Genomic DNA, 72,089 nt, shown 5'->3' on the forward strand with positions numbered 1-72,089 from the left:
TTCTTTTTTTATGAGCCTTTTTTTTCTTACAACTTTATTTTTAAAAAGAGAGATATATGTACAGATTTTTAAAGGCATTTTGGCATAAAACTATATCAATATATTTTTTCAGTACTTGATTCTTTTAGAAGTTTGATAGTATGCATTGAAATCTTGCTAGTTACTATAAGCATAAAGTACGTGTAAAACAAAGGTAACATGAAAATAGTCAGTGTTTTCTTCTTGTGTATAGATTAAACATAATGATTTTTAAATACCAAAAACTGCCCCAAGTATTTTCTTAGCTCTTATTAATGATTGAAGGTCTAGGTGTACCCCATTCAGAGTGGGTGCTATACACTTGTTCTTGTTTTTGTTTCTACAAAGGACTGAGGTATCTAAATTTTGGCCTTTCATTTTTTGAGCTTCATATGATCTGGAAGTTGTTTCTTGGGCATTCAGAGCTTTCTGGGGCTAGTATCCAATTATCAGTGACTGCATATTATGTCTGTTATTTTGTGAATTTCTAATAGCTTTCATAGAAGAATAATTTGCCTAGGTTTGCCTACCAATTGTTACCTAGGTGTAGCTGAAATAATTCTTTTCTTTACAGTTTGAGTATCTCCATAAGCTTTTAGTTTACCTGCTTGAAAAAATATCTTTTCAGTACTTGTTTTATGGTATTTATAATTTTAATATTAAACTGAATTGAAGAAATAGATTTTAGAGATGAATTTAGAGGTAATCTCTAGTTTCTTTAAAAGACAGATGAGAAAAATGGGGTAAAATATTATTTATCAACATTTTTATTATTTCTCTGTATTTTATGCTCTTTAGTACACATAAACATGCAACAAACATTGGTTCAGTTGGAAAATTTTGCTTACAAAATATTATAATTGGAATGAATGTAAGAACTTTTGTAATTCAAATTTTACAAAACCACATGCTCCTGATACAGCGAGGGTATTAAATATAAGCATTAATTAATTTTATTTCATTCAGATAGAAACCTTACTTTCATTTAAATAAATTTAAATCCCTATTTTACATAGGGATGCAAGTGCCATAGGATCTTTTGGACTGCTTGACTATTTTCCAAAAATTATATTTGCACCAACTTAAAAATAGCGATTTGTGGCACATATGTTCATGTACAGTATTATCAAATGTTTCCAAAGGAGCTTACTAGAATAGAAAATGATGTGTGTTTACAATAGATTAGTTTATAAACTATGACAGGATAAAAGCTCACAGCTATCTCTCTTTTCCTTGGGGTGGTACTTGGAATAGGTAAACTCACACAGTTTGACAAATTGTTTTTTTTTTTTTTTCTTTAAGGATATTAGTTCTGTTTTGTTAATAATACATTATCAAATTAAATTAATTATCAACAGAGAGATCACATAAATGCTATTTACTTTTGGGAAATTTCCGCAATGTTTTCAAGAAATTAATTGAGTCGCATACAAGCAACCTCTTTGGAGATTATTTCTCCAGGAATCTCTTTCCTGTTAAAGTATGTGAATACTTTGCGTTTGATGAGAAACTTTTAAAATTATGCTTCTTTTATGTGTTATTTATTTTCTCTGAAGGACTACATAATCAGGGTGTGCTTTTTGGAATAAGAAGAATCCAGGTATTTATACATTTGCTTGGTAAACAAATGTATATTATTTTCTTTCACTCTACTACTACTGTACAGAAAAGAAATACCCTCAAAACTTAATAAAGATTGTCAATAAAATAATTTCTCAATATTAAGTATGGTTGCAGTTTTGCATATATCTGAAACACTTTGCAGATTGGAACAATGATGAATCTTTAGTTTATATTAGTGTATTAATCCTAGTTACTAACTTGTTTTCCAAAACTCCATAGGTTAATCTTTTTTACCATAAAATAGGAATTAAAGAATTTTGTTTATAATAAAAAAATCTACAATATTGCTTGTAGTTAAAGAAATCCTTTTTATTCCCTAAAGAAGTATAATATATTTTCAATATAAATTAAATTGTTTTAAATCCCTTTAGGAATCACCAAAGTACTCTCTAATTAGTTAATTTTTCATATTGTTCACAATACTTTCTAGAGTAGAAGTAAGTTTTAGATTGTATAAATTCAAATATATGAATTTCCACCTGGACCAGCAGTTCCTAAAGATTTTTTTAACAACTTTATTTTACAAAACAAAGATAAATGTACTGATTTTAAGCATTGTTTGCATAAACATATACAATACATTTTTGTCAGTACTTTTTTCAGATTTTAAATAATTTTTACATAAAACTGTATGAATATATTTTTAGTCAGTACTTGATTTTTTAAAAGGTTTGATAGTATGCATTGAAAACTTAACAGTTACAATGAGCATAAAGTACATGTAAAACAAAATGTAACATGAAAATAGTCAAAGTTTTCTTGTTGTATAGAGATTTTTTTGCCTTGTTTTGTTTTGTTTTCTTTATTTCTTGGACTTCCTACAGTCTGTGAGTTGTTTCTGGGGCAGTGCGAGCCTCTGGGGTTAGCATCCAATTATCAGTGACTGCATATTATGTCTGTTCTTTTGTGATTGGGTTATCTCACTCAGAATGATATACTCTAGATGCAGCCATTTTCTTAAGAATTTGGTCAAGTCATTGTTTCTGGAGGCTGAGTAGTATTCCATTGTGTAAATGTACCACAATTTTTGTATCCATTCATCTTCTGAAGGACATCTGGGTTCTTTCCAGCTTCTGGCTATTATAAATAGAGCTGCTATGAACATTGTGGTGCATATATTTTGTTGTGTACTAAGGTGTCTCTGGGCTATATGCCCAGAAGTGGAATAGCTGGGTCTTCAGGTAGTATTATGTCCAATTTTCTGAGGTATCGCCAGACTGATTTCCAGAGGGGTTGTATTAGTTTGCAACCCCACCAACAGTAGAGAAGGGTTCCTCTTTCTCTGAAACCTCGCCAGCATCTGTTGTCATCTGAGTTTTGGTTCTTGGCCAATCTGACTGGTTTGAGGTGGAATCTCAGGGTTGTTTTGATTTGCATTTCCCTGATGGCTAAAGATGTTGAGCACTTCCTCAGATATTTCTCAGCCATTCAATATTCCTCAACTGAGAACATTTTGTTTAGCTCTGTACCCCATTTTTTAATAGGGTTATTTGATTCTCTGGTGTCTAGTTTTTTAGTTCTTTGTTCCTAAAGTTTTAAAGACTGGTGAGTAGGAAATCTGGGCAGCCAGGGAGCAGAGAGATCTCTGCGGAGTGCACATAGAAAGCACACCCCCTCCCTGCTTGATCCAGGGACCAGGAACACAGCATTGGAACCTCTGCTTCCACCTGTGATTTTGGGGTGCAGAACAGGGCTCGGCCTATTTGCCACCTGGACCAGAGGTTCCTAAAGTTTTAAAGACTGGTGAGTCGGAGATCTGGGCAGCAAGGGAGCAGAGAGATCTCTGCAGAGTGCACACGGAAAGCACAACCCCGCACTGCGGGATCCAGGGATCAGGAACACAGCATTGGAACCTTAGTTTCCACCCAGTGAATTTGGGGCACAGAACAGGGCTTGCCCCCTCTGCCACCTGGACCAGTGGAGATCCAGGGACACAGACCAGATACAAGGGAAAGGCAAGAACATATCACTGACAACAGAATGGCAAGAAGAAAGCACAAGAGTATATCCTAAGGAAACCAAGTCAACCTGGCAACAGCAGAACCCAGCTCTCCCATAACAGCAAACTTTGGAATGCCAAACACTCCAGAAAAAGAAGACGAAGACCTGAAATCATACCTCAAGTGTAGGGAGCCTTTTGTCCCACACACAAACATGGCGCCGGCTTCCCGCCGAGAACTCAGCAAACAGAGCTGATGCCCAGCCAAGAGACTTAATGCGCATGGGCCACATACGTCATAGCCCGCTCTCGGGGCATACTATTGAGTTACTGGAGAGCGCACCAATCAGGTAGAGACACGAGTCTCCTGGGCATATATAAGAAATGCTTTTCTCTCCCACGTGGAGAAGTCCCCTGCTCAAAGGAGAAGTCCCCTGCTCAGGGAGATCGCCTGCTCGGAGTATTGTACAATAAAGGTTGTTCCCAGAAGAATCCTGTTGTAGCACGCCTTTTCCTGCCTGCGGGAAGTGGAGCGCATGACACTCAAGACGCTGATAGAGATAATTAAACAAGAACAGGAGGAAAAGCAAAAAGAATCAGAAGCTTTTAAAGAGGAAACAAGAAAAACACTCAAATACCTCAAAGAACTAGAGGAAAACAGAACCAAAGAGATGAAGGAATGGAAGAGGGAATTTAAAACGGAAATTGACCCAATAAAGAAAACACTAAAAGAGATAACCCTAGAGGTAGAACACCTAAAAAAAGAATCAGGAGTCACAGAAGCAAGCATTTCCAATAGACTACAAGACATGGAAGAGAGAATCTTGGGGGCAGAAGGCAACATTGTAAACATAGACAAAACAGCCAGAGAAGATGCAAAAAAAAAAAAAAAACTCCTAACACAAAATATCCAGAAGATCCTAAGACTGAACTTAAGGATAATTGGAATAAAAGAGAGAGAAGAGTATCAACTAAGAGGCACAGTAAATATTTTCAACAAAATCGTAGAATAAAACTTCCCTACCCTTAAGAATGAGATGACCACGAGCATGAAAGAAGCTTTCAGAACCCCAAATAGGTTGGACCAGAAAAGAAATACCTCCCAACACATAATAGTCAAAACACCAAGTGCCCAAAGCAAAGAAAGAATACTAATAGCAGTAAGAAAAAAAGGTCAGGTAACATATAAAGGCAGGCCAATCAGACTCACACCCGATTTCTCAACAGAGACTATGAAAGCTAGAAGAGCCTGGACAGACATCATCCACTCCTTAAGAGAGCACAAGTTCCAGCCCAAGTTGCTATACCCAGCAAAATTATCAATCACCATAGATGGAGAGATGAAGATATTTCAAGACAAATCTAAATTTACACAATATCTGATCACAAACCTACCACTACACCGAATTATAGGTGGAAAACCCAATACAATGAGGGGAAATACATCCTAATAAAAACAAGAAAACTCCTAAGCATGAAAACAAAAAGAAGAAAAAGACACAGACACAACTTAACCTACAAAAGCAGGAAACGGAAACAACTATTCCTTGATATCTATTTACATAAATGGACTCACTCCCCAATAAAGAGACATAGGCTATCAGACTGGATAAATAAACAAAATAAGCATTTTGCTGCATACAGGAAACTCATCTCAGAGACAAAAACAGACACTATCCCAGAGTAAAAGTGTGGGGGAAAAAACTTCCAAGAAAACTGCCCCCAAAAGCAAGCTAGAGTGGCTATTCTAATATCGAATAAAGTAAATTTCCAACCAAAAGTTATCAAAAAAGATAAGGAAGGAAACGTTTTACTCATTACCGGGGAAATCTGTCAGGAGGAACTCTCAATCCTTAACATATATGCTCCAAATAAAAAAGCACCCACATTCATAAAAGAAACCCTACTAAAGGTCAAAATATACATTTCACCCCACACAATAATAGTGGGAGTCTTTAATACCCCACTCCCTCCAAATTACAGATCATGGATACAGAAACAGAACAAGGACACTGTAAAACTAGCAGAGACTTTGAACCAACTAGAATTAAGAGATTTGTACAGCACATGTCATCCTAAAGTAAAAGAATACACCTTCTTCTCAGCACCCCATGGCACCTTCTTAAAAATTGACCACATAATTGGACACAGAACGAGCCTCAATCTATGTAAGAAGATTGAAATACTCCCATGCATCCTCTCATATCACCATGGTCTAAGGCTGGTCTTTAACAACAACAAAGACAACAAAAATCCCATATACACATGGAAACTAAACAATGCTCTGTTAAACTATAGCAGGGTCAAAGAAGAAATAAGGAAAGAAATTAAGAATTTTCTAGAATTCAATGAAAACGAAAACAAAACATACCCAAAACCATGGGATTCAAATAAAGCAGTACTGAGAGGAAAACCCATAGTCATAAGTACTTCCAAAAAGAAACTGGAGAGAGCATACATCAGCAACTTTATACCACAGCTAAAAGCCCTAGAACAAAAGGAAGCAGATACACCAAAGAAGAGTAGAATTCAAGAAATAGTCAAAATTAGGGCAGAAATAGACCAAATAGAAACAAAAAACCGCTGGAAACATCAACAAAACCAAGAGCTGGTTCTTTGAGAAAATCAACAAGATTGATAAACCCCTAGTGATACTATTTAAAGGGCACAGAGAGTGTAAAAATTAACAAAATCAGAAAGGAAAATGGAGACATAACAACTGAAGCTGAGGAAATTCAAAAAATCATAAGATCCTACCACATAAACCTATACTCCACAAAGTTGGAAAATCTGGAGAAAATGGATAAATTCCTAGAAAGATACAAGATCCTAAAGTTAAACCAGGACCAAGTAAACCATCTAAATAACCCTATAACACCTAAAGAAATAGACGAAGTCATCAAAAGCCTCTCAACCAAAAAAAGTCCAGGTCCAGACAGGTTCACTGAAGAATTTTATCAGATATTTATTGTGGACAAAACACCAATACTCTCCAAACTATTCCACAAGACAGAATCAAATGGAATACTACCTAACTCATTTTTTGAGGCTACAATAACCCTCATACCTAAATCACACAAAGACCCTACAAGGAAATAGAACTTCAGACCAATCTCACTTATGAACATTTATGCAAAAATACTCAACAAAATTCTTGCAAACCGAATCCAAGAACACATCAAAATGATCATTCACCATGACCAAGTAGGCTTCATCCCGGGGATGCAGGGATGGTTTAATATAGGAAATCCATCAATGTAATCCACCACATAAACAAACTAAAAGAACAAAATCACATGGTCATCTCACTAGATGCTGAGAAAGCATTTGATAAAATTCAACACCCCTTCATGTTAAAAGTCCTGGAAAGAACAGGAATCCAAGTTTCATACCTAAACATGATAAAAGCAATATACAGCAAACCAACATCCAACATCAAACTTAACGGTGGGAAACTTGAAGCAATCCCACTAAAATCAAGGACTCAACAAGGCTGCCCACTCTTCCCCTACCTATTCAACATAGTACTGGAAGTCCTGGCTGGAGCAATTAGACATCAAAAGTAGATCAAGGGGATTCAAATTGGAAAGGAAGAGGTAAAAACATCACTCTTTGCAGATGACATGGTAGTGTACATAAGTGACCCCAGAAATTCCACCATAGAACACCTACAGCTGATAAACAAGTTCAGCAAAGTTGCTCGATACAAAATTAACTCAAACAAATCAGTAGCCTTCCTATACTTAAAGGACAAACATGTGGAGAAAGAAATTAAGGAAAAGATACCCTTCACAATAGTCAAAAAAAAAAAAAAAAAACTATACAATACCTTGGTGTGACTCTAACTAAGCAAGTGAAGGACCTGTATGACAAGAACTTCAAACCTCTAGAGAAGGAAATCAAGGAAGATCTCAGAAAATGGAAAGATCTCCCATGCTCATTGATTGGAAGGATCAACATGTTAAAAATGGCCATCTTTGAATCTACAGATTCAACACAATCCCCATCAAAATACCAACCCAATTCTTCATTTAGTTGAAAAGAGCAACTATATGTGTAATTTCATCTGGATTAACAAAAGACCTAGAATAATAAAATCAGTCCTCAACAACAAGAATACATCTGCGGGAATCACTATCCCTGTCATCAAGCTATATTACAAGGCAATTATGCGAAAACTGCATGGTACTGGTATAGAAATAGGCAGGTGGATCAATGGAATAGAATAGAAGATCCAGAAATGAGCCTTCACATATATGGTCACCTGATTTTTGACAAAGGAGCTGTAAGCCTTCAATGGTCAAAGGATTACCTATTCAACAAATTGTGTTGGTCCAACTCACACTCAGCATGCAGAAGAATGAAAATAGACCCTTTCTTATCTCCTTGTACAAAGCTCAAGTGCACGTGGATCAAAGATCTCCACATTAAACCAGGTACACTGAAACTATTATATGAGCAATTAGCGAAAACCTTAGAACACATAGGCACAGGAGAAAATTTCCTGAACAGAACATCAGTGGCTTAAGCTCTAAAGTCAAATAGTGACAAATGGGACTTAATGAGATTGCAAAGTTTCTGTAAGTCTAAAGATGCTGTCAAGAAAACAAAATGGCAGTCAACAGAGTTGGAGAAGATCTTTACCAACCCCACATCAAATAGAGGCCTAATATCCAAGGTATACAAAGAACTCAAGAAGCTAAACTCCAGAGAATCAAACAATCTTATTAAAAAATGGGGTACAGTGCTAAACAAAAAGTTATCAATTGAGGAAGATCGAATGGCTTAGAAACATCTAAGGAAATCCTCGACATCTATAGCCATCATGGAAATGCAAATCATAACAACCCTGAGATTCCACCTCATACCAGTATGATTGTTCAAGATCAAAAATTCAGATTACAGCAGATGCTGGACAGGATGTGGAGAATAGGAACACTTCTGTTGGTGGGGTTATAAATTGGTACAACTACTCTGAAAATCAGTCTGGTGATTCCTCAGAAGATTGGACATAGTACTACCTGAAGACCCATTTATTCCACTTCTGAGCATTTACCCCAGAAACACTCCAACATACAACAAAGACACATGCACCACAAAATTCATTGCAGCTCTATTTATAATAGCCATAACCAGGAAAGAACCCAAATTTACTTCAGTAGATGAATGGATACAAAATTGTGGTACATTTACACAATGAAATACTACTCAGCTATCAGAAAAGTGACCTTATGAAATTCTTTAAAAAGTGGATGCATCTAGAGAATATAATCCTGAGCAAGATAGCCCAGTCACAAAAGAACAGACATAGTATGCAATCACTGATATTTGGATACTAATCCGAGAAAGCTCTGAACATGCCAGAAACAACTCACAGACTGTGTAAGGTTCAAGAAAAAAAAAGAAAAAGAAAAAAGAAAAAGTAACTATTATGTTACTCCTTACACACCAAGAAAACTTTGACTAATTCTAGGTTGCATCCTGTTTTACATGTACTTTATGCTCATTGTAACTAGTAAGATCTTAATGCACACTATCAAACCTTTTAAAAAATGCCAAGCAATGACAAAAATGTATTCTTATATTTTATGCAAAAATGCTTAAAATTTGTACATTTATCTTTGTGTTTTTAAAATAATGTTCTTCAATAAAAAACAGAAAATATACCAAAGTATCCACATATACCACTATTAGCTTCTGATCAACATGATTTTCTCCTCCACAGACAACTTCTTGGGCATATTAATTGTTTCTCAATAAGCATTACCTAGGGAGGATGTCTCAACCTAAATATCTATGGTTGTCATTCTTAGTTGTCAACTTGACTACATGCAGAAATAACCACACCTTCAGCAGCTCATCACACCAGTAAGCAGTTTTCTGAATTGGTTCATTTGAAGTGAGAGCTCCCATCCAGAACAGTACATAGGTTACCTTTGCAGTTGCCAATATAAACTATTACTGTTTCCTTTCGTTTCTTTCAAGAATTAAGATTATATTGCTGAAGAATTAGCACAATTTTGACACAGAGAATGGAGGAAATGAATTGGAGTTGAACTGGAAACCTCTACTCCAAGGTCACACTTTCATGTCATCTGAATTAGATAATCTACCATGTGAGAAAGCAAATCAATGGTTCTACTGATCTGTAATAGCTAATAACCACATTTACAAAACAGTAAGATGTCCTGAAAGGGGCTAGTGTACCACTTATACCAGGAAGTAATAGAACATTCTCACTACTCTTATGGTCCTGTGAACTGGTGGGAATATGTGCCTTGTAATAAATCTGTAGGTCAGATTTATTACATTCTGAATTGCTTCAAAGTTACTAGACTTTATGGGAAATCCTCCTGATTTCACTTTACTTAACCTCAAATTTTCTTATCGAATTATAAGTACTTGTACTTATATTTAGAAATTTATTTAGCTCTCCACACTTCTCAAAGAATCTTACTTTTGCAGCACATAGATAGGATTAGGAAAGCTAAGTTTTTGAGATGCAGAGAAACTCTGGCCATTTGGGTACCCAACCACAGTTAATACACTGAAACCAACAAACAAACAACAACAAAAGGATGGGACACCCTAGGCCCAAGGGAAATTGTGAAAAGAGTGACAAAAAGATTATAACACAAAGAAGACTAGGATGTCTACTGTAAGATTATCTTCCCTTTATACAACAGGAAACTTACCTTATGAAACTTGTTACTAAACAAGACAAGAATAATCACATCACCATCAATACCAACTTGGATGTGAGATACTTCAGAAAAACCCATCCTTAGTTGAAGAGCGGTAGAAAAATATTGGCTCCTGAGAATGGGACCACCAGGATCCTCAAAATACAAGCCCCTAATAGAGAGTTATCAAATCCCAAGTAGTAACCCCTAGCATACATTCCTATGGACAATACTAAATTTGCTCAGCATATTGCGTTTAGAAACATATGTTTTCATATCTAACAATAAGTATAAAATAATAAGAGATCTTGAATTTGAGAATGACTGAGAAGAACATCACAAGGTTTGGAAGGAGAAAACAGAGTGGGAATAATATAAGTCTAATGTCTTATACATGAAATCTTAAATAAATAAAGATATCAAAAACAATAGAAAAACTAAATCATTATCTAAATGTTGCTTATCAACTTGGAGAAAATCCTCCATGTGAAATGACTACCCTATCTGGGTGGGTGACTATACTCTCTGGGAGGGTGAAAAAATTGCATTAACTAAACCTTTGGGAGCCTCTATATAACTTGAAACTTTCCCTGTGACTTCTTCCTGTTGGTCTCCTATTATTGATATAGTTAATTCAATATGCACAGTCAAGTCCATCCCCCACACTCACACATGTGTTGCCATTTCTGTATCCACCAGTCTATTATTGCTAAATGAAATAGACTAGATAAGCACATACTAGGAGTATATGTATAATTTAAATTCAGGTAACTTGTGTAGTTGTCTATATTTATGTTTGATTCTGTTTACTTTTATTTAGCGGTATGCAACTTGCCACATGTGTGGAGATTCCACTAGAGGCTACAGAAAAGTTGTCTGATTCCCTGGTTCTAGACTCCCTAACAATTGTAAAGTACTTGATGGGGTGCTGGAAATAGAAGTTGGGTTATCTGGAAGAGGAGTAAGGATCTTACCCACCCAGCCATCTCTCTAGCTTGCAGTTCATGTATTTAAACATTATTAAAATTTTTAATAATTAGTTGCACAATTTATTCAAATGGCCATACATATATTGTATCTGTGTGTGCATCGACATTCTTAGACCAGAGAGTGAAAAAAAATTATGTCTCTTTTATAATTTTTTAAAACACTAATATTTAACTAATAACACTTTGTAGAAAAATAGGAATGATCATTAACAGATCATACATTATGTCCTTAAAACCCGTTATGCAAGCAGGATACATCATGCTTCTATTTCTGTTTTCTTTATAAATACAGTTGTGTACAATCATGCTTACATCATGTTTCTGTGATCAGTAGTCCATAGTTCACCCAAATCTTTATTTTCATACAGTAAATTTCACTTAAATAGAATTAGTACTTGATCATTATCTTTCATTTAATTATTCTTTATGTTTTCTTTTAACTTTATCAACATCCAAGTTGATATTGATGGTGATGTGATTATTCTTGTCTTGTTTAGTAACAAGTTTCATAAGGTAAGTTTCCTGTTGTATAAAGAGAAAATAATCTTACAGTAGTCATCCTAGTCTTCTTTGTGTTATAATCTTTTATCTAAGCTATGTTTAGCAAATTTCTCTACTAGAATATGTTTTTTATAATGCAGTAATTCTGTAGATCTCACAATGATGTTGAAATCTATTGTAGATATTCATATAGATCTGTGTCTCATTTCACTTATACAATATCTTGCAGTTAGTACTATGGAATTTATTTTATAATTCCTTTTTCTTTCAGTATGTACAATTTGCTCTAAAGTGAATGAGATTTTTTTTACCAAACCTGTCTTATTTACTTGTGCTCTCATTTGTTAAGGTTTACAGATGTATTTTTGTGTAACAATTAATGAATTTGCATAAAGTTGCTGGCTTTATTTGTATCCAGATGCTACAATCAAAATGAAAATCTCTCTTAATCTTTCCTTTCTTGGTTAACTGAAAATAAGCAGCAATTATGAGCATAAAAAAAAGAAGTGTTTCCTTGGTTAACATAAGTAGTTTTGTATTTCTTTGTAATTTTCAAATTTTACTTCACAGAGACCAATTCCTTCTTTCCATAGGAGGCAGTTTCATACCTATTATCTCATAATTGTTGAATGAGACTATATTTAAAAAAACAAAACAAAACAAAACAAAACACAAGAGGCACACATAGAACATATTCCTCACTAGATCAATTAGACAACTTGAAGGTTTGATAAAATTATAAGACTTTTCATTTCCTTCAGAGTTCGGCCAAGATGGTGACATGTAATTGTGTCTACTACCATACTTGATATCTGAACTTTATCCCAGAGAATCTTACAGTGGGAGCAAAGGAGCACCTCCTTCAAGTTGCACAAGTTTTCTTGTGATTTACACACTTACTGTGCTGAGTTTGTTTCTATTCCCAGATTGGAAAAATGAAACAAAATAACCAAGTAAACAAACAGATAAATATATTTTATATATTTTCATTTTTAGTGGCTTCAACACTTAACTTTATATTGAATAAAATAATGGAAAATGGAGGGGGTGGCAGAAAGGAAACTCAGCAGTTTAAAACATCGTCTGTTCTTTCATACGTTCTAGATTCAGTTCTTAAAAGTTATATGTAACTCACAACCATATGCTCCTCAAGAAGGGGATTTTGGTATTCTCTTCTGGCCTCCATGGGCATTGCATATGTATAGGAAATGCATACATATATTTAAAACTGATTTTGAAATGTCTTAAACATTTTAATCTAAATTTGAATATAAGAAAAAATAAACTTTGCATAACAATAATCTGGAAAAATTAATACAATACCTAAATATTTAGCAAATTCTGCTTTATTCTGTTTCTTTGTAAAGTGTGCTCACATAACATTAATATTTTGTGTGGAAATGAACAAACTAGGGAGAGAAAAATAAATAAAAGATTGTGATTTGATACCAAAAGAGAATTTTTATTATTCATATTTTCTGTAGTGCTGTGGATTAAACTCAACAATCTGCACTTGGTAAATAAAAACTTTTCAACTGTGACACAGGTTTTCAGTCTCCAAAATAATTTTCATGGCTCTCTCAGTTTCTCTGATATTTTGCAACAAGGGACACCAACAGTTCTTCTTCTAGATAACTTTTGCAAGCATATTTTTCAGTTATCATTCAAATAATAGACTGGGCTTCTCTAGTGCAAGCTCATCTACTGCCAATTATAAAACATTTCAATGTCAAATTCAAAGTATGTTTAATTATGGAAGTCCATACTCTACATCCCCCTTTCTCTTTCCATTTCTCTCTCTCTCTCTGTATATATATATGCAAATATCTAGCTACAGTAACTTGCAATATAAAAAGGAGATTTTGAAAAATACGATAGTATCTATTACTATAAAGAGAATTATTCTAAGGCTTTCACCCAGGATATGTGTTTTTTAAGAATCTGTGCCACTGTAGATTACTAACAACCTAGTTGGCATGTAGGATTATATAACAGTCTATGAGTCCTTTCCATTGTTAGCAGTGCATATGGAATGCCAATATAGACATTGGATTCTGCAAAAACCAGAACATACCATTTTATTTTTTGTTGATTAATGTTCTTTGACAAAAGTACTTGAACATGGTGTTGCACATTTTGTTTAGAATGTATAATCTATTGAGTAATAGAGTTTATCTTAATTTCCGATTACTATGGCAGAATCCGAGTAAAGACTATAATTTGTTTAGCAGACACCTGCTTCAAGAAAAAAGTGAGCAATGGTGTAGTTGCAGCCGTGATTAATGATTCTGGGTGATTAGTTTTAACAAGAGTGGTTATCAGTTGCAGCTCCATTCTGCTGCCATGACTAATGTCAATATCCATCTACGATCATGGACTGGGAGCTAAGAATCCTGAAAAAAAATGCTTTACAAGGAAAAGGTAAAACCTATTGATCATATGCAATTACTTTTGAGGTAACTTAAAATAAAAATGAAATAAATATATTAGTTGTGAACTTCAAAACTTTGATTGCCATAAATAGCAGTTCTGACTAACATAAACATCAACAATGCCTTTCTTCCCAACAACATACTCATGTATTTCAGGACATTTCTTCAGTTCATAATTCTCCACTTTAGCAAAGAAACCAAACAACTTCTAATGGATTTAGTTTGAATAATGAATCTTGGTGCTATCATTTGAATAATGAATGGTGCTACATAGGCCATTCAACTTTCCTTGCCCTCATAACAAATCCCCAGTCTTACTATTAAACTTAAATGGCCAAAAGAGACAAACTCTTCTGAGACCATACATCTACCAGTGATAAAGCCAGGTGTTAGGGATTAATCCCAGGTGTTAGAGATAGTATTCATTTAGCCTTCTGAGCTTTCTGAACAGATTTGGTGACTTTGCCAACTCCAACAGCTTTCTTGTCCACAGCTTTAATGACACCCACAGCAACTGTCTGCCTTGTGTAATGAACAGCAAAACAAGCAAGTGGAAGATAGTCAGAGAAGCTCTCAACACACTTGGGTTTGCCAGGGACAATATCAACAATGGCAGCATTACCAGACTTCAAAACTTGGGGCCATCTTTCAGCTTCTTAACAGAACCACAATCAATCTTTTCTTTTTAAAATTATTTTATTGGATACTATTTTATTTACATTTCACATGTTATCCACATCACCCAAGTTCCCCTCCCCCTCTCCCTCAACTTGTCTCCAAAAAGGTGCACCCTCTTCCAGTCAACCTCTCCACCTCAATGCCTTGGCATTCCCCTACACTGAGAAAACATGCCCTAACTGGACCAAAAGTTTCTTCTCACATTGATGCTCAGAAACTGCTATCCTCTGTTACATATGCAACTGGCGCTATGGGTCTCTCCATGTGTGTACAATGGTTGATGATTTAGTCCATGGGAGTTGTGGAGGATTTGGTTGGTTCATAATATTGTTCTTCCCCTGAGGTTGCAAACCCTGTTTGTCCTTTGTATAAAACCTTCATTAGGGTCCCTGTGTTCAGTCTGATGGTTAGATGCAAGCATGCTGAGCTGTATCTATAAGATTTTGTTAGAGCCCCTGAGGAGGCATCCATATCTGGCTCCTGCCATTCAGCACTTCTTGGCATCAGCAATACTGCTTGGGTTTGGTGGCTGCAGATGGGGTGGATCTTCCCAGTGAGATAGATTCTGAATGGTATTTTCTTCAATCCTGGCTCTTTTATTTGACCTTGTAATTCCCCCGTGAGTGTTTTTTTTCTCCCTTCTAAGAAGAATTGAGGCAGCCAAATTCTGGCTTTCCTTCTGTTTGAGCTTCATAAGGTCTGTGAATTGTTTCCTGAGTATTCAAATCTTTCTGGGGCTAGTATCCAATTATCCGTGTGTGCATATTATGTCTGTTTTTTTTTTTTTTTTGTGTGTGTGACAAGGTTATGTCACTCAAGATGATAGCTTCTAGTTCCATCTGCTTGCCTACGAATTTCGTGGAATCATTGTTTCTAATATGTGAGTAGTACTACACAGTGAAAATATACCACAGTTTCTGTATCCATTCCATAGTTGAAGGACATCTGCGTTCTTTCCAGCTTCTGGTTATTATAAATAAGGCTGCTATGAACAATGTGGAGCAGGTGTCCTTGTTAGATGTTGGAGTTTCTTTTGGGTATATTCTCAGAAGTAATATATCTGAGTCCTCAGGTAGTACTATGTTCAATATTCTGAGGAACTGACAGACTGCTTTCCAGAGTGCTTGTAGCAGTTTACAGTCTCACCAGCATGGGAGGAGTGTTTCTCTTTCTCTACATCCTTGCCAGTGTCTGCTGTCACTTTAGTTTTTGATATTAGTCATTAACATTGGTTTGAGATGGATTCTCAGGGTTGTTTTGATTTGCATTTTCCTGATGACTAGGGATGTTGAGCATTTCTTTAGATACCTCTTGGCCATTAGGTATTCCTCAGCTGAGAATTTTTGTTTAGCTCTGCATCCCCTTTTTAAATAGGATTATTTGATTTTCTGGAGTCTAATTTCTTGAGTTCTTTGTATATATATAATATATTACCGCTCTATCAGTTGTAGGATTGTCAAAGATCCTTTTTCAATCTGTTTATCACTGTCCGTCTCTTCCTTAAACTCAGCAAACTTGCGTACTATTTGGGCTGTGTGAAAATCAGGAACAGGAGCATAACCAGTACTAATTTGGCCTGGATGGTTCAGGATAATCACTTGAGCAGTGAAACCAGCTGCTTTCATTGGTGGGTCATTTTGCAGTCACCAGCAATATTTCCATGTCTATCATCTTTAATGGACATTCTTTACATTGAAGCCCACATTGTCCCCAGGAAAATAACAATGTATCTTAAAGCCTCCAGAAGGAACAAAATTTTTGTGGACCATTTTGTGTTCGAGTGTGTGTGTGTGTGTGTGTGTGTGTGTGTGTGTGTGTGTGTGTGTGTGTGTGTGTGCGTGTGTGTGTGTGTGTGTGTGTGTGCCTGTATGAGTGTGAGTGTGCATGTGTGTGCGTGCCTGTGTATTTGTGAGAGAGTTTTAAGTTACTAGTTTTCAAATAATTACTTTTTAATAGAAATAACTTGACCATAAATCTGTCAGGGAATTTTGAGACCCATTGAAACAAGTTTAATGAGAAAAAACAAACATAAACCAAACATATATATGTGAATATATATATATTCACATATATATTCACAGTCTTCCTCCCAATTCAAGTCTTTCTGTTTTAAAAACCATTCAGTGCTAACAAGGTATACATGCATCTGTAGTGATTCATGATACTAACAGCCATCCAAATCCCTAAAGAATAGTATCTATCAGCTGACAGTAACACCTAGGATGCCAATAAGGCATCTAGACCTCTTCTAACCTCCATCCTGGGAGATCTTGTTCTGATTTTGTGGGCTTTGTGTGGTGTTAACCAGAGGTGCTGTGAGTGTACCTATAGATGGTTACCTCAGACCTTCACACTAGCAACACTTCCCTGAGTCTTTGAGGAGGGATTGGTCATCTCTGGCAGAATCTCTTCCTTACTTGAACTTAATTTTTTGTATTAACCAAAACTTCCTGAAATTAAATGTTTCTTTAATGAAAATTAAAATAACTATAAATGTTTGGGTGTAAACATAAATATTTAGATGGGAGTGTGTAGACATGATCTCTAAGTAAAAGGATATCAATACATTCTCCCCTAGAGCCGATGCCTTCTCTATGATGGATTTAACATGTTTATAGTGCCAAGTGTGAATTCCCTCCTGTGGATTATGCCTCAAGGTCAACAAATAGAGCAACACATTTTCTCCATAAACACTTTCACTGCTGTTGCACTGGTTGGCACAAATTTAATGGAAGGTCATTATTGTAGCATATAGTCTGCAAAACAATTTACATACAAATGAGTATAAAGAAAATTGTGTACTGAGTATGTGCTCATTAATTGATGCAATGAAATCCTAATGACAATGTAAAAATAATACAGCATATTGTATCTTAGGAAGTCATAAGACAGGACACTTATCTCAAAAATTAGTCACCTTACAAAAATGCATGATGTGTGCATTTTTTTCTTTGCTTTTCACCACTTGAATACTTTACAGTGCTTGATCGCTTATTCCAACCAGTCAGTGCTGAACTTCAATATTGGTGTCAGAGTCTCAAGCTCCAGAGCCTTCAGACATATATTTCTATTTTTTAAGAAACTCAGTTTATAGAAGTTTGTTATTATTAGTCTGAGATGAATCATATATTAAGGAAGGATAAAAACAAATTGGCAGAGTAAGAAAGAGTTCCATACACAGAGAAAATACAGATCCCAAGTTTAATGCACATGCATGAATTTAACTCAAAATGAAAAGAAATGCGTTTTATTAAGATAATAATTAATTTTTCACCAAATATATAACTTTGTCACTAAAATTCTGTTTTTAAAATGTGTATTGAGTTTGGTAAATATTTTATTTGATAGATTAAATATTATGCATTCATGCAATTTAAGTTGATTACCATAATATAATTTTTATATTTATCTTACCAATTGTGGGTTTTTTTTTTTTGTTGTTGGTTGTCATATTTTAGGTAACTAGATTTGTCTGGGTTTTCTCATTACTGCTTCTTTTCTTAAAATAAGCTGTGCATGATTTGAAGCTCAGAACAGTATTACATGTTATAGATTGTTATTGTAATATAAGATAGCATGACAGAAGAGTATACTGCTCAAATAAATGTAAATTTACTTATTTAGTATTTCTAGAAGTACCCATCATATTTACATACTGGAGCATTAAAATGCATTTACATAGAAAAATAGTAAAAATATTTTAAGCAATAAAATATGAAGTGGCATACATTAACACTGCACATTTAATTCTATAATTTATTTTGGTCTTACTGTAGAATAAATCATAGTAATGAGTAAATATTCATTGAATACTATAAGTCACTTAATCCATAATAATTCTTTTTGCCACTCACTACACAAGAGTGACTCATTATAGCTCATAAATAAAACATATTTGACACTTTTTAGATTTTTGTTTATATAATTTGCATAATATGTACCTTTCCCTTTTCAGTGATTCTCCAAGAGAAATAGAAAAAGGAAACTGTAAACTGTACTATTCCTTTACTTTTCCTTGGCACTTTAATAAAATTTTCATACAGAATGAACATTTGGTTATATTAAGATCTCTGAGGAGACACAGATTTCTGCCAACAAGGATGTTTTTCTAAGTGAAAACACTAATCAAAAAAGGGCAGAAATCCTGGGAAGGGTGTTTCTTAGTGAAGCAATGTCCTGCTTTTCCAACTTATATTTTTTTTTCTCTGTCCTCCAGAGCCCACAAGATCCTGGTGGTTATGACATAAAGATTTTATTTCTGTTTTCTAATCAAATTACAGTTAAGTGGCTTTTGTCAGCCTGTTTACCCCACCTCAAGAAATTTATCTCATTCTGTGTTCATCCTGATTCTCCTTATTATGGGAGTGCCCCCAATAAAAGCTTTACCTGTGCACACAAAACAGTTCCTGCATCAGTATTCCTCCTTTTTCTACCCAATGTGTGGACAACTAAAGATAGACATTGCTGTCATTGTCCAAGGTATGAACATAAAATAAAAAATGAGCAAATCCATGGTTTCCACTGAAGTATGTGCATGCAGCAATAGGATGTACTTGGTCATTATCATTTTTTATCATCTACTCTAGCTGTTCCCTTCAACATCAATACAAATGATTAATGTATGTTTTTAATTCAGAGAAAGCCAGCAGTTCAAAGGACACCAATTAAGTCAAGAGAAGAAAATTAATTAGAAAAAGTTTTGGGCATTGTATCCTAACATCAAAATCACATTTAAAGTATATAATGTACAGAAAATTGTAGATAGTAACACCCTATATAATGTTGGAATACTTTGTTACTTGGAAATGTATTTTATAATTTTATGATTGTAAGTTAACACCTTCCCTGATTGATTCTTTATATAGTCTAAATTAAATGAGCTACCAATAGGAAAAAAGAGTAATCTTCTAATGAACAACACAAAAAAAGAGGAAAAACTATCTTAAATGCAGAAATTTTGAATATATGAGACATCACAGCTCTGTATATATTGAGATGAAAAATTTAACAAGTAAATGTTAGAAAGTTGGCCTCATTAAAATTTATTTAAAAGCTATTTCATTTCTTTTTATTGAAGACTCTTAATTCTAATCATTTAAGTTGAAAGGTAAATGAAAGAAGAAGACTAAACATTTCCAGCTATATTATGCTAATGAGGCATTTGGTTACCTAAAACTTCAGCCAAAGACCTTTATCATCCTCCATGTTCCTACCCCTAGTTCCTGAAATTATGTAAGCCTTGAATCACCCCACATAAAGTTGCTCTGACTCCCTGAAAATAAAAACAAAAACAAATTCTCTTTCACAGCAGAACATGAAATTATTGAATCATTATATTGCATGGATATGAACTTGATAGTGAAGATCCTTTGGATTGATCCTTTGGAGTCCCATAAGTAGAACTAGATGGATATTTTCAATTAGATTATTAGCAATGGTTTTCTTGAAGGACAAGAAAAAGTTAGCACAGCATCCCTTCACTTTTCAATCATACTCTTCTTACCAATGACAAGGGTTATTGATATCAAATGAAGGCACGCATGGTTCTCTATTTGTGTTGTATTCCTGTTAATTTAGTGTTTTCATTTTATTAAGACAGGCCAAAGGTAACTTCAGTTAGTTTTCCACCATAATTAGAACAGATCACTCAAAGATAAATGTATTAGTGTCTGCAGCATTCGATCAATACATGATTCAGTAACACTAAATAGTTGTGTGAGGAATGTCTGAAGTGGGGATTTAACTCTCTAGGAGATCCATTTTCCAGATGAAGTTTAAATGTGATTTCATCCATAGGAAATATGAATAGTACTAATTTCAGTACTTATATTGTTTCTTATTTCTTTAGTTAACTTAAAAATTTTAAAAGAAAAATAATCGTGAAAATGCTCAAATCTAGCATTTATTTATCATGCTTAAGCTAGTTAGCATCATATCTAAACAAGCAAAATTGGCTGGGAAACAAAAAATCACATTCTGTGGGTAAGCATGCCAATTAACACTGATTGGCTCATATGCTTGACATCAATTACCATTCCATATATCCCATAGATATAATTTTTATTGCCTCAATGTGACTAATAATGCAACAGAAATATGTTTGAATATTGAAGATAATTCTAATAGAAATTATGAGAAAATATATTACAAATTAGAACAAAATCCCACAGATACCAGTAGAAGACATAAAAAAATTATAGATGGATTATGTATGGACACATTATGGAGTAAGGAAGAAATAATCTGTGTTCGTAAGGGTTTCCATTGCTGAGAAAATACATCATAACCAAGGCAACTCTTATAAGGGACAGCACATGATTGGTGCTGGCTGACAGGTTCAGAGGTTCAGTCCAGTATCATCCTGGAAGGAAGCATGGCAGTATGCAGGCAGACAAGGTGCTGGAGAAGGAGGCAAGAGTTCTACATCTTGCTCCAAAGGCAGTTACGAGAAGACTTGCTCTGGGCATTCATTAATTGGGCTCTCATATATGAGACCTCAAACACCACCTGCCCAATGACAAACTTCCTCCAACAAGGCCACAACTACTACAAACAGCATGACTTTTAGGAGTGCCATATCCTGTGGCAAGCATGTTCACACCATCACAGAATCCCACCAGATATTTGGCTATCAAATTAAGGAAACAATGCCCCAACTATTAGAGACCACAGTTTGAAAGCATAAGACATAGTATTAATGACGATTTGGCCACTTTACATGGATACATTTCATAACTTTCCATTTCAGTAGATTTGTTTTTTTCCAAGACAGACAAAACCCAGTCAGTACCAACCTTGACTTTGGATTTTCTAGTCTTTTTTTACAATCACAGATTCTTAGAAATGATTATTATAACTACTAATTGGGATCCCAATGATCCACATATGAAAGTAATGAAAAATGTTCAATAACATGCATTATTTTCCCAAGCATTCATCACATTATCACCACCGGAAACTAATAGCAATTGTAAGTAATATCTTTAATATACTTAATAGTGAAAAACTCAATATTATCAATCAACAGCATTAATTGAAATTATAAATATACTATATAGGAGATTTTGTGTGTGTGTATCCGTGGATGTGGGCATGCGTTTAAGTGTGTGTGTATGTGTGTGTGTGTGTGTGTGTGTGTGTGTGTGTGTGTGTGTTTGTGTGTGTATGTATTACTGCTGCTGTCCTTTATCTAGGAAGATGGATGTAACTAAATTCAATAGTCGATGGACAGAAAAAACAAAGTCTGATTTCCTTGCAAATCTTAGGAATAGAAACTGTTCTGAAGCAAATGAATGACTGGCATGTGCAATCATGTGTGATGAACAGGAACTATTTTAAGACACTGGTCATACAAGCAGACAAGACATTAAGCAACTCCTTTTTACTGTGTGTGGACAAGGATCCTCTCTATTCTCAGTCACTTGCACTATCTCTAGGATGTATATTTTCTTATAGAACCAAGCAAAAGCAACATCAAAATTTGTTGTCTTTTTCCAAAAAAGAGGAAGCTATTATCTATTTGCAATCAAATTTTGTGCTTTGTTTCTGAACTGTCTGAAGACATTAGAATTTTCATTCTCATATTTCTTTTAGATTCTCATTCTTACTGTTAGTTATTCCCACCCATGGAACTATGTAGCTTGAGATATGGAACTGAAAGCAGTTGTTCTGTAGACTATTTGCATACACTGCCATAAACATACTGAATGAAAGGGACATCGGAGATCACTAAATCAGGCTCATATTTAAGACAGAGCATTGCAAATGCTATTTGAGTAAGTATTGGAAACTGATTCCTTCAATGATTGAGAACAAACGTTGGTGGAAAAAAAGTCCTCTGAATCTAAATAATAATGAGCATTTAAGAGAGTGGAATTTTGAATAAGTTTTCTGTACATCATTCTGCCCTGAGAAAATTGATAAGAGAGAATATGACAATGAAGAGCTAGAAATGTAAGGGAGCAAAAAATACTCTGTGGGACAGTGGGACATCATATGACAGCACACACTCACACACTCACACACACACACACACACACTTTCTCACACATACAAACTGAGAAATATACATATATGTGGGACATCAAAATATCTGTGAAATATCTAGTAAAATCAAATAATGATAATTGAGGATGTGGGTATGGAAACAAATATTTTATCTTCATAACTCTAAGTAAAGATATGTGATTCCATACAGAAATTCTAACCCAGGTAAAGTATCCATAGTCTATCAAAATGTCAGTTTTACAACACCAAATGCCAAATAAAATTGCAATGTTTCAAAACAGAGAATTTTTATTATCTAAATTCTGAGAAATGATGAAAATGTTTAATATTTAAGGATAACAAAGCAGAATGACAAGAAATCTAGAGCTACTGCAACCTGAAAAGTTGTGTGTGCAGGAGAATTACTTTAAAAGTAAAGGAGGAAATATTAAAATGTTACTGAGAATTAATGAGCATAGACTAGGAGGAATGATGGGTTGCTTGGAGGCTGATAAGAGTCCTGGACTCTACTGATAATGCAATGGTGTCAATAAATTGAATAAGTTGTCACTGCATTTCCTAGAATAGGTTGTAGTGAATAAACAAGCTAAGAACTCCATGACTTAGCACCACAAAAGTTTATTTAACTCTCACTGAGTTTTCTCTGTTGGCCGCCTCTTCAGTTTATTATGGTTATTCTCAGGTTCCTACTGATCTTACCTTAACTTAACGTTTGCTTCCAGGCTCACCTTGGCTGGGGAAAGAAATGTGATGAATCACTTTTGAGCCTGATAAGTTCCAGTGAATGTGATGTGTGGTATGCTCAGCTGTCACTCAACAAGGTGCGTTGTATTATTATCTTACTTCCTATGATATTGAAGTTACATCATATATAGTAAAAAGAGCCAGACAAGATTTGGACTAGTAACAAATCACATTAGGCAGGACAAAAAGGTGTTTAAAAGAGTTCAGATAATTTAGTTCTAACCAAAATACTCATTACATGTAAGTTAAATAAACTTGTAAGAAAATAAAGCTTGACAGGAATGTAGATACTTCAGTGTGGAAACCTCCATGAATAATCCAGTATATATGTGCAGTGTTTCATTGTGACAGGACAAATATTTAGTTTGACAACATAATTTTAAACATTAGTGACTGAGTATGTCTGCTCGTGCTTGAGAAATAATCCCATTTAGATTTAAATCTTCTAATTTGTGATCATGGAGACGTGCCTTATATTCATTCCTTTTTGTCTGCTGGCATGCTGTAAGCAGGGGCAGTCAAGAATGCTCAATAAACATTGTATAAGGACTGAGAAATTCTTTCTGGTCTACTCTTCTACAATACTTGGCAACCCAGATGTTGGGATGCTCACAGTATCACCGCCACTGCTACAATTTGCTTCAATTACTTCTTCTATACAATGTCTTTTACAAGCATCCTTACAGCCTGTTAGTATATTTCAATCATCTCTTAATAGTGAGTTTTTCCAGCTAATCTTACTTGAACCCATAGGAACAAATGTTCTAAATGACTAGTAGTTTAGAAATAACAGAGACAGGAGCAAAACTTGACTGGAACATCGTGCATAAGTTAATGACCAAGCAAGTTGATTGTGGGGTTGGGTACTGAAGGCCTGATACAGAGAGCTCTGCTGCTGGGCCCTACTAGGTGCATGAGTTTAAGCAAGGGGGAAGAGGGACCCTAGCAGGGAGGGGGTTACCGTTTCCTGCCTCCACTGCAGGTGCTGTGCAGTCCCTGTGTCTGCCACTGCCACATGATGCTGGGCCATGCTGAGCCTGAGGGAGACTCCTTCCTGGGATGCAGGAGAGCTTCATGAGAGGAGACCTGTCCCCAAATGACAGTGTTATAGCTCTGATGACAGAAACTCTCAGACAATGGAGTAATTCCTGCAGACCTTTAATTTTAGACAGGCATCTTATATACAGTTTTGGGATATTTCAGAGTCTAACAACAGGTGCTTCCTATTGGCTTGGCCTGAGGGCTTGGAAATACCTCATCTACATATTTGGGGGTGTGGTCCTGTTCCTGACTTGAGCCTATGTGACTTGTAGTCATGTCATCACCTGTGAAGGTGGGTCTTGGGGTATGACAATTCTAGTTTTGAGACTATATCACATCCTTACCTGTAAAGGAGGAACTTGTGGATTGACCTACATGACTCTAACCTCACTACAGATTCCTTTCATCCCTAAGGGTCCCAGGGCTTCTACTTATCTTGACTGAGAATAAGGGTACTCTTCACCACCACTTCCCCACAGTTTATTAGTAAGTACAGAATGATATATACTGTTTCTGGGGAAAAGTGGAAGCTAAATCAAGCAATGTTGAAAAGAGAGCATAGGCTACCTAAGACTTTAAAACTGATAAGGACAGTGCTTCAGGGATGAAAGTTTGATTTTCAAGAACAAAAAGGTGAAATGCATCAAAGTCCAATACCCAGCTCCAGATCAGAATTTGCCTACTCTGTTCCCAGAAAAGGACACAGGACTATCATTTCCTTTGTTCGTTATCAGAGCCTCTGAGAAAGCCATACATTTGTCTAGCTGCTAACACTCTCCTAAGTAACTCCATTATGAGTTCATAAAAGCATCTTTTGGAGACTGAAGGAGTGAGATAACCCAGTCACAAAAGAACAGATATAATATGCAGTCAATGATAATGGGATACTAGCCCCAGAAAGTTCTGAAAACCCCAGAAACAACTCACAGGCTGTGTGAAGTTCAAGGAAAAAAAAAAAGAAAAAAAAAAAAACATTATGCTCAATCATTACACACCAAGAAAACGTTGACTAATTCCAGGTTTACATCTTGTTTTACATGTACTTTTTGCTCATTGTAACTAGTAAGAACTTAATGCACACTATCAAATCTTAAAAAAAAAAAGGCTGACAAAAATGTCTTCGTATACATTTATTCAAAAATGCTTAAAAGTTGTTCTTTATCTTTGTTTTTTAAAATAAAGTTGTTCAAAAAAATAAAAAAATAAAATATTTTTATTATTTAAAAAAAAAAGAAAAATAAAAGCATAATACAAGCTACTAAATTTTCTATTCTCCCATTTTACCCTATGAGATCATTTTTGTTTTCTGCATGTTCCATCTATGTCTCCTTTAGAAACTTTATTACTCTTTTTTTACCTATTTTTTACCATACAGTAATTCTCTGTAATGTATTTATACTTTAATTGACTGAAGGTTTTCTGCTATTACTTTATAATTTCAGTATCAAGGTTGAATCCATAAAAATGAAATTTTAAGTAAGATAAGCCTTATTTAATTTTAATTTCTTTTTGTTGGATGATTCCATAGGAGATTCCACAGTATCCCAAATATTCATTGTCGAAATTAGATCTGGTTTATCTTCCCAGGTACATGTTTTCAGGAAATACCCCGAGATTCAAAATATATGTACAAACACCTTAGCCATGTACAATCTAACTTGATCATAACTGAAATTAACCCACTTATTCTTACCAACATTCTGGCATATGGCTGTTTACCTGTGCCAGAAACTATGAGTCTGTGCCATCATAACTTTCTGGGAGATTCTACTGTGCCTGGCACTCTCCAAAAATTCTTCCTCCTTCCCAGATGTCTCAATTGCTATTTTCTTCATATAACATAGGCTATCGATTTAATATTAAGAGGTCTCATGTCTGTACAGACATAATATATTCTCTCGATAACTCACAGCCTTTAACTATAGTTAGAGTACATATCTTCCCTTAGGAGCTTCATGTTCTGGCAAATGATGGGCAGCTCAGCAAAAAAATAATAATCTTAAATATTTAAATATAATTTAAAATATGTTGTAAGAGTCACATGATCTTTATGATATTTGTGTTCAACTATGTGATACTGTTGAAAATCAAATGTAGCAGAGTATGGTCTCACTGGGCATCAATAAGAGGATAGGCCCTTGGTCCTGTGAAGGCTCAATGCCCCACAGTAGGTGAATGCCAGGACAGGGAGGTAGAAGGGAGTGGGTAGTTAGGCAGGGGAACACTCTCATAGGGCATGGAGAACACTCCCAAGAGGGCCATACCTTCTAATAGTGCCACTCCCTGGACTGGGCATATACAAACCCTCAGAAACTTTATTTGTTGAATTCTCTATGAAGCACTATTCATGAAGGGTCCATTGAATGCTGTTGGGTATTTTTTCCCCACAGCTCAACTAAGATCTGGAAATTAGTTTTTGTTGATGAGATTCTTTGATAAGGAGAACAGAAGGCTGTCCCCTATTGCAAAAATTATAGATAGATAGATAGATAGATAGATAGATAGATAGATAGATAGATAGAATGATTCTGTAAGATATCTCCATTTTTTCTTTGTGCTTTCTTGTTCTGTGTTTGATACTCATAGCCAGCTGTGATCCAACCAATGAACCTCACTCTTTTTTCATGACAATCATTTGTACTGTGACTCAGTTATCATATAAACTTAGGCAGTGTCGAAGTTGCTTGTTCTGTTTTGTGCTTTCTTGCTGTTAATGCTGAACTGATAACGTGTAAAGCATGCACATGTTAGAGTGCACAACAGCAGTCTCTTACATCACTCTAAAAATATAGTTCACTTTCTGTTCTCCCCAACTACAAATAGCAACATTGGTATTACAGATTTATATCTGGCTCAATTGCTGCTCAATTTCAAAATCATGGCACATAATAGCTACTAGCCAGATATATATTGGGGTATGCAGCATGCTCCTCTAGCCTTTTTGAAAAAGATGAGCTATTGCCCTATTTTCTGCAACTATCCTGGAAATGAACAATGAACTATCACTGAGGCTAGCCTTGAGAAATCTACAAAAATATATTTTAAATGGGAATTCTAAGCAAGTCAAAGCTCTTCAGTTCTATTGTTACTTTTTAGAAGTCAGAGACTGAAATCTTGTCTACATGATGGTGAGTAAACAGATTAACTATGATTCTACATAAATTTGGAAGAAGCTATTGACTCTATTTCTCAACTAAGCAATTTATCTTCAGAGTATGCTACTGCTCTAAGTATACATTAGAAGGCATAACTTAAAAAATCTTTTGCATACCATGGGGATAATTTTAATTAACAGCTAATATGCTTTATGATCAATGAAAACCGTGTTAAAGCTAAATGTTGTTATATATTTATTGATACAGACTATACTGTTTCAAAAGATCAAATAAATTTGATTATTTACAAAACAAGCAACAGCTAACCATTTCTTTTGTGATCCATGCTAAGTAAAATTCTTGGAGATGATTTAAGCTTATTTTTCTTTATAATAATGTAAATGCTATGCAAACAAAAGTCACAAGACAGCATTTGATTCCCTGGAACATGAGTTATCAATCAGTGTAAACTGCTGTGTATATACTGAAAACCTTACCTATGTTCTGTGTAATATCAAAAAGTACATTATTCATGATGAGCTCTATAAAATAACATCTGCTCTTGTAATTAATGCTTTGTTTCAGTGTATGGTATTTAGTTATTCTTTTTTCTTCAATAAAGGGAATAATAGGATTGGCACATCACTGCAAGACAATTCTATGTTGTATAAAAATATGCTCTGTGATGCTTTTGAGAAATTTATTATTTTGGGTCATCACTGTTTTTATTCTTATAACGTTCCTCGTCTTTTGGGAAGTCACTTTTTTACTATTGTACCCTTACTCATCTTTTGATTATGTCTAACCATGGTCAAAATCGACTGAGATTTGTGTGGGTTGTCTGCTCCCCAGGGAAGCAAGGGCAAGATAACTTTCAGAGCTGGAACCTTTCCCAGCCCCAATTAACCTTGTATAATGTTTGAATAAAGTAACTGGAGTGAGTTAACTGGGTGTCAGTCTTTGCAGAAAAGGATGAACCCCTCTGTTCCTTTGGGAAATAAAAGCTTAGCATCTCTGTGAGCTTCTCTCTCTCTTCTTATGGCCCTTATGACTAACATCCATCAGTACTCATGCACATGGTGAATATGCATGTAAAGAAGCAAACATTCACACATGAAATAAATATATCTAAAAATAAAATAGAGATGGTAAACACTATGCCTGATATAGTTAATTTGTATTCTTTTGTTTACTCAGATGCCACAGAAATATAAATGACACTTCCTTAAGTGCACTGAAATTTATTAACAATATTTGGAGTCATAATAATCCAAGAACTAAGATAATAGCCTTGTGGCAATTTTTGGTATTCACAAATCATTATGTTTAATCTGTATTCAACAGGAAATCTGTTTCCATGTCATGTTCTGTCCTACATATACTTTATGCATATGGTAACTAGTCGGATTTCAATGCAGGTTCTCAAACCTCAAAAAGAATTAAGTACTGACAAAAATATTAATATAATTTTATGCAAACATGATTTTAAAATCTGTATATGTATCCCTCTTTTTAAATAAAGTTGTACTGAAAAAATAAGAAAAGATTTGTACTTTCATCAGAAAAAATTTTAACTTAAGATAAGTTTTTAATAAAATGAAACACATCTGATCTTCTAGAGGGGGAAAAAATCAGGAAAATTTCTTTACATATTACAGAAGAAGTGAATTTTACACAGGAAGTGAAACATATTAAGAAATGTGTTCATTTGCCAAAAGCCCTGCCCATCTTCCCCTAAACAGATGTGTTGACACTGCAGCAGATAAACTGATAGTAGACAGGGGTTCATAGGAATAATGGCTGACAAGTAAAAATAGGCAACACACACTTTGCTAATAATGTTCAAGTTTAACTTAATTGATTTAAGAAATTATGTACCACAATGGATCTTAGTTGTCAAACTTTAAGTTTCACTGAGCTGACTTTTATAAATAATCATAATTAGTAACATAATATGATATCCCAGAGAATTTGGTGGAGAATAGTTTAATCCACAATTCCTAATTCCAAATTCCAATTCCTAATTCCTAATTCCAAAATAAGTTCTAACCTATGTTTTGTTAAATCTATGATCCGGGCTCCTTCTTTCTAACATTTCATAGTCAAAAAGACTGCAAATAAAATAGATGCTCCATTAAATATGAATATAGTTATTTTTAATGGGAGTAGTAAGAGCCTGGCAAAGATACTGATTAACTGGGAAGCATAATGCACATGTACTTAGATAGAGGCTATCATGTGTTCTCATTGTACAGTCTTTGAAAATCTATTTGACTCCATCAGAATCATAATGCAGTACTCACTAGTCACATGATCTAGAATTAAGGCAAAATCACTAAGATTTCTTTCAGTCCATTTATTTAAAATGAGTATAATAAAGTAATAGAGCTATTGTACAACTTATATCACTTCATTTTACCTTCTCAATTTACTACACAGGTAGAACAAAATGATCTGTTATGTTCCCATGATGTAAACTTGAAGCCTTGACTCCTGAAAGTTTGTCTCAGCCTAATCAAGGTTTTAAACAATAACATTAATTTAAGATACATACAATGATCTGTATCACTGAAATAAAGACAGAAACTTTCAATAAAGAATATACAAGACACTGCTCAACTGTTAGTGAGTATATAACTGCCATCAGATATACTTTTTCCTCAAAGACTAAGTGACTCAGTATTTTTTGTTTCCTTTTATTGGGTATTTTCTTTATTTACCTTTGTAATGTTATTCTCTTTCTTACTTTCCTCAGTGGAAATGGCATATCCCATTGCCCCTCCTCCTGCTTAAACAAAGATTCTTCCCCATTCTCCACCCACTCCCTCCTGCTTCCCCACGCTGGCATTCCTTTATACTGGGGCATCAAGCCTTCACAGAACCAAAAGCCTTTTGTCTGACAAGGCCATTTGCTATTATATATGGAGCTGTAGCCATGGGTCCCTCCATGTGTACTCTTTGCTTGGTGGTTTAATCCCAAAGATGTCTGAGGGGTCTGGCTGATTGATACCATTGTTCTTCCTATAGAACTGGAAACTCCTTCAGCTCCTTCAGTCTTCCTAACTCTTCCATTGAGGCCCCATGTTCATTTGATGGTTGGGTGTGAGCATCTGCCTCTGTATTTATCAGGCTCTGGCAGAGTCTTTTGGGAGACAGCTATATCATGCTCCTGTCAAATTTTCAGTTTCCGGTTTCTGTTTGGAAAGACATAATAGATACAAAGTGAAGAAAGTTTCTCTCTCTCTCTCTCTCTCTCTCTCTCTCTCTCTCTCTCTCTCTCTCTCTCTCTCTCTCTCTCAAGCACATTAGACTAGTTATTAATTGACTTTAAATTAGGACAAACTTTTGTTTCCATTACATTTTCAGTAACAATCTACATCTGAACTATTTAGGCTACTGGCCAGAAACATCTATCTTTGTCGTCATTGCCCCAAAGCTTTTACTCTTTGTATCAGTGCACATCTGTTCTTGTTTCTTCCTTTATGGCCCTTCTAATGTTGTGTGATGGTAAAATATAATATTTTTTCCATATGTGAGAAATTCTTTATCCTAAGTTTTCTTTCACCAGTTTTATGTCTGACCTAAACCTTACATATGACATGACCTAGAAACAATAAGCCAGGCTGGCCCTGGTCTTACATCAGTAAACACTGCCTTTAGTTTTGATTCACATGTATGAGTATTACAAGTATAAGAAACCCCCAACTACTTTTAACTTTCTGAATAAATTTATTTCTATTTATTTTTAACTGAAGCAAGATTTAGGGCATCTAAATTAAAGCATTAAAATTTAATGCTCTATTTAAATTTCTAGTTTGCTACAAAAATTCAGTTTCTTTATTTTTGATCAAACGGGTGCTTGTGTGTGTTTATTTTCTTTAGTTCTTTTCTTTCTAAAATGGTGAATATATTAAGCAGACACTATGGTAACAAAGATTTCAGAAACATCTTTTTCTGCCCATATAAGGAATTGTATTTTATCTGTTAAATATTCCCACTACTCAAAATGATGTTAAATCTGAGTCTATAATCTTACCTTATGACATGTCTGATGATCATAGCAAGAAAATTAATACAATACAAAAGAAAAAGTAGACAAAGATGATGAACTTTTAAATGACTTCTCAAGTATATGGATGATTCATTTATACACAAAAGTCTAAATTTACACAAATTCCAAAATAAAACAGGGATGTTAAAGTGATTGAAATACTTTGTGAGAGTCATAATGTTCTCATAAATCTTTTAAATTGGTTGCAATCATGTCAACTGTGACCTGTCTCTTCATTTAGCAATATAAACGTATTAATTTCCCCACAAAGACAAATATGATTAGAAGAAAATATCACTATCCAACTTGTCATACTACTTCTAAAGATCCCATACAATTTTCCTCAAGTATAATTAGTAGCAAATCAATTAGCCTCTTCTCAATAATAGTAAGAAATTTTAGTTGTTGAGGTTTCTGTTTCTCTTTTCTCAAGAGTGACAGACTACTGTGCATCTGTGTATTTAGTGTTTCAAGAGATTTTTGAATAGTTTTTTCAATAACTTACAGATAAAGAAAAGTTGAAATTAAATACACCAAACAAATGAGGTAAGGTTTATTTCCATTTTGGCGTAATTAAGAGAACAATTATATTTGCTGAAGTATATCTGAATAAGGAAGAAAAAAGTAGCATATTAGTACTCACGTAATTTTATAAGCAAAGTTAATTATTTTATATCTTATAAAAGGATTTAATCATAAAGTACACAATTTTCTATAGAATTACTGAGGATTTTATTTTTCTAGTTTCATTTCTTAGAAAATACTAGAATTTCCTTTGTGTGATGATATTGTATATGAATATCTCAATGAATTGTTCTATGAGTTATTGTAAAGGAGTTTAAATTTTCTCTTATTAGCAATAATACTTGCCTATTTATAAGAAAAATGTGCCTTTATTAAGAAAAGAGAATAACTTATAATAACAATGTCCAGAAGGCTTAGAAGGGGGGGTTAATACAATTAGAGGCTGTAAGGATAGCCGGATCTACACAGTGACTTACAAGTCAGCAGAGCACTATTTTCATATTATAATAAGTTAATAGTTATTGTGCCAAATGAGGAACCATAAACTGTTTCTCCAGCTGTGATGTGTTGAACTGTAATAATGTAGAGCAAGATATTTCACTTAGTCAGTGGTGGCACATGAGTTGTCTTGGTAACCAAAAGTTATCTAATAGAACTTAAGATTTGCTGAACAGGAAGGAAAAATGCTTTATACTAGGAATCTATATAACGTTCATGAGCTATTGATTTTATTGCCCTTCTTTACATTACCTGTATAATATATAATTTCATCCTAAATATTTGTTCTTTTAATAGTATTTTTAAAACTAAAATATAATTGCATCATATTCCCTTTGATTTGCCTCCCTCCAAATCTTTTCATGTAATTTCCTTGTTCCCTCTTAATTTCTTCTTTAGGAATTACTAAACTCATATTGTTAAATCTATATACCAAATATGTATAACACATACCTCCCCATATATATATAATTTTTCAATTATAAAATACAGTAGGACCAGTCTATATAATGCCACTTCTATGGAAGTAACTCCAAAGCTGACTACTTGATCTTGTATAACCAATTTGGTCACAGTTTCCTGAGGGTGATTGCTTCCTTATACCCACTGGTGTCTATAGTTTTCACTCCTTATCAGACAAAGGCCAATACCAAAAAACCAAAAAACTACATATGGTCAACACTCAGAAGCCAACTTATCATTGTGTACAAAACCCCAAAGGACACATATATAACAATTTCTGCATCAAAGCCTGAGAGGTCATCTTAGACATAAGGGGGGGAAATTGTAACAGCTAGAGGAACAGAAAGTCAGCTGTGAGGTTGTGTCTCTATAACTGACAGGGAAGCAACAACTTCCATGCTTATTACATGATAAGCTCATGACATCAAAGCATTGAGACCCAAACACTGACAACTCCTATAGACATGCTAACAGAAAAGAAATTTTATGAGTCTGGCCTCCAAACAAAGAGCTGCAGACAATGAAACAAAGCTCAGAGAGGGGAAAGAAGATGCCTTACTTATGAGTATCCTAATTAGTTACCTGATGCCAAGTATTCGGCCACACACACATATGCACAGAGGAAGCATTAAATGGTCTCAGTAGTTTTTCATAGGATTTAATTGTTATTATCTCCCCTCCTATCTCTGTCTGAGTGTGTGGGTAGGTGAGGTGAGTCATCCTTAACAACAGAGAAAAGGTTTGAGCATTTGAGAGCTATTTAAGAGAGACACTGGAGGGACAGCAAAAGAGAGACCTGTGAGGGGCTGAGGGTAAGAAGATAAAGATGAACATTATATGATTCAATATGCTTTTCATACAACATTATTTTAAAAAGAGAGATACATGCACAGATTTTTAAAAGCGTTTGGCTTAACACTATATGAATATATTTTTCTCAGTATTTAATTCTTTTAGAGGTTTGATAGTATGCATAAGCATAAAGTACATGTAGAACAGAATGTATCATGGAAACAGTCAGAGTTTTCTTGGTGTGCATAGACTAAGCATAATGATCTTTGAATACCAAAAATTGTCACAAAGCTATATTCTTAGCTCTTGAATTATTAATGATTTAAGGTCCAGTTATACCACACTCTGAGAGGATATTATACACTTATTTTTTTCCCTAAGGCTTTCACTTAATGGCCTTTGTTTTTTTTTTTTTTTTTTTTTTTGTTTTTTTTTTTTTTTTGTTTTTCTTGAACTTTATATGGCCTGTGAGTTGTTTCTGGGTTATTCAGAGCTTTCTGGGTTTAGTATCCAATTATGAGTGACTGCATATTATATCTGTTGTTTTGTGACTGGGTTACCTCACTCAAGACAATATTCTCTAGATGCATCCATTTTCTTAAGAATTTCGTAAAGTCATTGTTTCTGATATCTGAGTAGTACTCCATTGTGTTAATATACCATGATTTTTGTATAACCATTAGCATGTTAAAATAAAAATATCAACAGAAATGAAACCATCTTATAAGACCTAAATTATAGTTCTAATTTGGGAAATGAAAGAGGAGTGGAAATAAATGTAGTCAAGCAGGTTAAATTTAAATGTATATATTTTTCAAGAACAATGATATTTAGGGTAGATTAAACAAAAATATTTTTGCAAAAGTAGCAGTGTTAGAGAATCAGATAATCCATTACCATAAAACAGATAAAGGGAGATTGTAAAAATAAATAATATAGAATTTATTTAAATTCAAGCATAGTACTTAATGAGAGGGCAATTTTAGAAAAATGTAAAAAATGCAGTAAATGCAGTAACATATTCAGTTACAGAACCATATCCAAATATCTTTGATCTTAAAGGTGATGCTATTCTGCTTTAAAAGGAATTGATTGAAAATTGTCTGTTTCTTCTGTAAGTATTCATTTAGCTCTTGCACAGATGAAAAATCACCAATACTCAGGGCAACGAGTGTCCCTTTGATTTATGACCAAAACTTAGTTTTTGAAATATCATTAAATACAATTTCAATATATCCAATCAATATTAGCCAAGAGAGAATTGAAGACCATCCATCACTTACAAGTATGGTATCATGGTCAGGGTTGTCACTTAGATCCTCATGGTACATCTGGCATAACAGTCAGGCTACTGTGCTGAGAACTAATTCTTCTGGAAATATAGCTCAGCACTGGATGACTTCCAAGATTACTTCAAATTAAATGGAAAGAAGCTATACTAAATTTTTTTCCTATTTGAGCCTTTTGCTCCTTTATCATTTCCAGAAAATGTTAAAGCTAATGTCACATTGACCTCACCCAATCTCAAGAAAGACACAGCCCTAGGGGAAAACTTGAATCAGTTTCTCAGCTTACAGAGAAACTGATTTAAATTTTTAGTGTCTAGATATGTTTCTTTCAACCAAATATTAAGTGTGAGTGAATAAAAACCTTCAGTGAATATATCAAGATTATATGTGTATACACAAATATAAATACATAATATATATTTTTATATTGTTGATGAATATATTAGCAAAATTTGAGTCCTCTTTCCCCAAGATTTAAATTAATGTTATATTTTCAGAACAGCTTCTCAATGTTATACTTATATGCCTTATTCTATTGTAAACTGTCTAAACTTGTTTCTCACTAATATTGGAATTTTTTTGTTTAGTTCATATCTCTTTACAAGATATTGCTCTTGCTCATTAATAATTATAACAATTATAGACATATATATAATTAATCAAGGTACAGGGTGCTGAATTCATTTTATGTTACTTATGTGTATATGAATTTTGAGCTGTCCACTTGGGACTGGAAGATATATTATGTCAGATCCCTGAGAAAGTCTGTCTCTCCTCCTTTGCAGACAAAAATTTCATATAACCCAACATCTGTGACAAAGGCTTGTGAGTTATCCACACATGTTTGTAAGCACAAGTGTAATGGAAAATCATAGATGTGAACATATGTAAGCTGACACAGCAATCAACTCTTTATAAGAAAGTGAATGGTTAACTCATTTTCCCACAGGAAATTCAAGCATAAACATTGTATTAGTAGACACATTTTTTTAAGATTTATTTATTTCATGTATGTGAGTCTACTATCACTGACTTCAGACACATCAGAAGAGGGCATTGATAGCTGTGAGCCCCGATATGGTTGCTTGGATTTGAACTCAGGACCTCTGGATGTGCAGTCAGTTCTCTTAACTACTGAACTATCTCTCTAGCCCCTAGACATATTATTCTGTGCATGCATCCAGCCTTAAGAACTTACGCTATAAGTAAAATTTTATACTCTGATTCTTTATTTTTTTTGTTCTATGAGCATTTTTGTGGCATTTAGAAAATATTATCTGAAAACATACTTTTATGTAGGAAAAAAATACCTCAGAATATCTCCTTACTTGTCAAACAGGGACATGTTCTCACTTCAATGAATGGATGTGAGCATCTGCCTTTATATTTGTCACGATTTGGCAGTGCCTCTCTCAGAGAAGATCTCAATCAGACTCCTGTAAGCATGTCATACTTGGCATTAGCATTATTGCCTGTGTTTGGTGGCTGTATATGGACAGGGTCACCAGGTAGGGCAGTCTCTGGGTGTTTTTTGTTTCAATCTCTGCTGCAAACATTGTCTCTGCATTTCCCCCTGTGGATATTTATGTTCCACAATCTAAGAAAGACTAAAGTATCTGTACTTTGGTTATCTTTGAGATTCAAGTAGTCTGTGAATTGTATCATGAGTAATCCAAACATTTGGTCTAATAGCCATGTATCAGTGAGTGCATAGCATGTGTTCTGTTTGTTTGTTTTGTTTTTGTTTTGTTTTGTTTTGTTTTGTGGACTGGGATAACTCACTCAGCATATTTTTTTATTTCCATTTGCCTAAGAATTATATGAAGTCATTGTTTTTAATAGCTGAGTAGTATTTCATTGTGTAAATGTATCACAATTTCTGTATCCATTCCTCTATTGAAGAACATCTGAGTCCCTTCCAGCTTCTGGCTATTATAAATAACACTGCTATGGACATAGAGAATGTGTCTTTGTTAAAATATATTGTAACAACTTTTATTTATATATGCCCAGAAGTGATTTAGCTGAGTCCTCAAGTATTACTATGTCCAATTTTCTGAGAAATGGCCAGACTGAATTCCAGAGTTGTTGTACCAGCTTGCAACCATAGTGAAAGTATTCCTCTTTCTCTATGTTCTCACTAGCATCTGCTCTCACCCGAGTTTTTTATGTTAACCATTCTGACTGGTATGAGGTAGAATCTCCGGCTTTTGTTAATTTGTATTTCCCTGATGACTAGGGATGCTGAACACTTTTTAAGGTGCTTATCAGCCATTCCATATTATTCAGTTGAGAATTCTTTGTTTAGCTCTGTCTAAAAATTTTTAATAGGGTTATTTGATTCTCTGGAGTCTAACTTCTTGAGTTCTATGTACATATTTGATATTAGTTCTCTATCAGATGTAGGATAGCAAAAAATCTTTTTCCATTCTGTTGGTTGCCATTTTGTCCTAATGACAGTGTCCTTTGCCATACCTAAGCTTTGCAATTTTATGAGGTCGCATTTGTCGATTCTTGCTCTTAGAGCATAAGCCATTGATGTTCTTTCTCTTCAGAAAATGTTCCCCAGTATTAGATTCTCTTCCTTATTTTTTCTTCTACTAGTCTGAGCATTCCTGTAGGCCTATACTTTTAATTGCAAACATAAATAAGGGATCAATTTCTCCTCTATTTAAGGACCCAGAGGTATTGGAAAAGAAAGTTTATTAGAACACAGGGGAAATAGGCCTTTATAGAAATACTTCCTTATGATTCCTACCTTTGCTGTTCTCAGTTTAGTCCACTAGTCAACCTTTTCCATGAATCAGCAGCTGCCTTCTAGTCCCCTTGGCAGACAATGGACAGACATAAAAATCACCAGGGCAGTTCAATCTTGAAGAAACTAGAGACTTGCCGGTTGCCGTGTGTCCGTGGAAGCAGCCAGATGCCGCAGGAAACTCACAAAAACTTCTTTGGCGATATTATCTCTATGACTTCAACTCAAGTGTAGTTCAGCAACCCATTGTGAGGTGAAGCAACATATGACATTGTGGTCATATTTCAATTCTTTCTAAACATCATGAGTCCTTTCTGATGTCTGCTGTAACAAAACACCTGTTTTCCTTCAGTAAAACATTCTTTCATGTATCTGCATTAGCAAAACATTTGTTCACCTGTCTGCCCTAATAAAACATTATTATAACCAAACTGAGTTTTCAAAGAAACCAAAAATTTGCACTATAGCTTTTCATATTCATCACCTCAGGAAGGTCCTGAATGCAGTTACTGTACAGACATAAATCAAATAAAATTTTGTATCTTTAATCATTAATTGTTGGAAATTTTCTTATAATGTACACATTTGTATCATATGTATTTGGATGTATCTGGGTGCATACATATCATAGCATCCTTGTTGAGAGTCAAGGCAAATTATATTCAGGTTTTTTTTTCTTTTCACTGTGTGGTTTTTGGCACAAACTCAGACTATGAGGGTTTGGATCAGACTATATGTACCCAAGCTATAATCATGGCCCACTATTTTTTTTCTTCATTTTCTGCACTAATAAATTACTACACTATTAATTATACAGTCCTCCAATATAGTTTTAACTTCATGGCCTATGACTACTTTTTGTCCTATGTCTTTGTAATGGTGATCAAGTTGGCAAATTCTATGACAAACTATAATGTTCCCTTCAAAGAAATCTAAAGTTGACTTGTCAATTTTTTAATAATATTCTTCACCATGCATTGTTTTTCATAAAATTCCCTAATTTCCCACATATATATATCAATGTCAAATTATTTTCAAACCATACATTCAGTTCCTTGGAATCCATCATCATATAACAAGTTGAAGAATAAACTTAGCCAAGAATTACAATAATAATTTTAAATTGTATCTTCAATTTAAGCAACCTATCATGACTTGAAGTCTTATTACAAATTAAACCAAATTAAATGTTTCTGGGCCTTATAGTATATATAATTAACAAAAAATTGTAAGGTGGAGCCAATCAACGCATTTTAATAATTATTTTGTATGCTGTGATCCCTAATTATGGATTAGAGTGTTGCAGTACATATTAAATGATGGCTTAACCTGTTACCCTGCGCTTTGGTGGCTCCCATGTGGGGCCATCTGGCACTGCTGGAATCTGTAATTATGTGGCATTATGCCACCTCCATGAACTGAGGTCTGGTTCACTTTTCTGCCCTTGCTGCTTCAGTCCTGGGTCGATGCGACTACCCTAGCATTGTGCTTTCCTCTTCTGCCAGGTGTAAACATGACTCCACAGCCCAGTAACTTATCAAACAGGTTTATATTAAATTCTCAGTCCATAAACCCTCTACATAATAAGCTTACAACCGATAGACTACAATGTAAACTACCCTTGTATATTAGATAATAAGACCTATAAAAACTTTTAAAAATAATAACAACCTCATCAAGCAAAAAATGCACCTAGAGAAACATACACATTTGATTCCACCACTCTTCCTCCCAGAATTCCTCTCCTCTCTCTCCTCCACTTCTACTTTCCTAGCCTGTTCCCTGCCTATCACTCCACTATCCAATCATACATCCCCTTAACAAACAATCCGCATTAGAGTATTGTTTGTCTCATATATTATTAGACCTGATATTTTGTATAACATGTTATGACTGTTTTATTGAATACATCAAGATATCATTGAAACTAAGAACTGAAGGCAATTCTTTATTCCACCTCCTAATGCACCAAAAATCAAACTTGCACTGTGGAGAAAATCAATGGTTTATTGCTGAGTAAACCATATTACAAAGTAAAACAATTAATTTTTTCCTCTATGTGAAGTGAGTATTGAATTAATGCTCTTGCTTTTAAAAGAGTACTGTTTCTACTTAAATGTACAACTTTTACATCAAGATTTCACTTAGCTCTTCCCTCAAGGTTAACGGAATCTGAATATCAAAAATTAAGTCTATCTTTAACTTACACATTTTAAATATAAATCCACTAGTAAACTCTAATTTATCTCCATTTTACACTGATTTTTTTGGAAAGGATTTATTTAGGAAAAACATATGCTTACTTTCTTTCTAAAAACCATTCCAGAGAAACTATGTAATAAAAGGCTATTGTGTGAAGTCCATTCAAACACTCAAATACTATGACAGATAAGAAATGAGTACATGATTACTTTGTTTTAGTAAATAATATATTATTTTTAGAATTTTAAAAGTTCATCCAGTAATACAGAATTAATGATATTTTCCACAGTGATATCAGAATATACAGGAATATTCACTCACCACTGTCTCTAAGTAGAAAAAAAAACCTGAAAAACCTAAACAAAGCTGTAGAGGAAAGAGTTACTGAGCTATGATTTATTCATGAAATAAAATGCCACACAGGACATTTTCTAAGAGGTGTTTAAGCATATGGCATGTGTGTGTGTGCGTGTGTATGTGTGTTTGTGTGTGTGTGTGTGTGTGTGTGTGTGTGTGTGTGTTATGTACTGGCTGGTGTGTGTGTTATGTACTGGCTGGTTTGTGTCAAGTTGACTCAAGCTGCAGTTATCACACAGAAAGGAGCCTCAGTTGAGGAAATACCTCCATGAGATCCAACTGTAAAGCATTTTCTCAACTAGTGATCAAGGCGGGAAGGCCCAGCCCCTTGTGGGTGGTGCCATCCCTGGGCTGGTAGACCTGGGTTCTATAAGAAAACAGGCTGAGCAAGCCAGGGAAGCCAGCCAGTAAGTGACATCTCTCCATGGCCTCTGCATCAGCTCCTGCTTCCTGACATGCTAGGGTTCCAGTCCTGACTTCCTTTGGTGATGAACAGCAATGTGGAAGTGTAAGCTGAACAGACCCTTTCCTCCCAAACTTGCTTCTTTGTCAAGATTCTTGTGCAGGAATAGATATCCTGACTAAGACATATAATATATATCTACATCTCAATATGTATATAATATGTGTGTATGTGAGTGTGTTTCATTTGTGTGTATAATGATGTATACACATTTACAACTATTTGTAGAAGAATAAAAAATACTTTCTATTCTTAACTATAGGAAATATTGTCAAAAGTTAGCAAGAGAATTTTACACTTACATTAATTTTGTCATCTGAGTTATAATTCTGAACATTTACTGCTTTTATAGTTTATAGTGCTGGAATGAATTCACCAGTATTTTTATACATAGATGCTAAAACCTGAAAAATAGAAGCTAGAGAGATGGCTTGGTACAAAAGAGCCCTCACTACAAAATCATGAGGCCCTCAGTTATAATACCAGTATGCACAGAGAAAAACCCTGGGCTTGGCCTTGGTGTGCTTGTAGCCACAGCATTGTGGGTCAAAGGGAGGAAAATCACCTGTGCTTGATTGTTAACAGTCTTGATCCAGGTTCAGTGAGAGAACCTGTCTCAAAAGAATGAAGCAAAGTGGTAGAACAGGACAAACACTGTCTTCCTCTGGTCCCTGTGACCCCCCACACATACCACTCACACATATATATCCATACATCCATACAAAAAGAAAGGAAAAGTTAAATTTATTTTTTACATTATTCTAAGACATTAATGCTGTAGTATATTTCATTTACTATTTTACTTTTTTACCTTTAAATAATTGAAACATTTTAAATATATAGAAAAGTAGAAGATAAAACAAAATGTTATGAATGTATACTTTCCTTTTTTATTGAAGAACTTTATTTAAAAAAAACAAAGATAAAGGTACAAATTTGTAAACATTTTTTTTAAGGTTTGATACTCAGCAGTAAGTACTTACTAGTTACAATGAGCAAAAACTACCTGCAAAACAGAATGTAACCTGGAATTAGTCAATGTTTTCTTAGTGTGTAAGGATTAAGCCTAATGTTTTTTTTTTTTTTTTTTTTTTTTTTTTTTTTTTTTTTTTCCCCTTGAACTTCACACAGTTTGCAAGTTTTTTCTGCAGCAGTCCAAGCCTCTGGGGTTAGCATCGCACTATCAGTGACTGCATATTATGTCTGTTCTTTTGTGACTGGGTTATCTCATTCAAGATGATATTCTCTAGATGCAACTATTTTCTTGAGAATTTGGTTAAATCATTGTTTCTGATAGCTGAGTAGTATTCCATTGTGTAAATGTACCACAATTTTAGTATCCATTCATCTTCTGAAGGACATCTGGGTTCTTTCCAGCTTCTGGCTATTATTAATAGAGCTGCAATGAACATTGTGGTGCACATATCTTTGTTGTGTATTAAAGTGTCTCTGGGGTAAATGCCTAGAAGTGGAATAGCTGGATCTTCAGGTAGTACTATGTCCAATTTTCTGAGGTATCGCCAGACTGATTTCCAGAGTGGTTGTATCAGTTTACAGCCCCAACAGCAGTGGAGAAGTGTTCCTCTTTCATCAGAACCTCGTAAGCATCTGCTGTCATCTGAGATTTGGATCTTGGCCAATCTGACTGGTGTGAGGTAGAATCTCAGGATTGTTTTGATTTGCATTTCCCTGATGGCTAAGGATGTCGAGCACCTCCTTAGATGTTTCACAGCCATTTCATATTCCTCAATTGAGAACGTTTTGCTTGGCTCAGTACCCCATTTTTTTAATATGGTTTTTTGATTCTCTGGTGACTAGCTTTTTGAGTTCTTTGTATACCTTAGATATTAGGCCTCTATCTGATGTGGAGTTGGTAAATATCTTTTCCCATTCTGTTGGCTGCCATTTTGTTTCTTGACAGTGTCTTTAGCCTTACAGAAAGTTTGCAATGTCATTAAGTCCCATTCGTTAATCTTTGACCTTAGAGATTGAGCCACTGGTGTTTTATTCAGAAAATTTTCTCCTATACCTATGTGTTCTAAGATTTTCCCTACTTCCACATCTAATAGTTTTAGTGTATCTGGTTTAATGTGGAGATCTTTGATCCACTTACTCTTGAGCTTTGTACAAGGAGATAAGAAAGGGTCTATTTTTGTTCTTCTAGATGCTGAATGCCAGTTGGACCAACACCATATATTGAATAGGCTGTTCTTTTTCCATTGGATGTTATAGCTCCTTTTTCAAAAATCAGGTGACCATATATGTGAGGGCTCTTTTCTAGATCTTCTATTCCATTGATCCATGTGCCTATTTTTGTACCAGTACCATGCAGTTTTCAGCATAATTGCCTTGTAATATAGCTTGAGGTAAGGGATTGTGACTCTCGCAGATATTTTCTTGTTGTTGAGGATAAATTTCACTATTCTAGGTCTTTTGTTATTCCATATGAAATAGCACATTGATATTCCCAACTCAATGAAGAACTGGGTTGTAATTTTGATGGGGATTGCATTGAATCTGTAGATTGATTTTGGTAAGATGGCCATTTTTAAAATGTTGATCCTTCCAATCCATGAGCATGGGAGATCTTTCCATTTTCTGAGATCTTCCATGATTTCCTTCTTTAGAGGTTTGAAGTTTTTGTCATACAGGTCCTTCACTTGCTTAGGTAGAGTCACACCAAGGTATTTCATAGTTTTGTGACTATTGTGAATGGTATATTTTCCCTAATATCTTTTTCCATATTTTTGTCCTTTGAATATAGGAAGGCTACTTATTTGTATGAGTTACTTTTATATCCAGCCACTTTGCTAAACTTGTTTATCAGTTGTAGGATTTATCTGGTGGAATTTGTGGGATCATTTAAGTACACTATCATGTCATCTGCAAAGAGTGATGTTTTTACTTCTTCCTTTCTGATTTGTAGCCCTTTGATTTCTTTTTGCTGTGTAATTGCTCCAGCCAGGACTTCCAGTACTATGTTTAATAGGTAGGGGTTGAGTGGGCAGCCTTGTTGAGTCCCTGATTTTAGTGGGATTCATTCAAGTTTTCCACCATTAAGTTTGATATTGGCTGTTTGTTTGCTGTATATTGCTTTTATTATGTTTAGTTTTGGACCTTGGATTCCTGTTCTTTCCAGGACGTTTAACATGAAGGGGTGTTGAATTTTGTCGAATGATTTCTCAGCATCTAGTGAGATGACAATGTGATTTTGTTCTTTGAGTTTGTTTATATGGTGGATTACATTGATGGATTTCCTTATAATAAACCATCCCTGCATCCCAGGGATGAATACTAGTTGGTCATGGTGAATGATCATTTTGATGTGTTCTTGGATTTGGTTTGAAAGGATTTTGTTGAATATTTTTGCATCAATTTTCATATGTGAGATTGGTCTGAAGTTCTCTTTCCTTGTAGGGTCTCTGTGTGGTTTAGGAAAGAGGGTTATTGCAGCCTCAAAAAATGAGTTAGTTAGTATTCCATCTGATTCTATTTTGTGGAATAGTTTGGATAGTATTTTTTTTTATATCTGCAATAAATGTCTGATAAAAGTCTGCTCTGAACCCATTTGGACCAGGGCTTTTTTAGGTTGGGAGTCTTTTGATGACTTCTTCTATTTCTTTAGGAGTTATGTGACTATTTAGATGGTTTATCTGGTCCTGGTTTAACTTTAGGATTTTGTATCTGTCTAGGAATTCATTCATTTCCTCCAAATTTTCCAACTTTGTGGAGTATAGGCTTTTGTAGTAGGATCTGATGATTTCTAGAATTTCCTCAATTTCAGTTGTTATGCCTCCACTTTCCTTTCTGATTTTGTTAATTTGGATACTCTCTATCTGCCCTCTAGTTAGTCTGGTTAAGGGTTTATCAATCTTGTTATTTTTCTCAAAGAACCAGTTCTTGGTTTTGTTGATTCTTTCAGTGGTTCTTTTTGTTTCTATTTGGTCTATCTCTGCCCTAAGTTTGATTATTTCTTGCCATCTATATCTTTTGGGTGTGTCTGCTTCCATTTGTTCTAGATATTTCAGCTGTACTGTCAGGTAGTTGATGTATGCTTTCTCCATTTCTTTTTGGAAGTGCTCAGAGCTATGAGATTTCTTCTCAGTACTGCTTTCATTGTATCCCATAGGTTTGGGTATGTTGTGTTTTCATTTTCATTGAATTCTAGAAAATCCTTTATTTCTTTCTTTATTTCTTCTTTGACCCTACTATCATTTAACAGAGTGTTTTTTAGTTTCCATGTGTATGTGGCCTTTTTATTGTCTTTGTTGTTGTTAAAGAGTAGCCTTAGAACATGGTGGTCTGAGAGGATGCCTGGGAGTATTTCGATCTTCTTATATTGATTGAGGCTTGTTCTGTGTCCAATTATGTGGTCAATTTTTGAGAAGGTGCCATGGGATGCTGAGAAGAAGGTGTATTCTTTTAATTTAGGATAATATGTTCTGTAGATATCTATTAATTCTAGTTGGTTCATAGTCTCTTCTAGTTTTACAGTGTCCTTGTTTTGTTTCTGTTTCCATGATCTGTCCATTGGTGAGAGTGGGTTATTAATGTCTACCACTATTATTGTTTGGGGTGAAATGTATTTTTTTGAGCTTTAGTAGGGTTTCTTTTATGAATGTGAGTGCTTTTGTATTTGGAGCATATATGTGAAGGATTGAGAGTTCCTTCTGACAGATTTCCCCTGTAATGAGTAAAAAGTGTCCTTCCTTATCTTTTTTGATAACTTTTGGTTGGAAATTTACTTTATTCGATATTAGAATAACCACTCCAGCTAGATTTTTGAGGCTGTTTGCTTGGAAGTTTTTTTTTTCCCAACCTTTTACTCAGAGATAGTGTCTTTCTTTGTCTCTGAGATGTTTTTGTTTATGTATCCAGTCTGAAAGCCTATGTCTCTTTATTCGGGAGTTGAATCCATTTATTTTAATAGATATCAAGGAATAGTGGTTGCTGTTTCCTGCTATTATTGCTTTTGTGGGTTGAGTTGTGTCTGTGTTTCTTTCTTCTTTTGATTTTCTTGCTTAGAATATTTCTTGTTTTCACTAGGATGTAGTTCCCCTCATTGTATTGGGTTTTCCACATATAATTCATTGTAGTGCTGGGTTTTTGGTCAGATATTGTGTAAATTTAGATTTGTCTTGAAATATCTTCATCTCTCAATCTATGGTGATTGATAGTTTTGCTGGGTATAGCAGCTTGGGCTGGCACTTGTGCTCTCTTAGGGTGTGCATGATGTCTGTCCAGGCTCTTCTAGCTTTCATAATCTCTGTAGAGAAATTGGGTGTGTTTCTGATTGGTCTGCCTTTATATGTTACCAGATCATTTTCCCTTACTGCTTTTAGTATGCTTTCTTTGCTTTGGGCACTTGGTGTTTTGAGTATTATGTGTCAGGAGGAATTTCTTTTCTGGTCCCACCTATTTGCTGTTCTGAAGGCTACTATTTTGCTCGTGGTCATCTCATTCTTAAGGGTAGGGAATTTTTCTTCCACAATTTTGTTGATGATATTTACTGTGCCTCTTAGTTGATATTCTTCTACCTCTTCTATTCCTATTATCCTTAGATTTGGTCTTCTCATTGTGTCCTGGATCTTCTAGACATTTTGGGTTAGGAGGTTTTTGGTTTTTGCATCTTCTATGACTGTTTTTTTATGTTTTCAATGTTGTCTTCAGCTCTGGAGATTCTATCTTCCATCTCTTGTAGTCTGTTGGAAATGCTTGCATCTGTGACTCCTGATTTCTTTTTTAGGATTTATACTTCTTGGGTTGTCTCTTTTAGTGTTTTCTTTATTGCATCCATTTCTGTTTTAAGTTCCTTCTTCCATTTCTTCTTCTTTTTGGTTCTGTTTTCTTCTAGTTCTTTGATTTCTTTGAGTGTTTTCCTTGTTTCTTCTTTCAAAGCTTCTAACTCTTTATTCTTTTCCTCCTGTAATTGTATAAGGATCTACATCATCATCTTGAGGAAGGATTCCATGTTTGAGTCTTCTTTTTCTGTTTTGCATTCCGCTGATTGCTGTGATGGGAGATCTGGGTTCTAGTGTTGCCAGGTTGTCTTTGTTTGTCTGGGTTATGGTATTTTGCTTTCCTCTTGTCATCTTGTTGTCAGTGATAGGTTCTTGCCTTTCGCTTGTATCTGGCCTGTGGCCCTGGACCTAGCTGGTCCAGGTAGCAGATGGTCTGATTCCTGTTCTGTGTCCCAAAGCCACTGGGTGGGAACAGAGGTCCCTATGCTGGGTTCCTAGTCCCTGGGTCAGGCAGGGCAGGGGTGTGCTTTCTGTGTACACTCAGCAGAGATCTCTCTGCCCCATGGCTACTCAGTTCACCTTTTTACCAGGCCTCTAGTACATGATTACTAATACAGGCAGTATGGAGTTGAGAAACACTTAGCCATCCTTTAAGAACAATAGAGCAGTAGGTTGTTTTCTAATTCCATTATCCACATTTTCATAAACTTTAATATTGATAATTGCTATAGCTTTTCATTTGACACATTTAAGACTACAGTTTATGGTTATGTTGAATGTGTTGACAGAGGGAATTGCTTGGCTTCCACAATCTACTCTTACATAAAATTCCTAATTTCTATGACTACATGACATATGTGATACTGCTCTTACCTTTAGCATCTTTGTAGATGCACTACTCTAAATTTTGGTCCTTTTAACCAGAGAAGACCTCAAATCACACTTTTAGAAAGAACTCTAATGAAACTGTCTGTATTTTTGTATATGGTATCCAGTAATACATACAAAAGAACAATAGAAAAAAATCATAATGAATTGAGGAGACTCTTAAGTTTTCCATGAAATGTTTCAGCCATAGCACAGTATTGATGACATTGATTCCATTAGCTTATCTAAATGATTAAGGATAGTCACATTGTGGGGTATGGAAATTCATTCCAGTTCAGAGCCAGAGTGTGTTAAATTTCTAAATTATGCTTTTTTTGTTTGTTTTGTTGGCATTTTTTTTCTTTCTTGCTTGTTGGCTTATTTTCTTACTGTAAGAAGAAAATTATTTTTTACTCATGTACTGTCCTCATGGTAAAAAAAAAAAAAATTTGTTTTGGCAGTGATAGGAGAATCAATACATTTTGAACAATATAAGGAAATTCTTCATTTGAATTTCAATTCAACTGACCTAGGCTCAGGGAGGGAGGGGAGGAAAACAGAACAATTAAAATAGTATTTAATCTTAAGGAGTTAGACTGTTATTTACCTAATCACATTTCTTCAATATTTATCAGTCAAATAAGAAGTTAGTAGTTTATCCAATTATTAATCTTCTAATGATAGATAGGTCAATTAGTTCTAGTTTTAAAGTCTGTAAGAAAGTGTACTTTGATTATTTGGCTGAAGTAAAGCTTATGGTAATCATAGACCAAGCATTTGATGATTATGTATCCTTAGCCCTGTTAGACTATAGGAGAATTAGCAGATTTTTCTTTTCAAATGCATATCAGTGCCATCATCTCATTGTTAAGTCCTGACCTACATATTCTTAGTTTTTATTAAAGATGCCAGGGGCATGCATACATATTTTTCATAATTATAGAAAACCATGTGTTTCATTGAAGTCTCCAATTTATCAAGCATTTCCTTATAATAAATCGAGTTATCCACAAACCTTTCAATAATCCCATATGTTAAATTCCAAGCAACTTTCAGAATTACAAAGTATTCCCATATGTTACCAATAATTAGTGAAACAACCCATCTAACTGCAAGAATACTTCGCTTCTCATAGAATGTTATGCTAACTACTTACCTTTCTCTTTTTGTATTTTTACTTTTATTTGATCTCCATTCTTGGGTCATTTATGAATAATTGAGGAGAACTGGTGCAGATATATAACTGGCTCCGATACTTCTGGGGTTTGACTTTTTATATATAGATTCAAACAAATTTTTGACCCTTCAGTTGGTATATGATGCATATACCAAAGATCTGTAAAGTATATTCTATTAATTTTGTAACATATTCAATTTTTAATTACCCCTAATAGCTATTAATTTGGAGTGTTATTGGAAATTTTATTGTAGATATAATTTTTAAAACAATGACAGAAGGGTGACTAGGTCTCAAAAAAATTTTTAATCAGTCTGCTTAGGTATCAGCTTTAAGAGATGCAATGGAATTGCATTTTTACTTCTGTTATCCTCCGTCCTGCTTTTATATATGAATACATGAGGAGTAATATTTAATAATTCTGTTTTGTTTATGTCTATGGCTACAAAATATGAAGAGTCAATGTCATTTAAAGTTTATTGTCTTTTATGTACATAAGTATAAACATGTTAAAAAATCAGTTCCTAGAAAGAAAAAGCCAATGAAGAAAATTTAACTTTATTACATTGTTCTTTTCAAAACCTAACTGAGATTTAAATTTGTGCCTTCTATTATTTCTTAGGTAGAAGAAATCAATAGTAGCTCCACTATGCATTTAGACACAAACATGTCTTTGATTACTCATAGTAGTCCGATCATGGTTATATACCTATTTCGGATGAGATAACTACTTCATTTTATGTCATATGTATTAAATGTTAAATGTATTTAAAAATTTAAATAAGATTTGAGGCCATATTTATTCTGATAAGTGCTCCACAAGAAAAAACATGCCAAGTATATCTATGAATAAAATTAATTAGATCATATAATATAGGAATCAAACATATTAATAGTTCAGAAGAGTTTAATATCAACCAAAGAACTGTTGTTTTAATGATGTGATAAGAGCAAGCACTGCATTTTTGGAATCTCTTCTATTTTATTGTCCTCCTTCTCTCTGTTTCTTGGTGTGTGTATGTCTTTCTCTCTCTCTCTCTCTCTCTCTCTCTCTCTCTCTCTCTCTCTCTGTCTGTCTCTGTGTGTGTGTGTGTGTGTTTGTGTCTGTGTGTAACTCAATAGCACATTATAATTATGTAGCATAATTTAGAATAAGATTTGATACTTCTATGAATATTTAAAGTTATAAATGTATGAGGCATATTTCACTTAATATGTCTGAAATGGAATATGAAAAAGAAGCTAAAAATGTTTTAAAATCCAGAAATTGAAGATAGATATTTAAAAGCTAATGGGTGAGAATTAAAATAATAGAAATGCATATATGAATGGTGGAGGTGACCACAAAGATTCTATAATCAATGATGATGAGAAAGAGTATTTGTAAGAAATTGACCATGTCATAAAATTAGTAATTACACATTTTCCTACCATAGGAGCTTTTAGCTTCTGATGGACTATATTTTATGAATATCATTAAAGGTTTTATCTTCATATTATAGAACTTAGCATCACTCATCAATTTTTTTCCTTGTGTACAATCAGCATGTTGACTTCACCTCCACACACACAGTACTCATACACACAAACACACACACACACACACACACACACACACACACACACTAATATCTAACTGATGTGCAATATAGGATATCATTTTTAATCTTCCTTGCCAACTTGACTGTATTTGTCTGGCCTCAGTGGGAAAGGAAGCACTTAGCTTTTCAGATACTTGAAGTACCATGATTGGGGGAGGATATAGGGAGAACCCTAGCTGTTCAGTAGAGAAGAGGTAGGGGATGGAGAATGTACTATGGGAGTGGTGACCAGGAGGAAACAGTGAATGGGATGTAAAGTGAATAAGTAAAAAAAATTAAGATAGATTAAATTAAAATAAATTTTTAAAAAATGTCTAAGACATTAGTGAGATATAGTTTTGAGTGTCTTTAAAATTACTTCCCCATTACTATTTTAAATGGAGAAGAACCTGAGGAAAAGAAGGTTCAGTGACAGGCCCAAAGTGGGATCCAGATCAAGGGGAGGCACCAAGGCATGATACTATTACTGAGGCTACGGAGAGCTCATTGTTGCAATAAAAATTTAAAAGGTCTGTTGTTATCTGCACCATGGTCTCACTCCCTGGGAGCCACCCTAGTGTGGAGCCCATCATCCAGAAAGGTGTTATCACAGTATCTGGAAGCCACCCCCTCCACTTAGTTCACTTCCCAGGTAGTTTATTTTGCCTGCCCATCTCAGCCATAGCTTACACACACTTTCCTCCACAGCCCTCTCTCAGCTGTATCTCTTTTTGTCTGGAACTTTGGCTACAATTTTGTGCACAGATCCTAAAGCCACCATGCTGGCTCCCTATGCCCCACAGGCTGCACTTCTACCAGTGAAGAACTTTGCTCACATTCTCCATAGTCTGGTAAAAACAAGACTACACATCTATTTACTTATCAAACAGGATTATATGTTGAATTCTCAATCCATATACCCTCTATACAATAAACTTACAACTAGCAGACAAAGATATAATCTGCCCATCCAGAAAAGATAAAGAGATGCATAGGAACCCTTAGAAATATTCATAACAACCTCATCAAGCTAGAGATGCACTGAGAGAAACATACACATTGGTTTCCATGTTGTGTAGTGAAAAATCTCCTTTCCCCTGCCTCTTTAACCACCTAACTCTCCACTGACCAATCATGTGTCACTTTAACATAAACCTATATCTCACAATAAGAGACCTATCATGACTGCTCTGAGACATACCCAACAACTAGCTGAACAAGTCATACGCAGATGTTTGCACCTGACCAATGAATAGAAACTGTTGACTCCTGTAGCTAAATTAGGGAAAAGCATGAATAAGCTGAGGGGGAGGGTGACTTTGTAGAAGGACCAGCTGTCTCAATTAACCTGGACCCACAACATCTCTCAGATATTGGATCACCAACCAGGTAGCATACACCAGCTGATATAAAGTGCACAACACATATCCCACAGTGGACTGCCAGGTCTGAGTTCCATCAGAGAAGATGCATCTCACCCTCAAGAGACTACAGGCCCAAGGAAGTTTAGAAGTCTGATGAGGCTGGTGAGGTGGGGACATGCTTTTGAAAATAGGGGTGGTAGTGTGGAAGTATGGGATGTGGAACAGTAGGAGGGTGGATTAGCTGGAGGGAAATAAAATGGAAAAGAGTGTTAAAAAGTGAAAAAAATAATTACTATTATTATTATTATTATTATTATGGTTATGGTTATAATAATAATTATAATAACTGCCATAAAGAACTAACTGAGGACTTGGGGGATCAAACAATAATTTTTTAAAAAGCAATTAACACTGGCTCTGCCTGTCTTCTTATTCTTACTGTCCATTGATGTTACAAATTGCTGAGCATACAAATTCAGATGCCAAACCCAGCTACTGCCAGAAAGCTGCCTATTTCCAAACCCTCTAAATCATGACAGACTGGGTCTTTTGAAAGGTGCTGGGGTAAGCCCTTTGCAATTACTAGCTACTTGTTCACAGAAGAGAATAGCAGATTCCCTTCATCTATTCAGTCTCTTTCAGTCCATCCTTCCTGTTCTCTCTCTCTCTTTCTCTCTTTCTGTCTCTCCTTCTCCCTCTCCTTTTCTCTCTCCCTCTCCCTGTTTCCCTCTCACACCCTCTCTCTGTCTCTTTTTCTCTTTAATTATGTCTTTATGTCTCTCTTGCTTTGTGTGTTTGTGTATGTATATATCTCTCTCTCTGTGTGTTTATGTGTGTGTGAAGTGATTTTGTTTTTAAAGAGCATGTTTGTTTCTGATCATGACATGAAAGATTTATTTACTTATTTATTTATCAATATTAAAATAATTTATTTTTAATTTTCTTCTTTTCGAATCCAAAATTTTAAAATAGTTTGTTTATGGCCTTTTGTCATTATATACTTTTCTTTTTTTTTTTGAAGAAAGGTTTTCCATTTTAATAATATAATTGACAAAGATAAATGTACAGACTTTAAGCATTTTTGCATAAAAGTATACAAATACATTTTTGTCAGTACTTGATTTTTTTAAGATTTGATAGTATGCATTAAAATCTTACTAGTTACAATGAACATAAAGTACATGTAAAACAAGATGTAACCTAGATATATTCAAAGTTTTCTTGGTGTGTAAAGATTAAGCATAATGGTTTCTCATTTTGAATGCATATGTTCTGTACCATCACAGACATGTTTAGGTCACAGTACAAAATTTCAGAGTCAGTTTTAACCTTAGAGTCTCTAGTTCAGTCTTATATCTCCAGGCAAGCATGACTATCACTGTTCCTTGATGAGCCAACTCACCAGCTCAAAACAGTTTCCTAAATCTGACAAAAAATTATGTATAATTTTGATGTTGAGCACAGGACCTAATACAATGTGCATGCAAAGCTTCTAGCAACACTAAATCTGAAGGGGATAAATAAAGGAAAGAACATCATGTGGAAGGGGACACAGGAGGCAGGGCTCTTCATTATGGGTAAATAATCTATTCCAACATTATTGGTAATATAAATTAATTTTTTATCTTTCTTATTAGCTACTTTATATTTACATTTGAGATGTTATACTTTTATCTGGCCCTGATCCCATTTCTCTCTCCCTTCATTTGCCTTTACAAAGGTGCACTATCTTCTGATCCCCTTGCCATCCCACTGCCTTGGCATTCCCCTACATTGGGAAAACCTCCCCTCTGGAACAAAAGTCTCTTCTATCATTGATGTCAGAAAATTCTATCTTCAGCTACATACACAACTGAATCAATAGGTCTTTCAAAGTGCTCACAGAGGTTGGTGTTTTACTCCATGGAAGTTGTGGAGCATTTGGTTGATTGATAATGTTTTTATCTTCCTATGAAATATGCAACTCCTTTCAGCTGCTTAGGTAGTTTCTTTAGCAATTCATTGAGAGCCCTGAGTTCAGACCTGTGGTTAGCTGCAAGCATGCTCAGCTGTATCCATATGACTCTAGGATAGTCCCTGAGGAAGCATCTCTGTCTGGTTCCTGCCAGTAAGTCCTTTTTGGGATCAGCCATTGTGCTTGAATTTGGTGGCTGCATATGTGGCGGATCCACAGGTGAAATGGCTTCGGAGTGATCTGTTCTTCCATCCCTGTTCCTCTACTTGACTTTTCATTTTCTCTCATGAGAATTTTGTTCTCTTTTCTAAGAAGAACTGAGACAGCTCCATTTGGCCTTCCTTCTTTTTGAGCTTCATAATGTTTGTGAATTGTTTCTTGGGTATTGGGTATTCCAAGCTTTCTGGATCTAGTATCCATTTATTAGTGAGTACATACCATGTGTGTTCTTTTGCGACTGGGTTACTTCACTCAGAATGAGAGTCTTTAGTTCCATCCATTTGCCTATGTATTTCATGAATTCATTTTTTCTAATAGCTGAGTAGTATTCCATTGTGTAAATGTACCATACTTTCTGTATCCATTCCTCTACTGAAGGACATCTGTGTTTTTCCAGGTTCTGGCTACTATAATAAGGCTACTATAAACAAGGTGGAGCATGTGTTCTTGTTAGATGTTGAAGCATCTTCAGGGTATATGCCCAGGAGTAGAATACCTGTGTTTTCAGGTAGTACTATGTCCAGTTTTCTGAGGAACCACCATGCTGATTTCCAGAGTGGTTGTACCAACTTGTAACTCCACCAACAATGGAGGAGTGTTGCAGTGTTTAAAAGCATGTAAAAACTATACCAGAGTTAGTTCTAGAATCTTTAATACTTTCTCAAGCAAATATAGGGAAACTTTGTTTCCTTGTTGTTACTTTTTGTTTGTTTGACTTTTTGTTGTTTCATAGCACAGATTCAAATGTACCTCAGATTTCCTTTAACTTCTCATTTATCCAAACATGACTTTGAATGTTTTATCTGGCCCCAGCTTCACAACTGCTAGATTTATAGTTATGTGCCATTATGTTTAACTACTTAAGTCATTACACTTTTTCTTCTTCTTGCCAAGTTCATATATAAACTTTCAGATATATAGCATACATGTGAATAACTATATTAAGGTCTTCTAACTCAATTTAAATGAAAACTAAACCTAGCTAGGTTTTCAGTTAGTACAATGTTTCACTTTTCTGAGGAACTGCCAAATTAATTCTTAATGGTATTTTGTAAATAAATAAATAAACAAAAAGTTTGGATTCTAGGAAATAGAGCAAACTTAGTGTACCAAAATTATTTGGCCTCGATGGAGCTACATTGCTAATATTTAGTTCAAAGGCATTATGAGAAATACTTCTTAAACTATGGCATTCTTTAGTTCTCCTAGTGTAATACTTGAGGCTGAGAGATACTGTTGGGAAAATGTATGAGGATCTGATGAGACTGAGCTTTCTGAGGAAGACTTTCCTTGGCTTGTTTCAGACATTTCCAGCTTGGGAAATCCACAAGCACATATTTAATAACACTTTCACACGGCTTTGTATATCATTGATTTAATTCGTTCTACTTAATGTTAAATTCATACCATTAAAAGAAAGTGAAGCACTTTACCTGTTGTCTTCCCTCATCCAGAAATGGCTGCACTTTAAATCAAGAACTGCTGTTTTCTCACCTCCCCAAAGCCCTCCAGAATCTGCTATTGCTCTTTTAAAAGAAGTTTACTTATTAGTTAAATGAAATGAATAATAAACTCAATTATTCTAAAAATAAAATTTTATAATAGTAATCATATTTAATGGCTTTTTGAGTTTCTTTGTCCCCTAGGTTTAAAAATGTTTTGACTATATCAGAAATAATAAAATGGAATTTAAATGAAAGTGACTGTTCCCTGATGTATTTTACTTTTAGTCTCAGATTTGTCTACACCACAGTCCTCTAACATTATTGATAGTTTGGACCAATTACAAATATACTTGCTCTACATCCTTTTTTCAAATAATTACATATAAGTAATCTTTTAAGTTATCCTTATAGCTTTATATTTAAAAATATACTAATTAATTTTCTTAAGTTTAGTGAGATATAAAACAGTTATTTTTTCATTATGCTTAGTTTGTTTCCCATGAACTGTGCTGTTTTATGACTTTTAAAAATTTTATTTAATGGAAGTCTGAATTAATTATAAATAGTAAATAATATTAAAATAATTTCTTAAAACAGACATTTAGCTGGGAGGTGGTGGAGACTGCCTTTAATCTCAGCACTCAGGTGTCAGAAGTAGGTGGATCTCTGTGAGTTCCAAGCCAGCCTAGTCTATACAGTGAGTTCAAAGACATCCCGAACTACAAATAGAAACCTTGTCTCATAAGACAAACACCAAAATTATAAACAAAAATGAAAACAAACAAAAGATCTCCCCATCTAATTATAATTATTTTCAATATTCTCTAAAATGAAAGTGATCATTTCATGTGCTTTCAAGGTGCCCTTCAATTTCAGAAATATTCTAAATATCCTTAAATATGAATTCATATATATATATATATATATATATATATATATATATATATATATATACAATTTTATTTGTGTGAGATGATATGTAGTGCTAGCATTTCAATTTCAGGAACTATCTTAGCCCCAGAAGAAACACTCTTCAAATACAAATTCAAGCTTTGCCAGGGTATGAAGACATCTGTTCATGGTCTCTTTCCTCGGTGGCTGTTATGGGTTTTCATGCAGGCAGCTTTCTTAGTCTTCATCTATCTCAGCAGCTATCCATACAGCTAGCAGATACCACCCAGGAGTCAATCCTGGCTCTACAATGATTCACAACTTGCTCATTTCCCTGATCTCGGTGGTTCTACAAAACTGAAGGGTTCTCAGTTTCCTAACTGCTGAAGAGAGACCCCCTGCCTCTTTCTCAATGAAAGATGCTGCTACTATGCAAACTAGTCTGACCAGATGGAAGAAAGACTTAAAAGTTTCACACATTGGTCCTATGACGCTTACCTAACACTACACCCAAAATTCTATTATCATTATATTTACATGCCTGTTAAATGGTGACATGCATGGAACAAGAATGTTGCTTGCATTCCATTGTGTACTTTCCTGTTGACTCCATCTTATCCATAGGAATCACTTTGATAAAGTAGGATGCTGTTTGGTAAAATTCTATATACTAAGAAAATTGGTTCAATGCTCTGAGAAATGCCATAAAAAAATATGTCATGAAGAACTTAAATTAGAGATCAATGGCCTAAGTGTCCCAGAGCAAAAGCATGTTGAGTTGAGAAGCTTGCCTTGAAAAAATGTCTAGGTTTTCAAAAAAAATGAAGGTTTCAAGAGAATAAGAGACAAGCTGACAAGCTAGATCACCTAGAGTCCTAATCCACAGTCATCATGAAATGATAAATAAACGAGTATCTTTGATTTTAATTTTATACCACAATCATTAGTGATGATATGTATAGGCTATTGTTCGAATAGATTTATAAGTCAAAAACAGTTAGAGACATATTGCATATTTTATTCTTCATTCAACACTTTCATTTATTCTTCTTCTAGCCACTATTTATACCTGAAATTAAAGCTACCACTGTCCAAATGAACAGTTACAGCAGTTTTGTGAAAAACATCCAATTTTGACATGGCATTGAAAAAATGACATCTCATATTTTATTCTTGACTGTTTATAGTGCTCTAAATTCTTTTAGGTAAAAGGAAAATGTCAGTTTCAGCTCTCCTATACAAAGTTCTGTTTTTGTCTTAAGCATGTGGATGTTAATGCCAGCACATTTTATGGTATTTATTTCTTTTTTTTTTTTTTAAACGATTATATTTTTCAAAACAAAGATAGATGTAAAGATTTTAAACATTTTTTGCTTAAAATTATACATTTTTGTCAGTACTGTTTTTTCAGACATTAAAATAAATTTTACATAAAACCATGTGAATATGTTTTTTAGTCGGTACTTGATTTTTTTCAAGGGCTTGACAGTATGCATTGAAAACGTACTAGTTGCAATAAGCATAAAGTACATGCAAAACAAAACGCAACATGGAAATAGTCAAAGTCTTCTTGTTTTGTGAATATATGTATAGTTTTTGTTTTCTTTATTTCTTGGACTTCATACAGTCTGTGAGTTGTTTCTGGGGGAGTGCAAGCCTCTGGGGTTAGCATCCCACTATCAGTGACTGCATATTATGTCTGTTCTTTTGTGACTGGGTTGTCTCACTCAGGATGATCTTCTCTAGATGCAGCCATTTTCTTAAGAATTTGGTTAAGTCATTGTTTCTGGTGGCTGAGTAGTATTCCATTGTGTATATGTACCACAATTTTTGTATCCATTCGTCTTCTGAAGGACATCTGGGTTCCTTCCAGCTTCTGGCTATTATAAATAGAGCCGCTATGAACATTGTGGTGCATATATCTTTGTTGTGTATTAAAGTGTCTCTGGGGTATATGCCCAGAAGTGGAATAGCTGGGTCTTCAGGTAGTACTTTATCCAATTCTCTGAGGTATCGCCAGACCGATTTCCAGAGTGGTTGTATTAGCTTGCAACCCCACCAACAGTGGAGAAGTGTTCCTATTTCTCCACAGCCTCGCCAGCATCTGCTGTCATCTGAGTTTTGGATCTTGGCCAATCTGACTGGAGTGAGGTGGAATCTTAGGGTTGTTTTGATTTGCATTTCCCTGATGGCTAAGGATGTCGAGCACTTCCTCAGATGTTTTTCGGCCATTCAGAGTTCCTCAGCTGAAAAAGATTTGTTTAGCTCTGTACCCCATTTTTTAATAGGGTTATTTGATTCTCTGGTGTCGAGCTTTTTGAGTTCCTTGTACACCTTAGATATTAGGCCTCTTTCTGATGTGGTGTTGGTAAAGATCTTTTCCCATTCTGTTGGTTGCCGTTTTGTTTTCTTGAAGATGTCCTTAGCCTTACAGAAACTTTGCAATCTCATTAAGTCCCATTTGTTAATCTTTGACCTTAGAGCTTGAGCCATTGGTGTTTTGTTCAGGAAATTTTCTTCTGTGCCTATGTGTTCTAAGGTTTTCCCTACTTTCTCATCTAATAATTCCAGTGTATCAGGTTTAATGTGGAGATCTTTAATCCACTTACACTTGAGCTTTGTACAAGGAGATAAGAACGGGTCTATTTTCATTCTTTTGCATGTTGAGTGCCAGTTGGACCAGCACCATTTGTTGAATAGGCTGTCCTTTTTCCAATGAATGTTTACTGCTCCTTTGTCAAAAATCAGGTGACCATACACATGAGGGCTCATTTCTGAATCTTCTATTCTATTCCATTGATCCACTTGCCTATTTCTGTACCAGTACCATGCAGTTTTCAGCACAATTGCCTTGTAATATAGCTTGAGGTCAGGGATAGTGATTCCCGCTGATGTTTTTTTGTTGTTGAGGATGGTTTTCGCTATTCTAGGTCTTTTGTTATTCCAGATGAAATTGCGCATTGATCTTTCCAATTCCATGAAGAACTGGGTTGGAATTTTGATGGGGATTGCATTGAATCTGTAGATTGCCTTTGGTAGGATGGCCATTTTTAAGATGTTGATCTTTCCAATCCATGAGCATGGGAGATCTTTCCATTTTCTGAGATCCTCCTCAATTTCTTTCTTCAGAGGTTTGAAGTTCTTGTCATACAGGTCCTTCACTTCCTTAGTTAGAGTCACACCAAGGTATTTCATAGCTTTTGTAACTATTGTGAAGGGTACCTTTTCCCCAATTTCTTCCTCCACATGTTTGTTTTTTGAGTATAGGAATGCTACTGATTTGTTTGAGTTAATTTTGTATCCGGCCACTTTGCTGAACTTGTTTATCAGCTGTAGGAGTTCTCTGGTGGAATTTTTGGGGTCACTCAAGTACACTATCATGTCATCGGCAAAGAGTGCTGTTTTTATCTCTTCCTTTCCGATTTGTATCCCCTTGATCTCCTTTTGCTGTCTAATTGCTCCAGCCAGGACTTCCAGTACTATGTTGAATAGGTAGGGAGAGAGTGGGCAGCCTTGTCGAGTCCCTGATTTTAGTGGGATTGCTTCAAGTTTCTCGCCATTAAGTTTGATGTTGGCTGTTGGTTTGCTGTATATTGCTTTTATTATGTTTAAATATGGGCCTTGGATTCCTGTTCTTTCCAGGACTTTTAACATGAAGGGGTGTTGGATTTTGTCAAATGCATTCTCAGCGTCTAGTGAGATGACCATGTGATTTTGGTCTTTAAGTTTGTTTATATGGTGAATTACATTGATGGATTTCCTTATGTTAAACCATCCCTGCATCCCAGGGATGAAGCCTACTTGGTCATGATGAATGATGGTTTTGATGTGTTCTTGGATTCGGTTTGCAAGGATTTTGTTGAGTATTTTTGCATCAATGTTCATAAGTGAGATTGGTCTGAAGTTCTCTTTCCTTGTAGGGTCTTTGTGTGGCTTAGGTACGAGGGTTATTGTAGCCTCAAAAAATGAGTTGGGTAATATTCCATCTGATTCTATCTTTTGGAATAGCTTGGTGAATATTGGTGTTATATCCCCAATAAATGTCTGATAAAATTCTGCACTGAACCCGTCTGGACCTGGGCTTTTTTTGGTTGGGAGGCTTTTGATGACTTCTTCTATTTCTTTAGGTGTTATAGGGTTATTTAGATGGTTTACTTGGTCCTGGTTCAACTTTGGTACCTTGTATCTGTCTAGGAATTCGTCCATTTCCTCCAGATTTTCCAATTTTGTGGAGTATAAGTTTTTGTAGTAGGATCTGATGATTTCTTGAATTTCCTTAGTTTCAGTTGTAATGTCACCACTTTCCTTTCTGATTTTGTTAATTTGGATACTCTCTCTTTGCCCTTTAGTTAGTCTGGCTAGGGGTTTATCAATGTTGTTTATTTTTTCAAAGAACCAACTCTTTGTTTTGTTGATTTTTTCAATGGTTTTTTTTTTGTTTCTATTTGGTCTATTTCTGCCCTAATTTTGATTATTTCTTGCTGTCTACTCTTTTTGGGTAAATCTGCTTCCTTTTGTTCTAGGGCTTTTAGCTGTGCTGTCAGGTTGCTGATGTGAGCTCTCTCCAGTTTCTTCTTGGAAGCACTTAGAGCAATGAGTTTTCCTCTCAATACTGCTTTCATTGCATCCCATAGGTTTGGGTATGTTGTGTTTTCGTTTTCGTTGAATTCTAGAAAATCCTTAATTTCTTTCTTTATTTCTTCTTTGACCCTGCTATCCTTTAGCAGAGTGTTGTTTAGTTTCCATGTGTATGTGGGCATTTTGTTGTCTTTGTTGTTGTTAAAGACCAGTCGTAGACCATGGTGATCTGAGAGGATGCATGGGAGTATTTCAATCTTCTTATATCGATGAAGGCTCATTCTGTGTCCAATTATGTGGTCAATTTTCGAGAAGGTGCCATGGGGTGGTGAGAAGAAGGTGTATTCTTTTACTTTAGGATAGTATGTTCTGTATATATCTATTAATTCTAGTTGGTTCAAAGTCTCTGCTAGCTTTGCAGTGTCCTTGTTCAGTTTTTGTTTCCCTGATCTGTCCATTAGTGAGAGTGGGGTGTTAAAGTCTCCCACTATTATTGTGTGGGGTGAAATGTATTTTTTGAGCTTTAGTAGAGTTTCTTTTATGAATGTGGGTGATTTTTTATTTGGAGCATATATGTTAAGGATTGAGAGTTCCTCCTGACAGATTTCCCCGGTAATGAGTAAAAAGTGTCCTTCTTTATCTTTTTTGATAACTTTTGGTTGGAAATTTACTTTATTCGATATTAGAATAGCCACTCCAGCTTTCTTCTTGGAGCTGTTTGCTTGGAAGTTTTTTTTCCCACCCTTTTACTGTGAGATAGTGTCTGTCTCTGTCTCTGAGATGAGTTTCCTGTATGCAGCAAAAGGCTGGATTTTGTTTATGTATCCAGTCTGATAGTCTGTGTCTCTTTATTGGGGAGTTGAGCCCATTTATGTTAATAGATATCAAGGAATCATTGTTTCTGTATCCTGCCATTTTTGCTTTTTTGGGTTGAGTTGTGTCCGTGTTTTTTTTCTTTTTTTAGTTTTCTTGTTTAGGAGTTTTCTTGTTTTTACTAGGCTGTATTTTCCCTCCTTGTATTGGGTTTCCCACCTGTAATTCGTTGTAGTGCTGGGTTTGTGGTCATATATTGTGTGAATTTTGATTTGTCTTGAAATATCTTTGTCTCTCCATGGATGGTGATTGATAGTTTTGCTGGGTATAGCAGCTTGGGCTGGCACTTGTGCTCTCTTAAGGAGTGCATGATGTCTGTCCAGGCTCTTCTAGCTTTCATAGTCTCTGCTGAGAAATCGGGTGTGAGTCTGATTGGTCTGCCTTTATAAGTTACCTGACCTTTTTCCCTTACTGCTTTTAGTATTCTTTCTTTACTTTGGGTACTTGATGTTTTTACTATTATGTGTCGGGAGGTATTTCTTTTCTGGTCCAACCTATTTGGAGTTCTGAAGGCTTCTTTTATGCTCGTGGTCATCTCATTCTTGAGGGTAGGGAAGTTTTCTTCTATGATTTTGTTGAAGATATTTACTGTGCCTATTATTTGATACTCTTCTCCCTCTTCTATTCCTATTATCCTTAGGTTCGGTCTTCTCATTGTGTCTTGTATTTCCTGGACATTTTGGGTTAGGAGCTTTTTGTTTTTTGCATCTTCTCTGGCTGTTTTGTCTATGTTTGCAATGTTGTCTTCTGCCCCCGAGATTCTCTCCTCGATCTCTTGTATTCTGTTGGAAATGCTTGCTTCTGTGACTCCTGATTTCTTTTTTTGGCGTTCTGACTCTAGGGTTATCTCTTTTAGCGCTTTTTTTATTGTGTCAATTTCTGTTTTAATTTCCCTCTTCCATTCCTTTATTTCCTTGGTTCTGTTTTCGTCTCGTTCTTTGAGTTCTTTGAGTGTTTTTCTTGTTTCTTCTTTAAAAGCTTCTGAATCTTTTTGCTTTTCCTCCCTTTCTTGTTTAAGTAACTCTATCAGCGTCTTGAGGCATGTTTTCAGGTCTGTGTCTTCTTTCTCTGGAGTGTTTGGAATTCCTATGTTTGCTACTATCGGAGAGCTGGGTTCTGGTGTTGCTCGATTGTCTTGGTTTCCTTGGGATATACTCTTTCTCTTTCCTCTTGCCATTTTGTTGTCAGTGATATGTTCTTGCCTTTCCCTTGTATCTGGTCTGTGTCCCTGGTACACTTTCTGTTTGCACTCCTCAGAGATCTCTCTACTCCCCAGCAGCCCAGGTTCCGGGTGGCAGCTGGGCCAGGCTCTGCTCTGCGTACTGAAGTCACCTCCGGGTGGTAACAGATGTTCCTAAGATTTGTTCCTGGTCACAGTAGCTCAGCCTGTACGAGCCGCCTTTCCGGCTGGTGGTTGGGCCAGGCTCTGCTCTGCGACCTGAAGTCCTCTCCGGGTGGGAACAGAAGTTCCTAAGATCTGTTCCAGGTCTCAGTAGCTCAGCCTGTACGAGCCGCCTTTCTGGCTGGAGCCCCCTTTCCGGTTGGTGGTTGGGCCAGGCTCTGCTCTGCGACCTGAAGTCCTCTCTGGGTGGGAACAGAAGTTCCTAAGATCTGTTCCCGGTTACTGGATCGGGGAGGACAGGGCAGATCAGGGCAGGGGGTGCCCTTTTGTGTGCACTCCGCAGAGGTCCCTCTGCTCCCCCGCAGCCTAGGTCTCCCACTCACCAGTTGCTCAGCCTGTACGAGCCGCCTTTCTGGCTGGAGCTGCCTTTCCGGCTGGTGGTTGGGCCAGGCTCTGCTCTGGTATTTATTTCTTAATCTTTAGTCTCCATTATATTATTAAGATCACTGTGAATGAATGAATTTTTTACATTTTAAGTTTTAAATTTTACACAGTTCATTTATTAATATTAGGGTAGTACCAAGAAACAACCTAAATCAGCAATATGATTCAGTCTATGTGGATACCTGCTGCCATGGTTGAGAGCCTGAATCTATACTCAGCTATTTAAGTAGTGAAAGAAGGAGGTGTCCAAGTTCTTCTTCCTCAGAAATTCCTTCCAATTTCTCAGATAGCAGTTGTTTTCTGAATGTCACACATATATTATGACACAAACATACATGTATACACAAACATGATAAATAAATAAAAGATTAATCTACAATTCTTGAAAAGATGAAACAGCCTAAAGTGTTAGCTATAAAGATGCAGAAAAAGATACATAATCTAATGCTAACATTGTGATTAATAATGTTTTTCTTTATGCTTTTATTAAGGTATTTAACAGAAAACTATAATATTTCCTACAATGATTATGTGATTGTGAGAACATAGGAAGCCTAAATAAAGAAAAATCTCATTGGGATGGGAAACCAATACATATAAACAGTAAGAGGGAGTAAGAAATGTATATAGAAGTGGAATATTTCATGTGTTTTTATGGGAACTGTGGAAAACAGAAACTAATTTGGAAACTGAAGACAGACAAGATAGGTAAGGTTACAACCACCACTCATTGCAGGCATGTGTTAGACAAACACACTGCTATAGGAGCTGAGTTGGACATTGTAACACCACCACAGAATGGAGTAAATCCTGAGTCACAGAATTTTACTATTGACCAAAAATTTTTAGTCTGAAAAGAGAATAATCTGAATTGTGTAGCTTAAATAACTTTCATTAATAACAAAACTAATCCAAGAATAGACTCAGCTTCTGTTGGAATCTTCTTAATAGTTCTGTGAAATCCATATATGCAGATGGATCTGTGGGGAGAACAAATATATTTTTATGCTTTCCTTCATTATTTTTGTGTATAAATGCAAGTAGAAGAAACTAGGGGTACAGGAAGTGAGTTTTAGTCTATGATCCCAGCTTATTTTAAGTGTAAATAATAGCAAATAAGATGTCTCATTTCATCAGAGAGTCAATATGTAATATCCTATAACATTTAACTATTACATACTGTATTTCTTTAAGCTATAACAGTTCGTTTCAATATCACCAGATGGAATTATAAAATAGTATTTAATAAAACACAGGTTAATTGTAGGCATAGAAACCCTTTGGGCCTACCTCAATATTTATCATGTCATCATTTTAAAGTAAAATAATGTTCAGGAAGACATAATATGATGCTTATACTACCCTCAAGCATTAAATTGTAAAAGTACACTGCCCTATTTTTATACTGCTTAGTGATATATATAACACATGAGAGTCAGAAAAAGAGATTTGTTATTCATGGGTAGCAAGAAACATGAACTACCTAAATGTGTGAGTTCCTACACATGCCATTCTCCAACACAATACATCTAACTGGTATATGATAAAAATGGGTAAAGCACTAACAAGGCTTTGAATCACAAATATGAATTTCAAGAATCTGAGAGATATTTATTCAATAATAATAGAGTAGAAAGCAAACCCTGATACTGTGTTCTGCAATTAGGAGAGCTTTATCATTCTCTATTGATAGTTTAATGTAGAGGAACTTTAAATCAAGAACATGGCTGCTCTGACAAGTGATTATATTGATAGACAAAGGTTTTTGTGAACCAGTTGGAGCTGCACGCACACAGATACATACATCATTGGTACATACTTTTAATCCCAAAAATGATGTCTTGCTGTCTAATTGAGCATCAGACAAAGTGATGAATCAAAACAAGATTTGAGAGAATGGAGATAAAAGAAGCCCACAACTCATGAGAACAGACAAGAAAGAGATAATGATGTGGAGGAGGAGGGGAATTCTACTTTGACAGTTTTACAGGTTTCTGGTGAAGACGGAACAAGCAAATAATGTGAAGTAACCAGAAGATTAGAAGAGCTTGCCAAATTAGATTGCCAAGTAAGAAGAATTCAGTCTAATGCCAAGAGATCCCAGTTTGAGTCAGTCACCTTGGAGAGGAGTTTAATACAGAAAAGTTGAGTTTAGTCATCCAATAAGAGTTCAGAAAGAGAAGAAAAATTATTGTTGTTTCTTAACAATAAGACTCCAAGATGACAATTAGAATCTGTTGAATAAAAGTTACATTTACACAGATAAAACCCCTCACTCTCTGACTGAATTTAAGACCCACTGCACAAGATGGAACCCATACTGTACATTCTTCAGGTCCCTAAAAATTATAAGATTAGATTGACCATGCCCCTAAGGGAAATCCAAATATTATTGTTCCGATAAAAAAAGGATAACAATAAAATGACTTTAAATCATGTGTTTATACTCAAACATATGTCTTCCTCAGCAATCAGCAGAGAAGCTTCATTGTAGAGAAGATGAGAACTAATACAAAGGAAACTGAGCAATATGTAGAGAGAAAGGAACTTTGAAAACTCTGTTCTCAAGGAGATGTCTTCTCAAAACCTTCTCATAAAGGCCCAGGAGGTTATGCAAAAGAAAAAGCAGAAAGGCTGTGACAGCCAGAGTTTATGGATGACACCAAGCCAATGCTATCAGATATAGTCAGAATGCCGTACATATGAACTCACAGATAATGTGACACATGTTTGGGACATGTCCAGGCTCAAACTACATGAGATCCCAGTGCTCAGCAGTTGAAGTGGACAAGGTATCTAATAACAAACCAAGATGATACTTCAAATTAGCAACTCATTGCAACAAAAAATTAGTTTTTGACAGGTCGAGAAGTATCACTGTGTACATTACCAACACTTAATGGCAGATTCCTTGTTCCTCAGTAGATAGCCAAGACAAATCAAACTCAAAGTTATTTGTTTAGACTTTTCTATTTCATATTGTTTTGTTTGGTCATTTTTATATTTCTAGACCTTTCTGCATATATTATGGTTTCTAATTTTATTAGGTGTGCATGTGCATGGGTGTGTGTGTCTGTGTGTGTGTGTGTGTGTGTGTGTGTGTGTGTGTGTGTGTGTGTGTGTGTGTACCTACAGTGATTCTTGTTTTTCCTTCACTTTGTAGCTGTTTTCCTTTCCTTTTTTCTTTCTTTTTTTCCTTTGGATTTTCAATTTTTTTTTTTAAACGATTTTATTTTTCAAAACAAAGATAGATGTAAAGATTTTAAACATTTTTTGCTTAAAATTATACATTTTTGTCAGTACTGTTTTTTCAGACATTAAAATAAATTTTACATAAAACCATGTGAATATGTTTTTTAGTCGGTACTTGATTTTTTTCAAGGGCTTGACAGTATGCATTGAAAACGTACTAGTTGCAATAAGCGTAAAGTACATGCAAAACAAAACGCAACATGGAAATAGTCAAAGTCTTCTTGTTTTGTGAATATATGTATAGTTTTTGTTTTCTTTATTTCTTGGACTTCATACAGTCTGTGAGTTGTTTCTGGGGGAGTGCAAGCCTCTGGGGTTAGCATCCCACTATCAGTGACTGCATATTATGTCTGTTCTTTTGTGACTGGGTTATCTCACTCAGGATGATCTTCTCTAGATGCAGCCATTTTCTTAAGAATTTGGTTAAGTCATTGTTTCTGGTGGCTGAGTAGTATTCCATTGTGTATATGTACCACAATTTTTGTATCCATTCGTCTTCTGAAGGACATCTGGGTTCCTTCCAGCTTCTGGCTATTATAAATAGAGCCGCTATGAACATTGTGGTGCATATATCTTTGTTGTGTATTAAAGTGTCTCTGGGGTATATGCCCAGAAGTGGAATAGCTGGGTCTTCAGGTAGTACTATATCCAATTTTCTGAGGTATCGCCAGACCGATTTCCAGAGTGGTTGTATTAGCTTGCAACCCCACCAACAGTGGAGAAGTGTTCCTATTTCTCCACAGCCTCGCCAGCATCTGCTGTCATCTGAGTTTTGGATCTTGGCCAATCTGACTGGAGTGAGGTGGAATCTTAGGGTTGTTTTGATTTGCATTTCCCTGATGGCTAAGGATGTCGAGCACTTCCTCAGATGTTTTTCGGCCATTCAGAGTTCCTCAACTGAAAAAAATTTGTTTAGCTCTGTACCCCATTTTTTAATAGGGTTATTTGATTCTCTGGTGTCGAGCTTTTTGAGTTCCTTGTACACCTTAGATATTAGGCCTCTATCTGATGTTGTGTTGGTAAAGATCTTTTCCCATTCTGTTGGTTGCCGTTTTGTTTTCTTGACGATGTCCTTAGCCTTACAGAAACTTTGCATTCTCATTAAGTCCCATTTGTTAATCTTTGACCTTAGAGCTTGAGCCATTGGTGTTTTGTTTAGGAAATTTTCTCCTGTGCCTATGTGTTCTAAGGTTTTCCCTACTTTCTCATCTAATAATTCCAGTGTATCAGGTTTAATGTTGAGATCTTTAATCCACTTACACTTGAGCTTTGTACAAGGAGATAAGAACGGGTCTATTTTCATTCTTTTGCATGTTGAGTGCCTGTTGGACCAGCACCATTTGTTGAATAGGCTGTCTTTTTTCCATTGAATGTTTACTGCTCCTTTGTCAAAAATCAGGTGACCATATACATGAGGGCTCATTTCTTAATCTTCTATTCTATTCCATTGATCCACTTGCCTATTTCTGTACCAGTACCATGCAGTTTTCAGCACAATTGCCTTGTAATATAGCTTGAGGTCAGGGATAGTGATTCCCGCTGATGTTTTTTTGTTGTTGAGGATGGTTTTTGCTATTCTAGGTCTTTTGTTATTCCAGATGAAATTGCACATTGATCTTTCCAATTCCATGAAGAACTGGGTTGGAATTTTGATGGGGATTGCATTGAATCTGTAGATTGCTTTTGGTAGGATGGCCAAACATACTATCCTAAAGTAAAAGAATACACCTTCTTCTCACCACCCCATGGCACCTTCTTGAAAATTGACCACATAATTGGACACAGAACGAGCCTTCATCGATATAAGAAGATTGAAATACTCCCATGCATCCTCTCAGATCACCATGGTCTACGGCTGGTCTTTAACAACAACAAAGACAACAAAATGCCCACATACACATGGAAACTAAACAACACTCTGCTAAAGGATAGCAGGGTCAAAGAAGAAATAAAGAAAGAAATTAAGGATTTTCTAGAATTCAACAAAAACGAAAACACAACATACCCAAACCTATGGGATGCAATGAAAGCAGTATTGAGAGGAAAACTCATTGCTCTAAGTGCTTCCAAGAAGAAACTGGAGAGAGCTCACATCAGCAACCTGACAGCACAGCTAAAAGCCCTAGAACAAAAGGAAGCAGATTTACCCAAAAAGAGTAGACGGCAAGAAATAATCAAAATTAGGGCAGAAATAGACCAAATAGAAACAAAAAAAACCATTGAAAAAATCAACAAAACAAAGAGTTGGTTCTTTGAGAAAATCAACAAGATTGATAAACCCCTAGCCAGACTAACTAAAAGGCAAAGAGAGAGTATCCAAATTAACAAAATCAGAAAGGAAAGTGGTGACATAACAACTGAAACTAAGGAAATTCAAGAAATCATCAGATCCTACTACAAAAACTTATACTCCACAAAATTGGAAAATCTGGAGGAAATGGACGAATTCCTAGACAGATACAAGGTACCAAAGTTGAACCAGGACCAAGTAAACCATCTAAATAACCCTATAACACCTAAAGAAATAGAAGAAGTCATCAAAAGCCTCCCAACCAAAAAAAGCCCAGGTCCAGACGGGTTCAGTGCAGAATTTTATCAGACATTTATTGGGGATATAACACCAATATTCACCAAGCTATTCCAAAAGATAGAATCAGATGGAATATTACCCAACTCATTTTTTGAGGCTACAATAACCCTCGTACCTAAGCCACACAAAGACCCTACAAGGAATGAGAACTTCAGACCAATCTCACTTATGAACATTGATGCAAAAATACTCAACAAAATCCTTGCAAACCGAATCCAAGAGCACATCAAAACCATCATTCATCATGACCAAGTAGGCTTCATCCCTGGGATGCAGGGATGGTTTAACATAAGGAAATCCATCAATGTAATCCACCATATAAACAAACTTAAAGACCAAAATCACATGGTCATCTCACTAGACGCTGAGAAAGCATTCGACAAAATCCAACACCCCTTCATGTTAAAACTCCTGGAAAGAACATGAATCCAAGGCCCATATTTAAACATAATAAAAGCAATATACAGGAAACCAACAGCCAACATCAAACTTAATGGCGAGAAACTTGAAGCAATCCCACTAAAATCAGGGACTCGACAAGGCTGCCCACTCTCTCCCTACCTATTCAACATAGTACTGGAAGTCCTGGCTGGAGCAATTAGACAGCAAAAGGAGATCAAGGGGATAAAAATCGGGAAGGAAGAGATAAAAACATCACTCTTTGCCGATGACATGATAGTGTACTTGAGTGACCCCAAAAATTCCACCAGAGAACTCCTACAGCTGATAAACAAGTTCAGCAAAGTGGCCGGATACAAAATTAACTCAAACAAATCAGTAGCATTCCTATACTCAAAAAACAAACATGTGGAGAAAGAAATTGGGGAAAAGGTACCCTTCACAATAGTTACAAAAGCTATGAAATACCTTGGTGTGACTCTAACTAAGGAAGTGAAGGACCTGTATGACAAGAACTTCAAACCTCTGAAGAAAGAAATTGAGGAGGATCTCAGAAAATGGAAAGATCTCCCATGCTCATGGATTGGAAAGATCAACATCTTAACAATAATTTGTTTTAATCTGTAGACAGGAGCTATTGATATATGAGCATTTTTATTTTTAAAAATAGATTTTATTTTTTCTTAGATATCTTTAAAATTCAAAAACATCAAGTAAAATTATATGTAAAGTTACTAAAGAAAAATGTGAAATGATAATTAATGACAAATAGGTAGGTAGATAGATAGATAAATTTCACTTAAAGAAAACAATAATCAGTTATTCAGAACATAGGATTTGAAATCATTATTCCAGCTCTCCTGGTTAGCAAGTTTCAATTGAGAAGTCAGCCATTTATTTTCTTAATGTGTTTTCCTTTATATGTAATTTGTGGTTTGCCAAACTAAGTTCTCAGTGCACTTTCTTTTTATACATACTTATTCTTCTACCTACCATAAACAGAGAGGTTTGCTTTCTTGTTAAGGCCATTTACTCTTTGTGCTTTTTGTATTTGCATGGGAGTGTGTTCCCTTAGATGTGGTATATTTTATCTGGGATCTTGTTGAAGAATTGATTTATGTTATTTACTTGGTATTCTTTCTAATCTACACATATAATACGATTTTTTTTACAACATATATAAAATCTTGCTTTCAGTATTTAGTTGGATGGAAATGAGTAGAAAGAAAATCTGGATTTAGTGCAGTAGGAACTAGGACTAAGTTATTAAGGACAAAGGAGATTCTAACTTATGTTTCTAGGTCAGTATACTAAATAAAGCATAAAATATAAATAGAAAAAATGTTTTTCATCTAGAAATTTTAAAAATTAGCTTACTTTACACCAATTCATAAGGTTGAATCTAAACTTTAAACAGTTCAAAGGTGCAAATCTATTAGAGTTAGAAAAAGAAAATGAACTAAAATTTGTATACTACTTTCTTTCATACCTCAAATATCAGAGACATTATTAAACAGTTTTAAATGCCAGAACTACCAGAGACATGTGTCATTTATTGCTGTATATTTATTGTTCAATGTGAAGGCTTCATAAACTTACTGCTATTCATGTATGTCTTGCACTTTAACCCTATTCATTCTTCAACATCTTCATTTGCCCTCAGTTTTAGTTAGTGCCCTTTTTTGAAGTTTTTGTTTTTATTTTATATGCCATCTATCTATCTATCTATTATCTATCTATCTATCTATCTACCTATCAATTAGGAGCCACTTATTTAAAAGTCAACAGGTGATCAGTGTCTTCACTCTCACTGACATTATACCTCTGTCCTTGGGTTTCAGAACCAGGCTAGTGATGCTCTGGCAGACAGAGCTTGGAGACTAGATGATAGCTGTAGGAAAAGACAATGTAGTTTATACCAAAGTTAAACCAGGACCAGGTAAACTATCTAAATAATCCCATAACACCTAAAGTAATAGAAGTAGCTATCAAAAGCCTCCCAACCAAAAAAGCCTAGGTCCTGATGGTTTCAGAGCAGACTTTTGTCAGACATTCATTGACTACAAAATACCAATACTCTCCAAACTATTCCACAAAATACAATCGAATGGAACAGTACCTAACTCAGTTTTTGAGGCTATAATAACCCTCCTTAGTAAACTACACAAAGACCCTACAAGGATAGAGAACTTCAGATCAATCTCACTTACAAACATTGATGCAAAAATA

Source organism: Micromys minutus (assembly GCF_963924665.1).
Source record: "Micromys minutus genome assembly, chromosome: 5".
NCBI classification, from domain to species: Eukaryota; Metazoa; Chordata; class Mammalia; order Rodentia; family Muridae; genus Micromys; species Micromys minutus.